The 72,089-nt window shown below is 36.7% G+C and overlaps 2 long non-coding RNA genes across 2 annotated transcripts; one reads left to right on the plus strand and one right to left on the minus strand.

The window, feature by feature from the left end:
• Nucleotides 1-404: 404 nt before the first annotated feature.
• On the minus strand, nucleotides 405-12,588 carry LOC102085853 (uncharacterized). Its single transcript, XR_272035.3, has 2 exons — nucleotides 12,459-12,588; nucleotides 405-1,644 (listed from the first exon to the last, which is right to left on the minus strand). It is a non-coding gene; the product is annotated as an uncharacterized LOC102085853 (long non-coding RNA).
• LOC110358794 (uncharacterized) lies at nucleotides 11,595-35,471 on the plus strand. The gene is made up of 3 exons (XR_010472283.1): nucleotides 11,595-11,877; nucleotides 18,902-18,993; nucleotides 30,549-35,471. It is a non-coding gene; the product is annotated as an uncharacterized LOC110358794 (long non-coding RNA).
• Nucleotides 35,472-72,089: the final 36,618 nt, after the last annotated feature.

Raw genomic sequence — 72,089 nt, forward strand, 5'->3', positions numbered from 1 at the left:
TTTTTCCCCTCATGGTATTTCATGCTCCCTGTTGTGGAGAGGACACGTAGGGGCTCGAGGAAACATCAGGAAATGTAGCTGAGGGTGAAGAGAAAGCAGTGTGGCAATGTTACTGGAGAAGACAGGGAAGTTAGCATGTAGTGAGACTTGAAGCTCTCTGCTAAGGAAAACATTGCAAACTGATGGACTTGCATACTTGGCAGAACATCTTAGGAGGAGGGTGGGGAAAGGTATGTCTGATATGCAAAAACAAGAATTAACGATCCATTATTAATCCTCTATTATGTATAATAGCAAAAGATGAAATGCATGCATTATGGTGATCTGGGGAAAATGTTGAGAGGCTCTCAAAGAACTTGTCTTACCCTCTTTTTCTAGAAAGAAATAGTGCATCATATTATAGCTAGTATTAAACCCAAATCCCGGTTTTATTACGTTTAACATTAGCTATCTGACAGAATAAGACATTCTCTTTACTTTCCTGAAAAGCACCGACATTTTGAAAACGATGCATCATAATTAGGCTGCTCAACAGTTACCATCTGAAGCTTTGTGTTACAACAAGGCCAACTTCTTGATATTTTCACTTTTGTCTCTATGGCGAGGAACAAAATGACTTCTCCTTCCCTGAATATATTATATGTTGTAGCCCAGTCCACAGCTCCTTCAGTTATCTCCTAATATGCGAAAGGGAGTCTTCAAAAATTAGTCTGTGAGCTATTTGTTCTTCCCCTCATTTCTTTTCGCTTGTACATACAAGAAGCAGTGCTGGTGTACTACTGGTACTTGAGACCTAAGGAAATGGGTAGGATCCAAAAACTGAAAAATGGCAGAAATGCTTTATCTGTAAGGCAAGAAGGATCAGTTCCAACCTCAGCCTTAGAAGTTCAGCAGATCTTCTGAACTCTGGGGGAGAAAGGGGTATTGTTTCATTAGCCCTGTGAAGAAATGGAGGACTTCAGTATCAAGGCTAAGGCACCTTTCAAATGCAGCAAATCAACCTAAGTTTTGTAAAGCATACTATAAACTTTCTAAATATCTGAACTCGAAAGCAGTTCTTGAAAATAGATGCCATTGTACCGGAGAAATATAAAAAATAGTTGCCTGGTACTTTTCAGTCAGCTTCAGCAACTTATTAAAGTTAATGTAAATTAAATAACTACTACAATAGTAGTCTCATTGTTAAAAAAAAAAAAAAATCTTCTGATGCCTATGTTCTGTTGACTTAACAGATAGAAAAGTAAATTCACTACTGTTAAATGTACATGACTGAAAAGTGAGGAAGAAACCAAACGTATCTTCTGAATCAAAAGTTTCTCCTTTTGGAATTTAGAGCAGATGTGCTCTGTAAAATAAGCCCTGGTGGTTTTATTTAGGCCATGACGTGGGGTTGTAAAAAGGTGCTGAAGCAGCTTCATGGGTCGTGGTTCATTAACTCTAATTGTCATGTCTGGATTCCATCTGATGGATGATCTGGTTCTTCCTTTCTCACTTCCTTTTTCTCACTGTCTTCAGGTGGCCAGCTTCCAGAGCTACCTCAGTGAACTTGGGTAATATTCTAAACCACTTCAGTCATACTTGAATGTGTCTTTTTCTTCTTGGATTTGCTCCTTTTCTTGTACTCTTTCTGTGTGGAGCTTTCCTCTGGGGAGAATAGAGCCATGATTAATGAAAAGCATTTTAGATTTTGAGAAGTTATGTTACATAAAATTTTCCTACTTGACAAGAATGATTTTTGGAGGTCAGAAAATTCTTACATACCTTAAAAACAGAAAATGCAAAAGCCTTATCGAGCACCAAGTACCTTCTGATTTTAGGCTTGACATGAGGGAGTGAAGCAGTGATGTTTTATGTACCGCCCACATAAAACAACCACATAATTGATAGTATTTGGCCATCTGTGTGTTTCCCAAGTTCTTGTTTCTTTATTAGAAGTAACTGTGAGCCAAAAGCAAAACATTAACTCTATGGGCAGTGGAAAAGATATGGAATAATAAAGAATGTTCCTCCCTTTATTTCAAGCTATTTGTGACTGGAAGTTGTGTCATGATTGTTCGGTGTTTCAAAAAAAGGAATTATGCTTTCAAACTAATGTTAAACAGCACCTCTCTTTTTAGCAGTAAATATATTTCTACGGGCATAGAACTACCTGTTTTCTCCACTAGAATTAAAATACTTTAAAAATGTTCAGAACTTGCAACTTATTTGGCAAGTCTAATTCCAAAGCATAATTAAAACCTTATGTCATGATAGCAGAAGGAATAAATTTTATCACTATGGAAGATTACAATTTGCTTGGTTTTCAGTGTGGTTTAAATACCATTAAGTACTGTTCTTTAAAATAGGTAAGTAAGTAGTGCAGTGTTGTTAAGTATTCATTTCATTAGCGTGATTTGTAGTAGTGAATTTTCCGAAATCAAGAGAAATAAGGGCTGTAAATCTGAACACACGTTCTGAGTTTATAAAATCAAAGCCTAATATTCTATAAGGTTGTCTTTTCTTGGCTGTTAATGTTATCATAAGTATTCAAAAAAGATTTAATTTTATATCCTTGATATACTGTGCCAAAATAAAATGGTCAATAAACTGTAAACATGTGAAACAGTTACAACACTTCTCATGTTACTAAATCGATTGAATTGTCTATACATGTAGATTCTAAGGTTTTGAAAAAAAAATTCTTATGAATCCATTTTCCATTAATAGCAGACAGATAACTTCCTGGAAGTATTACCAACATATTAGATATCGTTAAGTGTAAACATTTTTTTTTTTTAATTTTGATTTTTTAAGTGTATTGTATTTTTGTTAATGGATTTGTTTTCCTTCAGAATGCCATCATCATGGGATATTCCTATCAGAATTATCTGATACTGATTTCTCAAAATCCTATTGGCATTTATGTTTCTTTTAAAATACTTCTGATATTGGAAAATATGAAGAAATGTCACAGACATATTGAGTATCCTACTTCCCACTTCTGTTAACTTGTTCAAAAGGTCACTTTGCTCATTTATAATTGCGTTTGGATATAGCTTTCTATATGACATATGAATCTTAGGACAGTATTATTCTGTTTGTTCAGGTTTATTATCTGAGCAGTGGTTTCATTATTTGACTTACAATCCTAAAAAATACCAAGTGTGTAACAAAATTAGAACAGGATATCTTACCCATGTTTTAATCACTCTATAGTATAAACTCACTATTTCATTCTGGGTTCTGCATATCAGTATTAATTTCCTTCTTTTACAGCCTCCACTTTTCTATTATTTATTGTAAGTTGGGGTCTAACTGATATGGCCGTGGCATGCTAAGCTCATTAGTCTGTAATTCTGCAGTTTTCTCCATAGTATTCATGTGTCTGGAGCATAAAACAGAGATGAAGACTGAAGGATTATTAGACAGCATCTTTCATTTTTAGTCTCACCACAGTTTTATATTTTTTTTGTCTGAAAATTGACTTTTTCCTGCATTTTATTTTCACACTGCAATATCTTCAGCCTGTTGTGGTCCTTTTAAATTTTCTTTTGTAAAAGAAGGAAGGTGAAAGGTGTTTAAATATACTCATAAACCATTTTTATGCAAAGGTCTCACTTTGTCAATCTTCAATGTTATCTTACTTTGGTGTTCACTTTTCCTCTGGGAAGGCCTACTAATTTCCTTCATGTTACAGTTTCACATGCATCCTAGTCCATGTTTTCAGATATTTGGCCTTTATTAGCTAAATAAAATAGAATATAGTTTCTGCTTTGATAGCATCCAAACCCTGAAATTCATCATTAGGGAGTTACCCCATTTCCAGTTCTTTTCTCTTGGACCACCACTAGTTGTTTTCAAATTTCAGTCTTTGCATAAGCTGAACATCCTTAGGCTCTGATATCTGATCTGTACAATCTGCCATCAAAGAAAATGAGGCCAGCATATATTTGACCTGCTACATAAATTTGCAGCTAGGAAAAATATTAGATTCCCTGAGAAGAATGCTGGTGCTTTTAGATGTTGTGAAGTCTAGTTTGATTTTCTTTCATTTTTTTTTGTTTGTTTGTTTTGGGGGTTTTTGTTTGTTTTTTTGTTATTCCCTCATCTCCATCTACTCCTCCCTACTTTCTCCATAACTGACTGGTCCTGAAGTCCTTAGGCACCTATCTTCTTATCTTTAAAATATGCACTTTTATTTTTACAGCCTTCCAAAATGCATTTATCCAATACTTAAAATATTTCTCTAACCTGTTCTTTAATTATCTTCTGTATTTGAACTGTTACTGGACTCAGGTCTTTGCCTTGGTAATATACCTTTTTTTGAATCGTTCTTTCTGTTTGGGCTCATGAGTCTCATTTGTCTCATTTAGGCTATGGCCTATGTCAAACATGGCCAAATTATGTCAGCCTGACTAGTTACAGATGAGCCATCCCACGTGTTTGTGTGAGTGTTCTTAACTTGCCCCACATGCAAGGAAAGTGCTGTTAGCTGGCATCTCAGTGAAAGAAGCTTTAAAAGCCCTGTGTTTAATATATGTGGGTGTAAGTTTATACATGGAGGAACAGACAAGGCAGACTGTTTCTAGATGGAGAAGGTGATGCACAGTCGTAGAAAAGTAGACCAGGACGGGGGTGCTTGTGATTAACTAGTCACTATTAATTTCTATTGCCCTTGATATTAGTTGCTTCACCATGTGTCCAGTTTTTATAAATCTTTTTTGATATTAAGAGGTCACTGAAAAGCAGCTAGGTTTTTTACACTAACTTTGCCTTATTTTGCCTTGTACCACTGGAGTGCTAGTATTTTCTCTTTCTTCCACACCTTACGACCCATTAGATTATCTTCTATGAAAATCCCATTAACTATCTCTGAATGTTTTGCTTTTTTGTTGTTTGTTTGTTTGTTTTTGTTTTTGTTTTTTTGTTAGCTTCCATCATGTTGGAAAAGCTTCTTGAGGAAGTTTATGGAAGTTAGGAGCATCCTCTGCTATGCAACAGGGAATATGGAAGTCTTCAACTTAGAGGTTAGTAGATTCCTCACTGGTTTTAGATGGAAGATGCATGAAATCAAATAATGATGAGGAAATATACTGATTTAAAAGACCTGACATTTCAAAAACATGTTTTATAAATTATTTTTCTATTTAACCCTAGGTATCAGCCTTATTGAGTAATGAAAATATTTAGAGAAATTGAGAAATTGAGTTTTTTTAAAAATCAATGCATCAAAAACTTATTCTTTGTTCTACACCAGTTTGAGCACAGATTTATGACATTTTCACAGAAATCTACCCCCACCTTTTCTTCCCACTCCATCAGCCACAAACAAAATTTATATGGAATTCAAGACTATATAGTGAAGAACACAGGAAATTAAAAGAAAACAATTTCTATTTTGAGGTATGTTTCCAAGATTCCAGACAGGTTGTGCAAAAGCCTACCTAAGGTCACTTATCTATGCTTTGACAGCTACCACTATTCTTTACTTGATGAGAGCTGCCTGGGTTTTGTGGAGGCAGAGGTAGAGTGGGAACTCAGGGGAACAGAAAGGAACATAAGAGCCATGCAGAATTGTGAACTAATTCAGACACACATTTCACACGTTTCTAGCTACAAAGTGAGTCTGAGTACATGCTCATACAGGCAGCTTTGCAGTAGGGCACAAAGCCAGGAGAGATTCCTGAGATTTGTGAGCCATTTTCTTCCTATATTCTTTCAGATATGAATTCTTCTGCACATACAGAACTGGAAACCTCCATCGTATTTGCAGAACATAGTCCTCAAAAAGCCCTTTCTAAACACAATTCACACAGATGGGGTACAAGAGTATCATGTTACTAAAGGAAAAGAGAACAGGAAAGAGAACAGGAGCTGGTGGAGTGTTCTTATATATTGTCTTCCTCCAACCCAAACTGTTAGTTTTCTAATCTGGGAAGGACTCCTTAACTTCTCTGGCATTCTCTGGCATCTCTATATATTTATCAGCAACATTTACCTCCCAGGGAGAGGAAAACTGTTGTATACTTCTGAGTTTAATATGAACGTCATCCCATCCATGAGTATTACCCAACAATTCAAAAGCATGACTATGACTACGTCACTATGACTTCAATATGGATTGAGTTTAGTCTTAAAATAATATAGACCAATTCTTTAGGGATTCCTGGGAAAGTCTTAATGTTCAGTTCTAACTCCCACATCATCAGTTTGAAAACATAGAGCTGTTTTCCTTTCCTTTCCTTTCCTTTCCTTTCCTTTCCTTTCCTTTCCTTTCCTTTCCTTTCCTTTCCTTTCCTTTCCTTTCCTTTCCTTTCCTTTCCTTTCCTTTCCTTTCCTTTCCTTTCCTTTCCTTTCCTTTCCTTTCCTTTCCTTTCCTTTCCTTTCCTTTCCCCTTTCCCCTTTCCCCTTTCCCCTTTCCCCTTTCCCCTTTCCCCTTTCCCCTTTCCCCTTTCCCCTTTCCCCTTTCCCCTTTCCCCTTTCCCCTTTCCCCTTTCCCTTCCCTCCCCATAGTGCTTTTCAAAGATGGCTTACTTTCCTTGAGTTTTACCACAAAGGTAGTTAGTAAACTGTACAGCCTATATGTTGGGAGGCAAAGGAATGACCTGAAAGCACTCTGGTAATATGTTTGTGTGTGGGAAGACTTGCTGTAGGCCTGTTAGGTTTCTCCAGATATTTTCTCAGAAAAAAACAAACAAAACAAAACAACCAACCAAACCAAACCAAACCAACCAACCAACCAACCAAACCAAACCAAACCAAACCAAACCAAACCAAACCAAACCAAACCAAACAAAACAAACAAAAAAAAGAAAAGAAAAGAAAAGAAAAGAAAAGAAAAGAAAAGAAAAGAAAAGAAAAGAAAAGAAAAGAAAAGAAAAGAAAAGAAAAGAAAAGAAAAGAAAAGAAAACTATCTTGCTCCTAATGACCCAGACCCCTTGAATTTTGTATTTGATTTTGATATAACTGTCTTTGAATATGTCCATTTAATTTCAGTCAGCACAAGGCATTGCATGGTCTGCTCACTGTGCTGTTTTTTGAGTCAAAATCCTGAATTCAGTCTGCACGTGACAGGGCACTGGCAGGTGATGTTTATGAATGGAAGCATCTCCCAGTGCTGATACTGAGTGAATGAGAGGCTGGGAGGAGAAGCACTTGTTGCTACAGGGTTTTCCTCCTGCCAGGTAAATTATATAATTAGCCAAGCACCCATTCTGGTTCTGCTGTGCTGTCCTGTGAATCTTCTTCCTGCTAATGTGCCTTTTCAGCGCTTTCTGTCCAACCCTCAAGCAGTTTGGCACAGGTCCTCCAGTGGAACAGGAGCACAGCCATCACTCATCAGTTAAGACCATTCATGTAGGAAGTAGAAGACTTCATTTCAGTATTCCTCAAAGGAATCTAAAGACACCAAACCAAGTGCTAACTCACCAAATCACAACCTAAGCTGAAAGCACAATCTATCCTGTTGCAAGTGTGCAGAAAATAATTAAAATTCAATAGGCTTCTGCTGTGGTTTGTGCCCTTGCCCAGAGGAAGGTGCACAAGTGAGTCTTCTGAAAAGAAGAATTAGTTTGTTTATGTTGCTCTGGTGACTTTGTACCACTGGAAAAGCACTGAGCCCAGCATGAAGAAGGCAGATTGTGCCTCCTGCACAGGCCTGATGGCACTTATTGACCAGCATATGGTGGGATTTGGGAGTCAATGCTTTGTGCAGAGTTGTGTTTGACCCAATATAGACGGATTCCTGCTCAGCATACAGGCTACAGGACATACAGGATCAGCTTAAAAGGTACATCTTGCGTTGTGTCTTCTGTGACAGTGCCCATTAGCAAATACTTGCTAACCTTTAGAGAAGGAGTTAAAGAAGCAGATATGTATTGAGTGAAAGAAACAGATATGCATGTAGTGAGTTTTCCTCAAAGCATGAATTTAGGATGTTCTCAAGTAATAAGAAAATAAGAAAACTTACAATTATAAAGAAAAAAATAAGGGAAAGCTGGAATGTGCCTTTATCCTCTTATATGTCTAAGGATGTCATGGCTACTTATTTGGCACTTTAATAGTATTCTGAGGTGTGATGTGCTATGACTGGTCATTCCTAAAAATGATTCTGAATGGATTCTGATTCTGAAGCTCAAGTGAGTCTTTCCCACTGATTTCACTAAACTTCGTTTCTAAGTACTCCTAGCAGTAAAAGGGACGTATGCCAAATGCTGAGGAGTCTTATATGTTCAAGTAATTTTATTAAATTTAAAAAACATTATAAAAATGCCTATTCTGTGTCCATAATGTAGTGTAAACCGTATTATAAGTTGCATAAGGGTATTATTGCAGTGTTTAAAATAGTTATTGAAAAATACCTTCATTTTACTGCTATATTATCAAACAAGAGTTGTAAGAAACATTTGTGTTTGATTTTAAAACAAGGAATGTAAACTCCAACATTTCAAATTATTTTTTATCGAATGAACTGAAATTTTACTGTCATCTTGCTACTCAAATAGCTGGGATACTTCTGAATATTTTATAATATGGGTATAGTTTTGTCCTCCTATTAGAGAGGTTCTTGAATTATTTTAAAGACCTTTCACACAGGTCAAAATCAAACATTAATGACAGAAGGAACAGTGTTTAAAGAGAGGTGTTGATCATAACAAAGCCTAAAAAATACTAATTGCATTATTCTATGCTGCGATGCAATCTTTAATAAGACCTGAGAGCAGCTTGAGAATTGTTAAGCAGCAGAAAGAAAAAAGACATTAAGTGACTGTGTAATCCCACAGTCTTTGACATTATTAATTGTGCCACCACATGGGACAGCGCCAAACAAAAACTCTCTAAAACTTACTATTTTGCTGGTTTAGAGTTTGAAAATATTGACTTCTAGATCAGAATGTGTCAAGCATATGGATTGTGCTATTGCCCCTCCTCATGGCAAGAAAGAGATTCTAAACAATCAAATCAACATATGTCACTAAGTGTTGTTACCAAGATGGCGAAGAAGGTCCCTTTGTGACTAAAGAAAGGTTAAACATTAGTTCCCCAGGTTTCCTTCTACAAATCTAACACTGCTGTTATGTGCTTTGATATTTTTGCTAATAAACACAAGTGCACAGCCAAGTCTCTTTATTCCTGAAATTATACTTTGTAGGTGTTGTAGGTAACACACAGGTGAGGAGGTGAGGACTGATGAAGCTGGGATGTTTCCATGGAAACCTGTGAAAAACTTTACAATGTAATGCAAAGTTTTTAATTTAAAATTATTTAGGAATTCCTAATAATTTAAGAAAATTATTCAGTTTTTCCTTTTGCTCAGCATTTTGTTCCCTGGTGTAATCAGATTTACTTACTAGTACAAAGCAATGCTCCCAATGTTACCTTTTTTTTTTTTTTTCATTTATTTCTTGCAATGTTCAGAACTTGGCCCTTACCCTTTTCTTTCTGTAAAGTAGTAGCTGAAGTACAACATTTATTGTTCCCTTTAGTTGGATTTTGGCAGTTTTCACTTCCAGAAATTGCTGATGTCATTTTTCTAGAAATAATCTGCTATTTGCAAATGGGTAATGACTGAGTTTGCTTGAGCATTTATTTTTATAAGAAAGAGAAACAGAAGGGGTTTTGTCTGCAGATTTGGGTGCTTGCAGTATTCCATGTGACTCCATGGCCTTCTCTCCAGCAGTTTATAATGGAAAGAAAATCTTGTTAGACAGAATCCTTTCCTAGATTTCTGTAACAGAGGCAGATTTAAGGATTTTGTACCAGTGGGGAGAGAACACATCAGGGCATCTGTATGAAAAAAGGCATCTTAAGTAATTTAAGTGATTTTAACTTAAGTAGCTGTTAAAAATAGTGGTATAATATGGGCAATCCTTCCTTTTCTTCCTCTGTATGTATAATTGCTTTTCTTTTCTGGAAAAAAAATGTTTATAGATCACAATAAACAAATTTTATGGACAAGTATAGCTTGATAGTATCTTGTATTGCCATTCGATTATTCTGTGTTAAGTGGAAAAAACCTGTAAATTTATTTGACTACAATTAGTGCATATGAAATCAAGTTTTCCTGAGGCAAAAATCTGCTAAGTAAATAGCACTCCCTTGCATGCACCTGTGTTTGGAATAGCGTGTCATGCTATAGAGATATGAATGGCAAGACAGGTATTTCAGTCTTCAGACTTGAGATATCAATTCTAGCAGATACTGCTGAGAATGCCAGGCTTCCAGGAATTCATGTGTTGTTTCTGCTCTTTGCAAGAGAATTCTTCAAGTAGCACAGGCTCTCGATGACTAGAGAACTCCCTCCGGTGGGAGATTTATTGCATGAACTTTACTTGAAACTGTGCTCTTCTAATGACTGTCTCTCTTTGGCAGCAAATGCATCATAAGCTATTAATGTCTTACTCCCTTTTACCTTTCTACAATAAATCTGTAGTCTTATATATTTCTTAGAACACAACTGTGTAAAGCACATTGCTCTTTGCTTTGAGGAGCTGTGGGTTGGTTCCTGAGAGGCATACAGGTCAAATAGTTAAAGGAATTGAAGTAAAGGCTTACCTGCTACACACCAGAAAGAATATAAGAAGGCATCAGACTGCTTCCCTACTGTTATTCCTTATACAGAAGAGCAACAGTGGCACTAGGGCATGACAATTATGTTCCATGTAAGTTGTGACAGTAGGTTTAGCCTTTCTCATAGAGCAGCTGGACGCACATGCTGCAATCTCCTTCAGAAGGACACAGCCACTACAGATGTCCAAACAATTTGCATTCTTGTTGGCTTTTGCTCTCTGTCCTTAACCTGGCATGTGAAGAGCTATCCCTACTGAGTCCACAAAGACTTGGCACCTATGAGCTCTTGCATCAGGATCCTGCTCTCATATAGTGCTCAGCAGAAGATTTAGCTTTTACTTTGTGAACAGAAGGCATGGCTGTAGTAATAAAACAGAACAAGTGAAAAGTTCTCATGCAGTTTTGACACTCAGGAAGCTGAAAGAAAGGAAGGAGACCTAACCTTGTCCTTTGCACACTGGCAGGCATAAATTTAAATTCAAAACGATTCCATTAGCTTCCCTTTTTAATGTTGTAAGACATGTCAGTTATAGACAGGTGAAAGTGTGTCTCATTTTCCCGTTCATGCCTGCACAAAATGTGTTTGTTGCCATGGGGACTGCAGGCTTTGTAGCACATACTTCCTCCATCCTCATTAGAGGAGTTGCTGTTCTTGCCATGTCAGTACAAAGGACCTCTTGCAGGAAAACCTGCTCGTGTCCATGCTGTCTCAATGAGGTCAGTTCTCATGGCAACTACACTTTATCCACAGAAACATGCATTGTTTTCTGATACTTTCCCCTTCTGTGTAGAAATGATGTAAAATCTAAGGGAGCGGAAGGCTAAGAAAGAAACCTAATTGGCATGCAAGCGGCAAACGTTGTGACACTTATTTACCTTTCATGCTGCTCACTATTGTTTCACAAATTATTAAGCAGCCTGAAGTTTTACGAGATGACACGTGTTAAGAACACTCCAATAGGGTTGTTCAGCAAAATGCCCATACAACAGATTATTATTTTTTTTTTTAGGCAGAAATCAAATTACCGCAGGATTAGTTACCATCAGATAAGGCAGAAACCAACAGCTCTGTTACTGTGTGCCGCAGGAGATTACTTCAGCCACTTCGTCCCTCCTTCCTCTCCTTCCTCCCCGCCTCCTGCTTGAGGAAGCTCAGGAGGGCTGGGGTGATCCAGTGAGCAGTTTGGAAGAAGAAAGGAACTGCTTTGTTGGTGGGGATGGCCAGAGCACCCTGCTTGCACTCCGGCTCCTGCCAACAGGGGATTAGGTGGCATGATGGTGACTCTGATAGAACTACGCCTGTAACAAGGGAATTCTCCGCTGGTGGTGTAAGGTTATGTTAAATCTCCTTTGTAGAACTAGCAGGGGATTGGGTTAAGGGTTGTTTTTTTTAACAGATTTCAAGACCTTTTGAATGGGAAAGACACCCCCCATGCTTTTAGTAGCATTTTCACTCTTAAAGAGGAGGAGAGACTTGGCCTCAGCCTAAAAAAACCCAAGCATTTACCTTGATTACAAGAATATCCTCAGTTATGCCAGTCTAAGCATTTTATAACTTCTCAGGCTACAAAGCAGAACTGCTGCTAGGGAAAAAGCCATGCCTGTAACAGGAGACCGGCCACTTACTGACTGGGAGGTGACTTACAGTGCTGCTCTCCACTGTGTGGCACAGCGCGGTCCAAGTGGGCAGATCCGGCTGTAAAAAGTCTTGTTCTCATACCTTAATGCAATTTCTACACTTGTGACTTTTACTGAACCCTTAACTGATTGCTCTCTGCCATTCATATGGTATTTGTAAAGCTAAAGTATTATGTACTATAAGTCTACCCACAAGATTTATCACAAACCCTATACTTAGAATATTAGTTAATAAAACCTGTAAAGTACTATATTTCTTTTAGATTATTACCTTCTTTGTTGTCATGTGGGTCACTGTAGATGGAAGCCAGGATAAACAAGGAGAAAATGACAAAAGCCAGCAAGATGAAAGCTACTTCAAGGTTTGTGAAGGGCAGCTCCATGAACTGTCACTGCTTCGCCTAGGAAAAAGTGTAAACGTTTACTCGGCTGGCTGTGGAAAGGGAGGGCTCTCAATAGAGTAGTTAAGTCTTTAGTCAGGAGGATACTAGATCCTGGTCAAACTGGTTAAGTAACTTTAGCAGGTAAGGAAACAATACTGCTGGCTCATACAGGAATGTAAGTTCAAGCACTTTTTGCTGAGGACATAGTATCTAGAGTTGCTCTAGGGGACGTTTACAGCAGTTAACACAGTAAAGCTGCACTTAATTGAATGTCTCTATCTGTATCCTATATTTATCTTACAAGTATTTAAATGCAGTGCATTTAATAACAGGAATGTATTTTGACGATGAAAGAGTAGTAGATAAATCCTTATTAAAATAAAAAGTATCTGTAAAGATCTGTAGGAATACATAAATTTTTCTTAACAGTGAAACTCCTAATATGTAAAAAAAATAAATCTGTCTTCTGTGTAGTGGAAAGTTTAACACAAATGAGAGAAAGCCCCGACATTACAACAAAATTACAATTCAAATCCACATCAGTAGTTAGTCAGGGGGTTCTGAAGTCAGTGGAAATTTAAAGTATTCAGTTGCTGACAGGATCTAAAAAGCAGTCTCCTTGAAATCTCAAAACCAAGGAGTCCAATACATTTGTACAGAGATGTTGTGAGAATTCAGAAGATTCATATAAAAGAAATGAAAAAAACTTGTAGTAAATAAAGGGAAGCCAGCACTTACTGATTGCCAGGAATTTGTGTGTATATTTCATCGGGATTTCTTCATAATCATCCCAGTTCTAGAAAATGATTCAGTATCATGGATGGAGTTAATGACTCACAGCTGGGAAGATCTGATATAATATGGTTCCCTGGTGCTTCTCAGTTGCTGTCTTGCTTATGGCAGGTAAGGTCCACACCAGATTAGAGAGTGGTTAAAGTGGAAGGAGAAAGCACAGCCCAAAGAGTTTTTCAGTTGTACCTGCCTACAGGATGCTGGCGATGTGCAAGCAAACTGGAGCAACAGAAGCTGTAGCGATACCATTGGGGCAGCCGAGTCTGAGGTTTGTATGTTGTAAATCATGTTGAATTTTAAGCCCTAGTAAAATATTAACATAACTGTAAACAAGACTATCCAGTATAAGAAAGAAACCCAGCTCAGCAGATGTATCAGCAAGAATTTTAAACTTCAGATACAGACAGATATAAGCAATAATTATTAGCATGATCATGTTAAGGAAGTTTGCTATGTCAGCAAGAACCAGATCTGTATAGGTGTAACTTACATGAAAAATGGTCCTTTTGAAGCATCTTTCTGCTCACTTCATGAAGATTTTGTTTTCTGTAAAGTCTCAGTCTGAAAAACACAAATACCTTTTATACAAACTAAAACAACAATTTCCTCTGATTGTATTAGCTGCAAGTTAGAGGAGATTTATAAACCATAATTTTAAAAATATTCTTGTTATTGTATTATTTAAAAATATCAAAGATTTTGACATTGCTATTCTTGAGTTTTGATCTTTTGTGTAGTGATCTAAGCAGGAATATTTCCACAGCAGGAAAAGGAGTGATGCTTATGAAACTCAATATCAATAACACCTGAATGAAACAGGAGCATGTGGAGATTATTTGATCTCTGTCACATTCAATGTATCTTCTGCTGGATTGTTTTTGCAACAAACATTTCATTAGTAGCTATTAAAAATCTCTCTTTATGATTTCTAAGAGTGAAAACATAGTTACACGTATCACAACTTCCCTATCTATATGATGGACTATTTACTTACACCATTATATTCAATAAACCAAAGAACCAGCTATTCCTGTCAGAGGTAAACTTACACCTGTGTTTCTATTGAAAAATGTTATTGACTGTATTTATGCATGCTTTTTCTTCGCAACAGATAATACTTGTATAATATTGTATTTGTGTAATAATATTTGTATAACTACCATAATATTTGTATATCTACCAGAATTTAGATGTGAATTTAAAACTTACAGCTTTTCCTATATATGGAGTCAAATTCTTCCATTATCCCATATGAATGTTTCTTTTTATCTGATAAAAATAAAGTTGTGTGCAATTAAAGAAGGGGCCTGATTTCTGAAAGTATGCTACAGTTTATGGGAATTTTTGATATAAAAGCCTGCAATTTCTTTAAGGGAAGTTATGAAGCAAACCTGATGTATTTTGTATTGTTGAGCATATATGTGTAGTGTATTAATTTATGTAAATGATGTTTTTACCTAATACATCATTAAGTAGTTAAATATAAATCACAAAGCCTGAGACATTAAGCACAACAAGAAAAAAATAATCTGAACAGCCATCAGTAAAAGAACCAATGGTTGATAATGCTTTTGAAATCTGCTAAAGTCCCATTGAAAGTAATTGGAACATAAACTCCTCAGCTGCCTTCACATTTTTTTCTCTTGGCAGCTGGCAGAATTGGTTATGTGGCTGCCGTAGCTTTAAGAATGGATTCAAGCAGAGCCATCTACTGGTGCTGAAGCATAACTAGCAGTAAAGAGAAAGACAAAATCATAAAGAGTAAAAAAAAATTTAAAAGTGTTAATTCTGAATATATGCTTACATATACTTAAATCTGAATTAGGAACAACACTTAGAATAAAACAACACTCAGAATAAAATTGCAATCTGATTTAAAAATCACAGAACATTACAATAAATTATTTAATTGTAATGTTCATATCTTTCTACATTGTCCATTATACACTGAAAAAATACCATATCTTTCTTCTTGGAGATTAGTTCAATGGAGACACATTCAAAGGTCAGAATCCTCTACCAATGATTTACCTTTGTCAGGAATGGAGAAAGTATGCAAAATTTGTTAAATATAGAAGGTTTATGCCCAATATTGAAGTTTTATTAATAGTTTAGGAAGGCTTTCAAACAGACACAAATTCTGTTTAGATATCTACAATCAGGCTAAGGAACATAAGGAGTTAGCTCCTCAAATATTTCTGTACTGTGGCTGAAAAACTGACACCTTCACTTTTGAGTACTTAAAAGCAAAACTACTAAAAAAACTTGAATGCTGGAAATCATGAGTGAATCAATTCCATGTGTTTAAGTTTCTTTTGATCCAGGTAATATTATACAAGTTTAACACATTCTTGTTTGACGCTAAGTTTTCCTATAGAAATAGAATTTCTTACTAACCCTTTGTTTTTGTGGCAAATAAAATGTGAAGTTATTTGATATAAAACTGTAAGTGCCTAAGCTGATCGACAAGAGCCAGGGAACAAGTTCATTAGGGTTTCCTAACCATGCTTGTTACCTTGTTTTGCAATGGAAAACAGGAATGCTGTTGAAAGTCTCAGGAAGGAATAACAGTTAAACAGAAAGATTACGAAGGGACTCAAAAGCAAACACTTCATTCTGCATTGTCATATATAGGGCCTGTTTACCTGCAAAACTGTAAGAACTCTCCTCACTCCCATAAGGTGCATCTTCTTCTGCATTTGTTATAGGGACTATTTAGTATAAAGGTTACATGTCTTCCTTAGAGGCTAACAAGTCTACCACATTTTTTCAGTTGAGGGAGACCCTTGTTTTAGGAAAATGCCTTTAAAAAAATATCAGTAGGTCAAAAATAGTTGGAAAGCTGGAAAGCTATTGTCTTTTCGAATATGATAACAGATTATTTACTAAGTTTCTAGTATCTTTCTCCATCAATGAAAGCAGATTGTAGTGAGCTGGCTAGAAATGAGGAAAAGAAGAATGTGCAGGTGTGGAAAGAGATGCTGATGGTGACAAAATAAAGACAAAGGTTGATACCCTGGGTAGAGAAGTTGGATTAGCCTTCACCATTACTATATGTTTACAGGGACAATAGTAAAATACTATAAAATTACCCCGCTTGAAATAGAGCTGCTGACATTTTACTGGGGACCAGTGAAAGCACAGACCTTTTGTGATTAATTCTGATGGTTTTGGAAACCTGATTAACTTGGAAAAAGGGAAGATCAAGATGGTTTTTGAAAGGATGTTAAAAGGTTTGTATTGAAGTATACCAATATAAATATTCTAATAAGATTTAAAGAATGTTCAGTTGTAGCCAAAAGCAAATGATGTGTCTTGTGATTTATTAGTTTACCAGGTGGAGAAAATAAAGTCAGCACCAGAGCTGGTGTTTGGTGGTTGTGTAAGGTTTCTTTGTCTAACTTTTTAAAAGAAACATGTATGAAAAGTAGTTCAATGACCAGATTCTTCAAACTGTTATTTTCCAGATGAAATTCTGGCCCCACTGGGATCTTTAGAAAGCTGATCCATAACCTTGGTGTGGCTTGGATTTCACTAATTCTGTAGCAGGTCCCTCCACAAATATATTTGTTGGCTTTTGTGGGATAACTGAGAAAATAAGGAACTATAATAACTGTCTGGACTAAAGGTTTGTATCATGGCCTTAAAAAAAAAAAAAAAAAAAAAGGAGACTGGAAAGAAAAATCCAGCATTTCTACAAGTAAGGCTTTTAACTTACAAGGTTAGACTATGACAGAATGGACATAAGAATAGGAACTCAGTGGGCGCTGGACAGAATTAAATCCATAATTTGAAGTCTCTTTCTTTTTTTATAGTCTAGGTTGCTTATTACTAATGAAAATATGATTCCATTTCTATAGGAATGAAAATTGTAGGAAAAAAAATGAATATGGGACAGGTAAAAAATTTAAAGCAAACACGTGTTCTATAAACTTGCGTGCCTGTTCCTGTCACTGGAAAGAAAGCTGCCAATGAAGGGGAGATATCCTTCATGATGGTGCTTGTATTTAATATAAGTTCTTACTGTTTTTGCAAAGGCACCTCCTTATATAACACAGACTCAGCTGTCATAGCTGTTGTTGATCACTTCTGAAAGTGAACTGTGGACTTGACCCCATAGGTGGTATCAGAAAATGAGGAGAGGCAACATCTAAACTTGAGAAGTTTTCTGCTTTAATTAAAATCCAGCTTTGTAACTGACATAAGTTATCTGATCTCATAAAAATGGTTGACTATGTCAAAGTGCAAGGGTTACAAAGAGACTTATGAAACTGTAACGTCTACAGCTTCAATCCAGTGATTGTTCCTGTTACAGATAATGTGAGGTACCTCCTTTACATAATCCAAGCTAAAAAAACATGAGCTTTGTAAGATATTAACTCTAGATATTTGTCTTAATGCAGTGGAATATATATCATTGGTCTCAATTAAATTTCTAGTTGTTTTCATTTTTGTACATTCATCACGTAATAAAATTACACCATGCTGCCGTTTCTTGAGAAAGACTTCTCATATGAATGTGGCTTTCTTTGCTTTAAAGTTACAAACACTGACTTAATGGGAGTAATATTACTCATAAATCTACTGTGTGGTTTGTTTTTTTTTTTCTATAAACAAGTCCTTCAGTTTTTATCATTAAAAAAACAGTATTAAGAGTCAGGCTACGTATTGAAAAAAGAGTTCACAAGCTGGAAAGAATAGATCTCAGGAAGATTCTACTAAAATGGTTTTTGAGGCACCACCATTAAAGGCATTAAATGGTTTGATAGCTGTTGCTGGTTTTCTACCCTTCACTGCTTTTAACTGCCATTCAGTTCTGTTTCTTGGCAGGTCTTTGACTTGTCTAAATATTGCAAAGCTGACTTCTATTATGTGATGTTATCTGTTGTAAATGAGCATCATTTGCTAACTTCTGAATGCTGAGGATTTGATGAGCAGCTTCTTCAGTGAATTATAACCTGCTGAGTTGTGCGCTGTGGTGGGCAGGGTATCCTAATAAAGGAGTTAATTTATTCAAATCTTGGCTATTTATGCAGCATGGGTATATCCCTGATCATTAGCTCAAGAGTGAACTGGAACAGAATAAACTAAATCAGATACTGAGGAAAAGGTAAGAGAGGTGCTGTGAAAGGAACAGCCAGACAAGAACCAGCAGAAAAAAAGTTGCTGAAGTAATAAATAAGTGATGTGTATAATGTGTATGTACCAGAGAGGAAAAAATGCTTTGGACTGGCATATCTCAAATTTCCTAGTTATATCAGTGTATCCTGGGTTCATAGTGGGTAAGTTCTAGACTCTTGTTTGCTGAGTCTGCTCATTTTGTTTCCTGAATTTGTACACTAAGCTTATCAAAGTATAAGTTGAAAAAAAGATATGTTAGCCATGAAAAATGCAGTAAGGTATAACTTTATTATGATATACTGAAAAATAACAAATTCCATATAAGGTAAGATATTTAACCCCTTCACAGGGTTTGGCTTCATTAACAATTATATAAAAAGTGGGATATTACAGAGATTAACTCAAACTTTCTCCCTAGGCTTTGCTGCTGCTGTGGTTAATGCTTGAGGAATACACAGTTTAGAGAATACATCCTTCTTCATTATCTCAGTAAAGAAATGAGCCAACAATGTAAGTAAGCCAGCAAGGCATGTAAAATAGTTCTTGATAAACAGATAAAAATAAAAGGTTGTTGTGTTGCTATAAGGTTAGAGGAAACATTGTTGAAGTTGCTTTAACTCTGACTTTTCCTTACATTTACAGCTGAACTGTGTTCAGTTCAGGGCATTTTCTTTTCATATAAATTGCCATTGACAGTTAGTTTTTCTAGCTAGTCTTGGTTAGGGCTTTTTGTTGTTCTTGATTTTCTTGTTCTCTGGATGGTAGATCCAATGTCTTTAATATGAATATACCTGTATGTCTTTAGATTTGCTGTCCACATATTGTTCCATGTTTTTACCTGCCTAAGTGGCTAACATTAATTAAAAGGCAAAAGATCCTGCAGTATTTCTATGAGATATCAATGACTTTATAACTTTGCAGTGAAGTGAAATTTTGTTTGTAACACTGAATCTAACACTGCTGACCTACAGAAACAATTCCAATTTTTTTTTTTTTTTTTATATCAGTTTGAGTTCCTCATAGATCAGAATGCAGATGAGTCCAGTGTAAAACTTCATGACTTTTGTTCAGGCTCATATGATATTCAGCTATAAATGTAGTGCTGAGCACATCTTCATAATTTCTTTCATATGCCTAAAGGCATTTTTTTTGTGAGAGAATATAGTGGTAAATAATTGATACATATTCTGTTATAAAGGAAAGATATGTCCAGTGTGAAATACAAATGAAGAGAAAAACTTCTAGAGTAAGAGCAGGGCTTCTGTTTAGCCAATATATGCTAGTGCAACACTGAAACGGTTGGGTTTTAAGCCACTTGAAATAAAAGTGTGGTCAAAATGGAATTATCTGTATCCCAATGACAGCCACATATTACATCAAAATTTGGATGAACCTGGGGGCAGGAAAAGCAGAAAAGATACCCATGTTCAGAAAACACACCTAAGACCTACAAATCATAGCAATGAGATCCTGCACTTCATGTGAGGCAAGAGCAGAATTAGTAAACAAACCCCAAAATTATTCCTAAGGGGATAATCTCCCACTTCAAGCTCAGCCCTTTCAATGGGGAGGAAGCCCTGCTCCTGACAGTCAGCAGGGTATCAGTCATACCAGCACATGAGTGGCAGAGGATGGATCAGCTCAGCTCACCTCAGCTCCCAAGGCCAGGAGAGCACAGCCCGTCCCCATGCACGTCATGCCAAAGCACCTTGTGGTAAACCAGCAGCAAAACTGGGACTGTCAAGGTGGCCCAGGACGTTCACCTGGCTTCAGGCTGGGAAGAATCAGCTGGTCAGGCTCTCTGCAGTGGATATCTAATGCAGGGGGAAGAGAAGGGTTTCTTTGTCCTCCGTGACAAAAAAAGGCACAATATGGTAATAGAAGATCCTTTAATTTAAGTGATTGTTACTTTGTGTGCTGTTTCCTCTAGTATATTTTGGAGTCACATTGAATTTATATAGAGCAATATTTGCAAATAATATATACCAGGTTTTCTTTCTTTTAAAACAGTATGAGCTAAATAGCAGGCAGAAGAGACCTCTTTGAGTGAAACTCTACTTTTCAGACTCAGCTTAATTGGTCAGAATTTTCCCAACTTTAGGCTTTGCAGTTTTATTTTGTTCTGTTTTTTTGAGTTTTTGTTGTTGTGTTTATTTGTTTGTTTTTTCTTTGCAGTGACACTAGTAATAAGGATATAAATATTTTATTCAGTCAAAAAAGTAACTTTATCATAAATGAACTATCAGAAAACAAAGACCATTGAAATGCTAATTAAAATTAATATGATACTTTGTTCCCATTCAGAATCTAAACTTAAAAAAAGAAAAAACCCAAGTTGTTAAAATATTCAAAAACCTCTTTGGATTGATAGAATCATAGAATGTCCTGAGTTGAAAGGGACCCATGAGAATCATTGAGTCCAACTCCTGTCCCTGCATAGGACAACCGCACAGGTCACACCATGTGTCTGAGGGTGTTGTCCAGTCTCTTCTTGAACACTGTCAGGCATGGGGCTGTGACACCTCCTTGGGGAGCCTGTTCCAGTGCTGCAACACCCTCTGGGGGAAAAACCTTTTCCTAATGTCCAGCCTAAACCTCCTCTAGTGCATCTTCCTGATATTCCCTCAGATTCTGTCATTGGTCATCAGAGAGAAGAATGATATTGTTCCTTTTCTCCTTTTAGCAACAATTAGAAAACCTTTCTCCTAAGCTTCTGGATTATTACATTTTAGCAGAGATTCCTATAGATTCAGTCAATCTTTCCAAGAGGAGCTTGATTACTTATAATAAGCTACATGTGAACTGTGTGATCTAGGATATGCCAAGAACTGAACAGGAGTGATTTTCCATCATTTTTCTAGCATTGTTGAATTATCCTCTCTCCAGTGTAAATTTATTTGGTCCAGCTTTTGTGTGGATGTATGTGTCACCCTTATCACACTATGTCACCTTGTGCATTCCATTAATTACCATGACTAATAACCGTCATTCATCCTCAGCTCCTTCCTTGTTCAGAGGTGAATTGGGTGTGCAGCAGAGTTTGAGTAGGGTGTTTGTTTGTTTGTTTCCTCTGCAGACACATTGTTACACATTTCTCTTTATAAAATGTGTCCTAGGTTGCTCCTTGAGCAAAAATTGGTAAGCTTTATGGTAGCACTTGGGATCTTGGGCTATATTAAGTAGCACCACTAAACACAAAACTTTGTAATTCCAAAAAGAAAACTTTCTGAATTACTTTCAAGACCAAAAGGAGTTGCTGTTGTGCACTTTTTTTTTTTTTTAAGATATGTATATATAACTGTGGCCACATGAGAAAACATACAGATCCTGTCTGTGAGATAGTAGAAGACACATAGGGGAACTACATCATCTTCCATTCCAAGTCAGTGCTAGTTAACATTTAACATTAAAAGGGTTGCGTATAAAATTGTTACCTGATTTTATAGTTTAGTGACCCTTTTAGCTTAGATCATATCAATAAGAGATGGTATTCATCACTTCATAGGAAGCATGACTTGCTTTCCAATATTTTTCACCAATATGTCTGTATAATACTAAAAACGTAAAAGAAAAAAAAAGGAAGCACAAAACATGCAAATGTGCTGACCTGGTAATTTGTTAGAAAATGAATAATTAAAACAGTTTCTTTTTTCAGCATAACTCGTCTGGTTAGGTAGTTATGTGGTGTGCATTATCAACTGTTATCTTTTCCAAACCAGGTGACTGCTTACCTACTAGCATGATTAAGAAGTCTATGTTTATTTTTCCATGCCAGACTGTTATTTGTTGGGCACACCTTGCCTGGACAGTGGTTTCCTGTTTAAAGCCACAGCTAGAATGAAATTAGGGCTTGGTACCAGCAAGTTTCACTTGGCTTCCTTTTGTGACTTCTTTGTTTTTGCACAGTTGTCTGGAATTTGATTTTTCTCACCAAAGCTGTGAAACTGAGAACATTTCATAGCAAGGAAAACTCTGCAACGGTTTAGCCCCTCAGAATGCACGTTCAGAGATACATTTTCATAGTCACAAACTTATCCACATGCAATGCAAATGCTGTGTTCCTGGTACATAAAAACAGTACTGGAGTTAGTAAGTAGAATTATGTTGGCTTTCTTGCTTATTGTGTTACTAAAATGGTCAGGTAGAAAAAGACTTGCTAGAAAAAAGCCAAAGAGATGAATTTTCTTTTGAACTAGTGATAAATGACTTTTACTAGGTACTTATTTTTAGGGTTCAGTTTGACTGATCTACTTATCTCGGTAATGTGGAGAACACATGAAGTATCTGGAAATGGCTGGTACTGAATTCTCCTATATTGGCAAAAGAAAATGGAGGTAACATATCTCCTTCCTGCAGCCACAGCTCATAAGCCCAGCTTCGTTCCTCCAATAGATTTACAGTCCAGTAACACCTGTATATGAGGTCTGGTTGGTATGGGGTCTGCCAGCCCCTAACTCTCAATTCCTCCATTATGGCTAACTGGGTATCAGGCTGACATGCTAAGTCAGCCTTTCAGACATGCTCGTACACTGCTGCTGATGATATACGAAAAGGAATAAAATTGATTGATGTTACTCCAGTCTTCAAAAAGGGCAAGAAGGAGGACTCAGTTAACTATAGACCGGTCAGCCTCACCTCCATCCCTGGGAAACCGATGGAACGACTTATCTTTGGTGCCATCTCAAGGCATATCAGGGATAAGAGGGTCATTAGGGGCAGTCAACATGGCTTCACCAAAGGGAAGTCGTGCTTGACCAACCTTGTTGACTTTTATGAGGACATAACAAGAGGGATGGATGATGGCAGAGCGGTGGACGTGGTCTACCTTGACTTCAGTAAGGCATTTTACACAGTCTCCCACAGCATCCTTACAGCTAAACTGAGGGAGTGCAATCTGGATGATCAGATAGTGAGGTGGACTGTGAACTGGCTGAAGGGAAGAAGCCAGAGAGTCGTGGTCAATGGGGCGGAGTCTAGTTGGAGGCCTGTATCTAGTGGAGTGCCTCAAGTGTCAGTACTGGGGTCTATATTATTCAATATATTCATCAATGATTTGGATGAGGGAATAGAGTGTACTATCAGCAAGTTTGCTGATGACACTAAGCTGGGAGGAGTGACTCATATGCCAGAAGACTGTGCTGCCATCCAGCGAGACCTGGACAGGCTGGAGAGTTGGGCAGGGAAAAATTTAATGAAATATAACAAGGCAAAGTGTAGAGTCTTGCGTCTGGGTAGGAACAACCCCAAGTTCCAGTATAAGTTGGGGAATGACCTATTAGAGAGCAGTGTAGGGGAAAGGGACCTGGGGGTCCTGGTGGACAGCAGGATGACCATGAGCCAGCACTGTGGCCTTGTGGCCAGGAAGGCCAATGGCATCCTGGGGTGTATTACAAGCGGGGTGGTTAGTAGGTCGAGAGAGGTTCTCCTTCCCCTCTACTCTGCCCTGGTGAGACCACACCTGTCCAGTTCTGGGCTCCTCAGTTCAAGAAAGACAGGGAACTGCTGGAGAGAGTCCAGCATAGGGCAACAAAGATGATTAAGGGAGTGGAGCATCTCCCTTATGAGGAAAGGCTGAGGGAGCTGGGTCTCTTTAGCTTGGAGAAGAGGAGACAGAGGGGTGACCTAATTAATGTTTACAGATATATAAAGGGTGAGTGTCAGGAGGATGGAGCCAAGCTCTTCTCGGTGACAACCAATGATAGGACAAGGGGTAGTGGATACAAACTGGAACACAAAAGGTTCCACTTAAATTTGAGAAGAAACTTCTTCTCAGTGAGGGTGACAGAACACTGGAACAGGCTGCCCAGGGAGGTTGTGGAGTCTTCTACTTTAGAGGCATTCAAGACCTGCCTGGATGCCTTCCTGTGTAACCTCATCTAGGTGTTCCTGCTCCGGCAGGGGGATTGGACTAGATGATCTTTCAAGGTCCTTCCAATCCCTAACATTCTGTGATTCTGTGAGTTTTCAGTCCGGTGAAGTCAAGAGTGAATAAAACTCCATTTTTGTGTGACTTAAATTATACTAATGTATCTAACGAGAATTTCTGGGAATATTTTGGACTTGGGTAGGAAATACTAGGATATGCTTGCTGATTTGATCTTGCAGTGCTCCATATACTACTTCAGTTGAATCCCTCTTTTTATAAAATGTTGTTATATCTGTCAACACTGAAATATTTTTTTAAAGCTAACTCCAGTTTTGTGAAAGCTTAAAGGGGATATTATGGAAAATTATTTTATACCTAGTATCATCTGAACTCTGTAGATGTCACTCTTTTGAATATTTTAATGGTGATAATTTGTTAGTAAATGAATATGAAGGGGGAATTATGGTTCTTGTGTTTCTCTGGGTGCTTAAAAGTACATTACAAATTAAATATACAAAGATATGATTTTGCATGCAAGATTATCTTCTGTCCTTCATTTACTGCTATTATCCTAGGAGTAGTAGGTAAGGTCATAGTTGACATAAATATATGCTTTATAATTTTCTCAGAATGCCAGAGAAATCTGTAATTTCTGGTGTAACTCAGTCTTGTGTTTTTAGATGTATTTTGGTATCTCAAAATGAAGAAACTGCCATTTCCCTGAACTGAATGCTTAAAATGTTCCTTCCTACATACTCAAAAATCAGTCTATGGTATTTTAATACAAACATGCAGTATTTGTCTTTCAGCAGTTTGGGACAGCCTATCAATTTGGGCTTCCTTGCTCTCCACTAAGCCTACTGAGATTAGCATACATATTGAAATTGGTGAAGTCAAAAGAGAAACAGCACCCAATTATTTTGGTATTTTGCTGTTTCCTTTTCTTTCTTTGCATGTGGTCTGTTGTGACCAAAATTCTTGTCTGAGAATTTCCTGGACCAAAACTTTGCAGCCGTAAGACATTTGACTGAAATAGCTGGGCTCCAGATTGGCTCCAGCTTTTACTCTGTTGCTGAATCTCAGATGGCAAATTATTCGGAGATGACTGCTTGCTTTTGTATCCCACTGTGAAAATTCTGCATACCTTATAGAAAAATACATAGCCAGTGATGTTTTGATGTAAAAATGACTACAGTCAAGTACACTTACAAGATATTTTTTAGAAAAATCTGTATCCATTTGTTCCAATTTATAGATAATCCTCTGTGCAGTCAGCATTTTTGGACTATTACTATAGAAAATGGTACTGAATAAGCTAAAAGTCGAAATGATAGTAGGATGCATAAAAGCCTGTAGGTTGGATGAATAAACACCATCAGATTTCTATTATGAGAAATAACTGTCTGGAACTGATGAAAACTGTTTGTTTGTTTGTATGTTTGTTTATTTTCCTGGAGACAGCATTGTCCCAGTGTTAACCCTTTTGCGGGAAGCACATGGATAATGACACAATGTAAGAGCATCGAGATTTCATGCAGCCAACGACTGGGTTTAGATGACATTTTGGGAATATATTATGGTATGCAAAACTCATTAACAATGGCTACTGAATTCAAGTTACTCTGAGCTGTCTGTATGCACCTTTCAGTTTGGCATTTACAATAGCAGTTTATAGTCTATATCATATGCAGTACCTACAATTGCAAATGACCAAACCAACATTGAAAGTGGTAATAAAACTTTGTATTACCACAGTATTGATATGCTATAATCAGCCGAACAGTAGCGTGTGTTCAAGTAACCTTTTGCCTGCAGTATGTAATTTCCATTTTCAATTAGTTTACGTTTCAGGCAGTGGATGAAATTTGGTTTTGCAGCTATTTACTGAGATCTAGTTTTGTTCCTTGGGTTTGACCTTTGGGCAGAGAAAGTAAAGAATACTAGAAAAATGTTTATTCAGGAGTCTCAGATTTCCTAATGCCTGCAGACCTTGCTGAATTTGTTTTCCCTGATCTTTATGCAGGAATTAAGTTAACTTAGACAGATATGGTGTGGGGTTTTTTTTGTGTTTTTTTTTTCTTGTTTGGTTGTTTTTTTTCATTTTTTTAGTTTTAGTTTTTGACTGAAATCAGACAATGGCATAATTATTTTTGAAAGGGAAAGAGGCAAATTGGATTTAATCAAAGGGTGTATATATTGAAAATTTGGTGGAATGATATTTGAAGGAGAACTGAACAGAAATAGAAGCAGTCGTTGTAGAGCTCTATCCATACATAAGCACACTGGAAAATTTCCAAAGATGATGTCATTTATAAACCTTCATAAATTCAATTTTATGTGTTTATAAGAAAACTTATGCTATTGATAGCAGGCTATTTTACTTCATAACCTCCAGACTTTCCAAGCATTGCAGAGGGTTAGGAGCATTCTCATAAATTTTGTAAAAATCCATGTTTATATGAACAGTCATGTCATTGCATGTATTTCCCTTCCTGTCTTCTAGGTCCAATGCTTTTTAATAGTTAGGACAAGCATACACATCCCCAGCTTCCAGGGCACAATCCTCTTGACATTCCCTAACTCCTCAGTGAAGCATTTGTACTCATAAACTGACTGTCCAGTCTAATACCTCAGAATGAATCTGAATTCAATAAATTATCACAAGAGGGAGCCCTTGTCAACGCCAAATTCTGAAGTTCAGTACATGATTTTGCAGAGCTCCATTAATCACTTATCAAGAGAAACATAGGTTCTGTGCATGTGCAGTGAAAGTAGATTCACACTAGAAGAGGACCTTTTGAGAAAGGTTATATATGAACTGACTTTCTACAGAGGAAAAAAGCCTAGAAACCATGGTTGAGCATTTGAGTAGGTTTGAATTGTGATTTTTAAATTTTTCTTTTTCTATTTGTTACTGTGGTATTCCTATTATTAATGAGGTTTTATTGAGTAATGCAGGTAGAGCCTCCATTCTGGGAAATCATAGTAAGATCACAAAGATTCATGACAGGCTTTATTGTATGAGGATTACTTGTGTGTTGGTAACCTGTTCTTAATCTTTGTTTTTTAAGTTAGAATGAGTGCAGAGGTCTGTGCAGTATGGAAACAAATTCAAAATGAAAAAAAATAATAGTAAAGAGATCTCATATAAACTAGGTTGCTTCATTGTACTTGTGCCTTTTACTCTTTCAGTGTGCAAAAATCTGTTTTAGGTAACTTTTTGATTCCATTTGTTAATCAAGGTGGAGGAAAAAAAATATAGGTGTGGATGAACCATGCAAACTCAATGCTGTTTCATCAGCATTCCATAAGGAGTTATGGACACCTTGCATTTTGTCACAAGTTTTAAAAAATAAACACCCCAGAAAATCCTAAAATTACATCTGCAGATGATTTCCATAGTGCCTCAACATTTAACAATTTCTTTCCACCCTAGAAAGTATCTCATTTATGCATTTAGCTTTCAGACCTGAGCACCAGCCTGAGAGCTGGGACTCTGATCTGACATGGTGACACTTCTGGCTTACAAAAGATGGTTGGTTCCCAAGGGTCCATCTTATGTTTGGAATTTAGTAATTTGTGGGAGTGATGCATCAAAGAGAGAAGGGGAGGATGATGTTTTACATGTTAAACCTGTTCTGAGTGTGTATTTCACCCAAGTTCAATAAATATTATTTGGACTCCATTTTTGTGGAATGTATACAAGCATGTAATAAAACTCTGACATTTGAGCTGTTTATAGATTATAAATCAAATGAGGCCTAAGGTAGTGAAAGATGTAGATAGACAATTAAGCCATTACGGGATGATACTTTTGAGATTCAAAGCATGATATCCTGATCTTTCTTTGATCAGCAATTGTATAATATAAATGAATTTTAAAAAGAGATCATCTGCTGAGGAGTAGAATTTGTATCTGGAGTAGTATTCCAAAATCATAAAGGCCAAATCGACACACAGACTAATAATGAGAATTTTCTTATTGCCAGTAATATTATGATGAGTTTAAAAATCCAGAAAAATCTACAGAACTATAAGAAACCCTAATTTTAACTGCAAAATGTAGGCGAAACATTCAAAATCATAGGAAAAGCATCTGTTTTGGTTATAAACGCAGATCTTCAGCCAGGTTTATGAATGTTGAATATCACCTTTGGACAGCCTGAGCTCAGCTAGAAATGAATTAGCTGTTTTGGAGCAGAGCAGAAAGGTCTGTAAGTGATAAACAAAAACTTCACAAGAGACCTATGACAAGGCAAAAACTGGGCCCATGTCCTCTAATTCTTTTGACTAACATCTATATGCCCATCAGTTATGCTGAGACCAGAGACTTTACAAGTGTTTGGGACCTCCTTTTGCAGAAGGGAAATGATAAAGTGGGGAAAAAACTGATGAGCAGTATGGCGTTGTTGAGTCTTTTTTGGTTATTAAGACATCACTACCAGTAAGGAAGAGGTTGGGTCTCAGATGATGCCTGAATGTGAAGCAACAACTGTCATGCAAGGCAAAGAGCATTCCAGGTACAAGGGATAAGGTGAGGAATCATGTGCCCTCTGAAAGAAGTCAACTAGCAATGCTGCTGGAAATGCTGGAGACAGGGATGCTCTGAAATGTAGTAAGAAGGAAGAAATACAGCTGTGGGAGATTGCAGTGCTTCAACAGTGTTCTATAATATCAGATTTTTCTCCATTTAGGTCAAGCTAAAAAAAATTATTGTTACTATCTGAAACAACAAGAAAGGGTGACAGTCACAAAGCAAATATTTTCATCTGTGTTTTCAGAGAAAGAAAATGAGAATGAGAACGTTACTGGCATTATCTAGCAAAGGCAATATTTTTCACACTTGAGTGAATATTTTTTTAAAGACTTCTCCCCCCGCTTTTTCTTTTTGTTCTGCTGTGAATGCATTGAAGTGGATATATAATGACTATTAAACATAAAGACAGTTTGGTTTCCTGATTCTTAGAAGAGGGAGAGAAACAGTACTGCATTAAAGAATGTTGTGGAGAACTAAGTCTTTTATTAACACTGCCTAAAGAATCATTCAATCTGGGCATTTTATCACTTATGGAAAGAAAAACCTCAGATATTGCTATAGTAACTCCTTTATTTCTCTAGCAATTCAATGTATCATCCAGTTTTCAAGTGAAGCAGAAGATAGGATCAAGTTGTGAGATGCTTGATTGTCTTACTGTACTATTTTTAAAAAGTACACACTCCAGACTAATAGTAATGCCAGAACTTGTCTGTGATTTTTCCCCTTCCCCCGCCCAGTGAGAATTAAGACTTTGGAGCAGGAAAAAATAGAAAATAACATTGTACTTAGATATATACCTGCACCTATGTTCAGTGACAGTCACACATGAATTAGCAGACAGAATTTTACGCATCAGTGACTGCTGCCAGAAGTGACAGCTTTGGGTAAGGATGTGTGCCCGTCCCCCCGCCTCACACCGCCATGGACTCTGTTTGCTTCAAGGCCAAGTTCTGTAGTCATTAATGAGGTAAACCAGTGTCTTATGTCATGAATGTTTGAATCAAGTTATGCTGTTATTTGTTTCTCCATCAAATCTGCAGAGCTTTATCAGGCTCAGATGTTGTCTAGCAGTTCCATTTGACCTCCTAGTTCAGGGATATTTACTTTTAACAGAATTAGAGTATTTAATTCTGCTTCTAACTAAAACCAAATCATTCAAATTGGCACAAAACTTACAAGACATTTTACTTTGTGTATCTTAGCCATTTAGCTAATATTACAGAATAATTCTTGCAAAGTTTTTTATTTATTGTGAAAAATTCCCACCAGAGACAGACTTAAAGATATTTTCATATTTCAGTTAGAACATGCTTAGAAAAAAAATATCCGTGTAAGGACTGGTTCAATTGGGGATTAATAATGGCCTGTAAAACTGTTCAGAACTAGCTCAGGTCACTGTGGAGAGATGCTCTGGTTAGATAGTTTAGCTTTACACATTAGCTAGGATCTGTTTCAGCTGACCCATTAACAATAGATGCTGCATGGCATATACAATGATTTTTATGTCAGTCAAAATTATTATGCTAGGTTTATATGAGAAGTCTAAAAGTACAGTGTGACAAACAGCAAATGCTGGGAAATATGATAGTTCAGTTACCTTTCATACATATGTGATGTACAAATGGTGCTTTTTAATTTTTTAATATTTTAATCTATTACCAGGGTAAAAATGAAAGAAGAAGAAAGAAGAAGAAAAGAAATAAAAGAAAAAAGAAAGAAGAAAGAAAAAAGAAAATGTCCTACTCCAGAAGTATTCTTTTCTGTTTTCTTATGTCTCATTTAAAATACCTGAGGAAATTATTTGCTCACCTGTGCACACTTGAAAATCACTCTGATGCTTCTGAATGGACCAAAATACTGGTGCAAAAATCATCAATAATGGAGGACGCTGACACAGTCTGACACTGATGCATTGCAGCATCTCCTGAGGAGATATTGTGATGCATTTCATCCCTGTATGAGGAAAATGTTTTGATGTTAATATGGGCATAACCTACAATATGAATTTAAATAAATCACGGAACTGTTACTGTGTATATATAATAGATAATTTAGTCTTACAACATTAATAATACAGCAACTTCATTTTCTTTTCACATTTTCACACAATATAAGCAAATTGAGAGCATTGACTTCAGTGTTAAATATTCATTCTGAGGCAAGGAGATGCAGTAATACAATTTCTTTTACTATTTATGGGAACTGATGTGGTTAACCCCTATTCAGATGTCATGATTAATTTACTTTTGTATTCCTGAAATTATGATTTTTACTATAGAAGGGCTGAAGACTACTATTAGTTGAACTGAAAAGAAGAAGAATTACACGTCTTCACTTAGAGGTAAAAACCTTTTTGAGAAAAATTTGTTTTGACATTTTCAAGGAGGTTCTGGAACCAAGTAAATATTAAATAATAGGCCATGTTAGCTGAATTTCTTGTGTTCAATTTTATATTTTCTACTTATTTTCTAGAAAATATGTAACCTTTCCTACCAGTTTTCATAAGACAGGAATGTCTGGTTGTAAAATCTGGTCCTTATATGTGATGGTTTGAGGTTGAATTGAAATGTTAAAATCTTTTCACCTGTTTTTTGTGAATCATCCCCAATGGCAATTTTTTTTTTTTTTTTCCAAAGATCTAGAGCAGACAGGTATGGAAGAGGCAGCTCTGCTACAGTTAAATCTCTTGCTTCCTTTTATTTCCCTCCCTAACCCCCATCAGCCATTGGGCCTTATAACTTGTATAACTGTTCCACTGAGGACTTGCATGCTTTGGAACCCAAACATTTGCTAAGTGTCTAGATTCAGTAGAGAGCATAGGCTGGCTTTTAGCTGTATTTCATCTCTTCTTACCAAGAAGGACAGGGAATGACCTAATTCCACCTGAGTGCCATATCTATTAAACATGCTTTGTTCTTAATACAAGCTGCACTGAACGCAGTGACAAATCCACCTCAACATGGGGTCATAGGAAGAGGGAGCAGTCCTGTCATGGAGCAAAGCTGTGGCTGGACTCCTCATTCAAGAAGTGGGTCTTGGTTGTCCTAAGTAAGTTTAGCTCAAAGTCCTGCTTAGGAGCAAGACTGGGATAGGGTTTTCCCCTCTTGTCACTGGAAGTTTCTGATTAAAGAACTCAGAAGGAATAAATATGAGGGAAACTGACTCTATCCTCAGAAGGGCTCATGATCTCAGAGACTGGGCTGTGTCCTAGCCCAGATTATGAAAGAAGAGAGCTGTTTCTCTCAGCACTCTGAACCTTGATCTGAACCATGCAGGAGATGCCTGCTCCATCAGGCCCTGTGGCCTGGAGCAGGGATCTTTGCTGGAGCATGCTGTGGCTCTCCTCTGGCCACATCCATCAGCTTTCTCCCAGAGCATGGGGTCAGAATGTCAGTGATCCTTAGGTTTTTCTTTGTCAAAGAGTCAGGCATTGAGACCTGCTCTTGGGAGGTGTAGGGAGCTGAAGCTGGTTTAGGTATGCATGTCAGCCCTGAAGATGCTTCTTTTGCTGTTACAGTATTTCCATTAGGTACTTACAATGGCCAGTCTTAATATAATCCACAGCAAAAGGAAAAGCCTTAAACTAAGGTTTAGAAATGTATTTTCTTACCTTGAACTAAAGTTTAGAAATATATTTTCTTACCTCTGTTTAGCATTTCTTTATGGCCTGTCTGAGCTTTCTTGTTGAATAGAAGTGTTTTATATTGATTCAGCACAGAAATCAATTAGGAGGGCTCACACAATCTATGCCATTGACTCAGCTCCACTGGAGAAATGCACACTTGAGCAATGCCAATGAATAGGTGGAATTGTTAACTTCTAAGCTGCATAAGCTGTCTGCTTATCATGTGAATTAACTCTTTACATCCACACAGCATGATAGTATTTAAAGGAATAAAGGTCTATATAGTGTTCTTAAAAATTATCAGTATTTTTCTTGAAGGATACAAATTTGTCATTTGCCGCAAGTGCCAGAATAATAAAACCGTACTATGTTATCACACGTGCACAAAAAAAAAGCAGGAAAAGTGGTGAGGTTCCTGACACACATGTTTTATATTTCTTTTCTATGTCTGTGCCTCTGTGGAGGAGTTTTGCATGTGTGGGAGATGACAGAAATACAATATAATGTTCAGCTGAAGGGCCATGGCCAAAAGAAAGGAACATCACAGAAATAAAATACAAAGATTAATGGTAGCAGAAGGATGGAAAAGTTTATCTCACTATCATTATTGTAGTAAAACATAGAGCATTTTTCTTTCAGTTTTCTGTTTCTGAAGGCAGGGATGGTAACTCATTCCCTAGCCACTGTCACACTGAATAAAATGTTTCTTTTATCAACTTCAGAGCCAGCCAATATACCTCTTGTAAACTTGCTTCTTCTTTGTGTTCTCAAATGACACCACTGTGGTGCACAAAATTATTTTCCAAAACAGTGACTTCTGAGAAGATCAAGTAGAAGGTGCTTTTTGCAAGTTAAGATCAATTCAGCTGTCTTTTTGTAAGCTATTTCAAACTCATCCATTGAAAAGCATGCTTTTGGAAAAATTATCTTTTTTTTTTAATAAAGACTTAGTTAAAATATCAATTGTGATGGCTTGATCCGCCTTAAAAAAGTATTTGTCAGGCAAAGCTAGACTGTGGGCCATCTTCCATTTGATTTAGTTTGGGAATTCTATTATGTATATTTACCCTAAGTGAGGGAGTAAATTGGATTTGCCCCATGAGCTTTAGATTAGACCTCTCAAAAATTTATACGCGTAGTTGGACCATGTAAGCCTCACTTTTCAGTTCCCTTTTGCAAAACTGTCTGCAGTTTTCCAAACACATCAACTCCAATAAAAATGCCTGAACAGTGTCTCAGTATTCGTATGTAAATCAGAAGGCTATGCCTCTGAATTCTATCATTTGATTGCTTATGATAGCTAGTAAAGTAACCTAGAGATAGAATATTTTTTTTACTTAAGTTTGTTCTTGGTTTTAGTAATGTAGGTATTTAAAGTTATCTACCTTTTTTTCATTACACAAGGACATAAGACTTCTTTGTCAGCGATGAATTTAATTGAGGGAGTATAACTACATTAGGTATAGGAGACAGAACATTTAAATCTCTTAAACTGTTTGAATGTCCAGTTTTATTTGGTTTTATGGTCTATACCACTGCAACACCATTCAAATCTCAAATTACTGTAATTCCACCAATCTGAAAAATTACAACAGACAAAAGGGGGATTTCAGTAGTTGTGGCTGAATCTCTGAACTTTGTGAATGGAAAACTAAATTTAAAATTCTTCATGTCACCATGTTAAGTTGTATTTTCACGGAAGATTCCAAATGTGGTGGACAGTTTTCATCATGGTAAAGAGAATGGCTGCCATTCCAGGTCAGTATGTGGTAAACCCATAGAAAAGTCCTATTAAGTTGTCTCTTGAAAAATGGAAAGTAAAAATGAGTTTTACTGTATATTTTTTTCTTATATTATATTTAGAGATACTCATAAAAATTAGTCTTAAGAAGTGGTACCTAAGTTGCTACACTGATTTCCAATGATAAATTTGTGCTATGCTGTCAGATCTTGGGTATCAGGGTGCACTTGACCAGGCAATTCTTATACCCCCAGAGCAGATAGAACTTTGGGAGATGATTTTAATAGTTTCCTCTTGCATTAAAATATGAGTCTTTAAGTTATATATTCGTTTGCTGTCAAAAAACCCCTACCAAAACCCAAAATAAAAGAGAGTGAACATCTGACTGTACTCCCAGCTATTAGTGGACCAGAGATACATTGTATAGTAAGGTTTAGTTATTAAAAGAAGTGCATACAAATAATAGGATATAATTTATTCCATTTGATTCTCCGAAAATCATGACTGATGGCAATTCCGAACACTCACTTTTCCTTCTAGTGAGCATGCTCAAATGCTTCCAGTTTCTAAAGCATTGTTTTAAAAACAAACAATAGGAAAAAAGAATAAAGATCTATTGGGTAAGACACTAAATAAAAATAGTTGACAATAAATCTTCCCCCTGCCTACTGAGTCCCTGCAACTTGGTACTTCACTTCAGTCTTGTTCCGTACTTGTCCTGGTTTTGTTAAAAACAAGTTTCTCTTTTAGTGATTTTGCCTGTCAGCTAAAGCCTTCATATTAGCTGCATTTTCCTGGAGAACCAGATACATGTTTTGGTAAACCTAGCAATGGAATGCAAACTTATTGATAAGCACGGATGGACATCTCGCGAGAGGGGCGATGAGAAACAAGTGACCAAGAAACTGACCAACTGTGTATAACATTCCATTCACGTCAATACTTCATATAAAAGTGGGAGATCACGAGGATCTCGCCCCTTTTTTTCCCTTTTCCCTTCTGCTTATGGCCGACATTAGGAGAAGACCTTGCTGGTCGTCCCTGCAAACTGAGGCCTAGTGAGAGACTGAATCCAGCTCCGGTTGGCTGCAGAGTCTAATCCAGGACTTTGGTTGCTGGCTCTGCAGTTGCTGAGACTTTCAAGATTGGTTTTGTATATTTTGTATTATTTTCTCTATTCTTATTAGTAGCATTAGTAAAACATTGTTAATTTTTCTAACTCTCTTCTCTCTGTCCTTCTTTCCCTCCTGATCGCCTGTCCTGAGTGTGAAAAGGGGGAGGGAGGGGCAAAAGGGGGAAGTAGGCAGGGAGAGGAGGTTAACAATACATCTGCCAGGGTTTTATTGTCACCCTGCAATCTAAACCCTCAACAGTACTCCAGCAGCTTTATGCTTCATGAGCTTCACAACCCTTACACAGCTCTCTTTGTCCAACAAAAATCTCCTTTTCTCCATCTGGTTAGTGAGTCTTCTCCATGTTGCAATTAAGCCCTTTTTCTTTTCAGGAGTATCCTGGACTCCACTTGTTGCAGGTCTCCATTCTTCTCTGCTCTACATACCTGAAGTACCTCCAAGCCCTGTGTGATTTTTGTTAGATTGTCTTGTTGAGTAACCCTGCACTGCGCACAACACAGAAATAAATGGAATTATTGCATATCAAGGTGTATTTTGGAGCTACTGATGTGAGATTTGAATAAAACATTTAGAAAACTGTAACTTCAATTATTCAATTTGCTTACTTGAAAGGGAAAGTAATCAAACCAGGAAGGTTATGTTCAGATGGATGATGAAACTATTAAATCTCTCAACTGAGATGATCTCTTAGCCACTGTCTTAGGTATGCAAGGAAGGACTGACAAAAATAGCTCTTTAGGCATTTGAAAGGGAGGGAACAACTCTTCCTTAGCAGTCGAATCATAGAGGAAAAAATGCTTTTCAGTAAGCTGACAAAGGACTTCTCAGAGACAAATATAGGACATAACCCAAATTCCTTCCAACCATTTGAAAAAGGGAAAAAATGAGAGTCTGTGTAAGAGAGAAACTTTCACTATTTTATTCTCTTTCTACCTAACATAAGGGAGAGGGGGCATATGTGACTGTCTTCCTAAAAGAGATTGCCTTGCTGTTTCTGTTAAAACACACCAAAAAAGAAAAAGCGTGAAAAACCTTTTAGAAGGAAAAATACTTGAAAGCCTGTCTTTCAGTGGTTTGTTTTCCTTGATTTACTTTTCCCATCTGCCTCTAAATGTTTGAGATAATGATCCTAGTATGTAACAGGTCAGCTTTGGGGATATTTCTAACTCTAGTGCACATGGATGCTCATTGTTACCATGGTAGCAGATAAAACCACTGGTTGAGAATATCAGCAGTTACCAGTGCACTGACAAGCCCAGCCACAATACATTATAATAAAACTGGACAGCAATACTAGAAGATTCTGCAATAAATGGTATTGATTTGCCCTCTTTGTCTTGACTGCTGTAGCAGGTTTCAGGCAGAAGTTTCAAATGGGAAGTTATCTTTTGCAAAGTCACAGGTTGTAAGTGGCTGTCCTTTGTTTGTGAGGACATATACTTCTGTCTTTCACAATAACTCCTAAGTTACTAAAGGTATCCTGGTTTACATAATCTGAAGTCAGAATAAAGGAGCAGTGAATATGTTGCTGTTGTTTTATATAGATAATACCATTATGTTTCTTGAGATAGAGGGAGAAAAAAAAACAACACAACAGGCTGTCTGCCTGTCAAAATTGAAGTGCTAGACAAAACAGATGTGTAGGATGTTGAGTTTGAGATATCTGAAGATAGTTAAATAAATATATTGTAATAAAATATTTTTAGATTGTATTGTATGCATGAACAGACAAACATTACCCAAGCCATGTAGCCACCATAGTTAATATAGCACCTAGTCTTGAGAGGTTTTCAGGGCTATACATTGTTTTGACTTTGTTCAGCCATGCTTCAGCCAGAACACAAACTCACATAGACTTGGAGCACAGAATCACAGAATGTTAAGGATTGGAAGGGACCTTGAAAGATTGTCTAGTCCAACCCCCTGCTGGAGCAGGAACACCTAGATCGGGTTACAGAAGAAGGCGTCCAGGTGGGTTTTGAATGTCCTGAGTGATGATAATGATAGAGTTTGTTAGGGTGTGCCATAACTTAATGCTTTGTAATATTCTTCTGTCTTGAATGATTAATTCAAAATATATCAGTAAAAAGGTAAAAAATCTCTGAGGAAAACAATAATGGAAAGAGGACATTAAACAAAACAGAAGAAAAGAAGTTTGAATTTGAAATGAAGACAGAACCTTGTACTCCTTCGTCTGTCTCAGCTTGTCATTTCTTGTTTGTAAGATAATGAAGATGTGAGAAAGTTTCCCTAAAGACATCAGTGGTTTGTTTGTTTGTTTGTTTGTTTTGTTTTTTTTTTTTTTTTTTGTTTGTTTGTTTTCCTAGAAAGTTATGAAAATATCAAGAAAAATCATGAACTGGTCAGAGACCATAAAATATGACTGCTAGGACTGCTATAAACTCTGCTGAGACATCTATGGAGATAATTATTTATTTAAAATTTTATTTATTTTGGCTCTTAAGAGCCCAATTTTTACTCCATATGTAATACTGTAACTAATTTGAGGTGATCCCTTCCATAACATCAAATAGTAGTGCTCACAAAAGCAGCTAACTTTTATGAATGGGCAGCTTTTGAAAACAGGAATTCAGTGCTTGGGCAGTTCAGTATCTCGTATCATGACATGCTGCTACACAGCAACTGTGCAGAGTAAAATGAGATTCTTTTCCCCCAGCTGTCAAATGGACCTGTAAATTATTTTCCAACAGGTATGAATCTTTTACTATTAAACTAGCCAACTGATTCCTCTTTAACTGTGGTGTTTCTCCTTAGGTTAGATTTTATTAATGGCGTCTCAATGTATATGCGAGAGGGTTTTCTGTTCTGAAATAACTTCTAATTATGGATGTGGTGTAAGTGGAACATCAGTGACATCCAGTGGCAGCACACATTAATCACAGGCATGCGATGTTCCACACACCTTGAAGGGTGAGTCATCAATTTACATCTGTTTTCATGTGATTTTGTTCAAGGTTCACTTGTGGGCAGCTCGGGTACATTTTGGCAGAATCGTGTTTTCTGGGTTAAATAGCAGGTGGACAGGCTGTTACTACGGGATTATTTGACAAATAGCAAAGGATGAATGAGATTAATCTCAATTATCAGTGATGAACTCAAAGAATAAACCATATTGTATACAGTAGTCTTACGTCATCCTATAGGATTCTCTTAAAATTACTTGAACAGAATTTACCAGAACTGGCAAGCTGGAGAGAAAAGTTTTACAGGAGTCTGTAAGAGAAATGATTAACTGTGTTAGAGCTAAAGAATTATTTAGCAATATCTATGTCATTTTTTTGTTTGTTTTCTTAAGGTGACCAAAGCTTTTCTTAAAGTGACAGAACTTAAGAGACTTGAATGCGGAGTGTAGTAGTGCACTATTGCAAAATGTGCTATTGTTTTAATAAATAAAATTGTGTTTCCTTTACCAGACAATGGAGGCTCTTGTAAACCGAAAAAACAGCTATATTTCTAGCAAACTTTCATCATTATACTAGCACAACATTTTTACCAAAGATTATTCTGAATTCATTATTTCTTGCTGAGGGGAAATGAATAGTAAAACTATAGGAAGTCAAGCTCTAAGCTATAGCATTTGAAACTATCATTCATTTTCAGTGGTCTCTAGCTGAAGGTAGCAAAAAACATTCTTTGTAATACACGCAAAATATATTAAATGAAAAAAAAAGCATTTATATGCTTTATTGGAAGAGTTTTCTCTTCGATACCATTCTTTCTCAATTTAAGCTCATTCTAATCCTAGAAGGTAAACATTGTCGTAAATTTCTAATTATAAATGCTGATTTAAGTCAAAATATTTCAAGAAAACATAGACTTCGCTAAATTTTCAAGTGGGCAAAACTAAAGAAATTATTACAATTTCCTAGTTTTTAAAATTTGAAACTTTTTCAGTAATATATTTTCATTTCAACAGAACTGTTTTTTTTCTTTTAAATAGATTTTACTATTTTTGGGATTAAACAAAAGCCATAATTCTAAGAATTTCTTTCTTCAGAACCTTGGTTTGGAAAACTTTATAGTTTATTCTGATTTGGAAAGCAGAATGTCAGAACTTGTGTTATGCTACCTGTTGTCACTGCATTTTATACAGATTCCCCTGACTCAGTATTAATCACTTAAACTATCTTCTGAAATAAAAAAGTCACAAAACCATGACATCAAGTATTCAGTTACATAGTGTCCTCTGTTCTAGCTGCCTTTGAAGAACAGCTGATTAGCTAAATTCTAAAACAAGACCCAAAATTCTATGTATGAATCTTCAGCCTACTTCTACGTGGTTTTGCCCCTGGCAATAGGAGCAGTCTATACTCTGTGGAGTTCCCACATAGTTTCAGTCCTTAGTCCTTGGCTAGAGGTTATATTGTTTTTGTAGGATGATGATGTCTTTTTTCTGGCCCTAATTTAGAGATATATGAGCTACAATAATGTCCATATTTGAGGCAGCAAGTCAGGGCTCTCTGGTTTTGTTTCTCTCTCCCTCCCTCTATATATATATATATGTGGTGTTTTTTTTTTTTTTTTTAATTTTCTGCAAATAAGCAAACAGATACTTTGTACTAAGTTAAAGGAGGAGAAATCCTCTATCAGGATTAGATTAATGAAAATGAGACTGTTATATGAAAACAGAGAATACTTTCTAGCCAGCGGAGAATCTACTTAAGAATCCACCAGGAAAGATCAGGAGAGATATCTGGTTTTTGTTTCCCCTGTCTATGGCAGCAAATGGCCTCGACATACCATGCACTGAAAATTCTGTTTCAAGGGAGATTTCAATAATTCAAAATTCTATTCTATTCTATTCTATTCTATTCTATTCTATTCTATTCTATTCTATTCTATTCTATTCTATTCTATTCTATTCTATTCTATTCTATTTCAGTTGGGGAAACAAAGGCATTTCTGAAGTGACAAGGAAGTTAGGTAAACTGAACATTTTTACATTGTTAGATTCTTTTGCTGATTTTAAAATATGACATAAAATATTTCATAGGTTAGTAAAATGCTTAGAATAAATTCTGCTGTGCTGTCCAAAAGATTTGTTTGGCTGATATGCTTCTTATGCTGTTTGCATGTGGCAATGCTGAAAACAGTGATGTATCAATAAATGGGAAACAGATCAAACTGGTTAATCAAATGTAAATTAGTATCTTTTTAGCTAACCGAGTAGAGATAAAGAAAACAAATGCCTTGTAATGAAAGTGTCTGTGTAAGAATGAAACACCACCTATTTTTTCACTCTGTTTATGTTGCTAAGGCATCTAGAAGGCCAGTCTGAGGAATCAGCTCTATTTTGCTAGGTGGGTTCAAGCTAATACAAAAGATTTCTGCAGTGTGGAAGAGAAGATGAAAGAACATGACCATAGAAATGAACAGGATATTTTTACAATATTTCCATTTTCATCTGAGCCAAGAGCAGTAAGGAAATAAGCCCATGGAAGTTAAGCAACTTTCTGATTTCTCAAGAGAATCTGTGCTCAAATTTGTTTCATTCTTGTGCTATGAAGATTGATTCTCCTATTCTTTTGTGACAAATGACTATTTCTGCCTGTTTGTAGGGAATGAAGTTGCAGTTAGAAGAAAAATTCCATGTTATAGCTGCATTTGACAGCCACTGTTTTACTCAGGTTTGTTGGGAAGAGTGAGGAAATAATTCCTGATAAATCCATATGAATAAGAAGCCATATGAAGATCCAGAAGTAAAGAGAAAATTAGAAAACAAGAAAAAAAAAAAAGTCTGATGTAGAGGGTGGTATTCTTTCTTACAGAAGTTTTTTTTCAAGGAGAAGGAAGCTCGTTAAAATATTTACTAAAGCCTATATCCACCTGTACTTATTTCACTAAAATAAGGAACTATTTTTTTTTCCCTGCGAAGGGAAAAATCTTCAAAACACACCTGTCACAGTGACTCTCCTGACTGATTTATAGATTTTACCACACTTGTTTAGCATCTGACATTGTAACTTCTCACAGAATGTCACTGTGGCTTCCCTGCTCTTCTTCCTACTCTCTGCTCAATCAACCCGTAGCTCAAGAAAGTGAACTTAAATTTTGAAGAATGCATAATTAGTGCAACTTAATTGCTCACTACATAAGAATTTAACTTCTAGAATTTGCATCTCCTGTTTTTTTAAGATTCTGGCAATTTTTCAGATTCAGAGCATGATCTGCAAAATCCATTTTCTAGCATTTTAAGACATTTGGTTTCTGTAGGTATGAGCTCCTCTGGACCTTGTGACGTGGCAGAAAAGGGCTGATACTGGTAATTTCTTCATAAAAAGCATTCAGCACCTTCATTCACACAGCACAGCTGAATCTCTCACATTTTTCTAGGTGAAAACAATTCATACCTTTACAGCTATTACTAGTAAGGGCACCTGGCTACATTGCTTCAGGAGCAAGTGGAAAACACATTTTAACTACTTTTTGCTCTTTTTTGGTGTGTTACTTTTTTGTAATCATTGCTGTCAACCAGTTTCTCTGGTGTGTGGCCACAGGTGACCCTGTTCTCTGTCACAGCAATGACTGTGAAAGTTGTGATAGTACAGCCATTTTCATTCAAAGCTTGATAGAATCAGGCCTAATTTTGCTCAATTATTGGTGTTATCACAGCCGTTCAGAAAATGTGTCTGAGAGAGATGTTTTCAGATTGAAAACATTTTCGTGCCTCTTTCTGTTCATTCTGAGGGGGCATAGTGGTAGGTCTGCAAACCTGTTTATCTTTCTAGAGAAAATAAAACTGGTTAGAATGTGAAATTTGGGTTCATTAAATACACCTATCATGGGATTAGCTGGAAGTGGGAAGAAATTACAGAATCCTATTTGAATTTACTTGTACCATGTCTTAAGGAGTCAAAGACAACACATGGCACTCTGAGTAAGAGAAGAGCTTTGTTTTCTGTATGGGCTCTTCAGGTAAGAAACAAACTTGTGACACTCAATAGTATGGTGTCATACAATATGTTGTTTTTTTTTTACATTATCTAGATTTTCTCCTGATCTTTAGATGTGAGCTGTTAAAGTTGTTTTATAGACAGTACAGTACAGTACAGCCAAATATGTGCACTCTGTGGAAATAATGACAAAACAGATTATATTTCTTGTCATGAAAATAAGCACAATATTCCTTAAACTTGCACGTTGTAACTCTGGAGATATTCTGGAATGCTTCTGTTATTTTTGAGTGGTGATTGACAGAGGCTCCCTGTAGGTTAGAAGGAATACTTTTACTAGTAAATAGTGAAATGTCTATCTCAAAAATAGAGGCCAAAGTGAGCAGGATATCAAACCATTTAGGAAGTATCTTAATTTCTGTTTGGTTATGGCTCCTTTCTCTCAAAGATTTAAATAGAAAATAGATTTAAGAAATAATTTTCATTTTAATTCATTGAATTCCTATCTGTCAGCGTTTCCATGATGTTTTTGCTGAAAGGTCATTTCTTTGCCTGAATTTGTAAAACCAATGTTCTGATGGAATTATAATAGATTATTCTGTAATTTTCTTTCTTCATTCTAATGTTCAGTTTTTCCCAAATAAACTTTAAGTCTAAAAATAGCATTTTAAAAACATAATGTTTAAATACATGTTTAGCATTACATGAACCTTTGTCCATAGTGAGCAAGCTCTTCTTCAAGATGCTGAGCAAGATTTCTGTCAAAGCTATTTCTTCTGATTACTGTAGCACATCATGTTATTTGACACCCAAATTAAGGACAAGGAGGTGTCTTCTCTGCTTTTACTTCCTTCCTTAAAATATGCTGGAGAAAAAGTCTTCTTATAGTACTGTCAAAAGGAAGAAAAGCCAGAAGTGGAGAAGGAACAAAAGCAGGTGAGAAAGGAGGGCTCAACTTGACAAAAAATACAGTACTGTAATGGGTTAGTGCAAAACAGTATCTGTAAATAGCCAGGGTAAGGAAGGGAAGAGCTGTTCTACTTTGTGAGATGCTTAGGTTAGAAAGCAGGAATAGGAAGGGCTAAATATGGCAATTCAGAAGTGGAAAGGAGAGAGAGAGAGACTTGAGTACAAAATAAGCAGAAGGAAAACATGTTCAGAAAGGCCAGAGTTTGGGTTAGAAGCCGCAGCAAGTCTCGTTACTGCATTCAATATTCACATCCAAAACTTGAATGTAACCCGAATTTCCATAGTCATCATTTTCCTGCTCCAAAATAATATTTTTACTATATGGAAGAGTAATTTCCCATCTCCTTTTTATGACTGATTTATAGTAAACAATCTGCTACTGTAAAACCATTAAACTTTACTACTGTTGTTAGTCAGTCTATCTGATCAAGCAGAAGAGTTCTCTGCAGTGTTTTCAAAAGTTGCAAATATAGTAGTGAACTATATAGCTGCCAATATGGTAGATGAAAGAATCTGAGCTTTCCATGTAATGTTTTGTAACATTGATCACTGTAGACAAACTTCATTTAAAGAATACATCGTGAATGTAAGTCAAACATTGGAAAACTATGAAATGCAGAACTGGGTATGAATTCTTATTTTCCTTTCCCTCTTTAATCATAATTACATACCTCTTCCTCAGGGATCCATTCCTTACTTATTGACAGGAATACTAGGTCTAATTATAATTCATAACTGTCTCTGTGAAAATAAAATGTACAGTGGGTCACAACTTCATTTGTTGCAAAGAAGGTGGGCAAGAGCCCTGTCCCTTAACACTTGTCAGCTTTATAATAATGAGGAGACAGAAAACAGGGCCAGGGGACAATGGTGTTTCTGATTCAGCGAGAATGTTCTTCCTTATTCAGGACAGTCAGTGGTACCAGGGCAATGTTTAAGTTACTAATATATTCAAACACTGTCCTAAATAGTTAATTTTTTAATACTTGAATTGAAGACCCAGGTCCACAATGTCTTGAGATGGCCGATTCGGTGTACACAAGTTACATATCTTAAACACTACATGTCTGGGTATCTTTCTTGATTTTGATCAATGTGATTATTTGAAGATCTAGTACGTGCTCTGAGGCTGACACAGATATCTCAGCTTCCTGGCCCCCCTGTTATCCACATGAATGATCTTCCTTATTTACCTTGCCCTGTGCAAGACACACCTTCCTAAAGGTAGATCTGTGAAAGCTCAGTGTTTCAGGATGTGATGTACACAGACTTCCTTGTAGTTAAAATGTTTCTGTGCCATGAGACTTCAGAGCTAAAATTTAGAATAACCCTTCAACATTTAAAATATTTTTTTCCCAGCTCACTGTAGGCCTCATTCTATAACAGTCCCATCAAAGCATGGCAAAATCCCATTGACTTCAATGGGATCAAGAATAAGCCCTGCATGTGGCTTTAAAAACCATATTAGTACTATCTTAGACTTCCATGGCGTAAAGATTCCTCAAATCCCACTGTGCTTTTCTGAACAAAGCTGTTCTTAAAAAAAAGGTATGAACAGATGATACATAACCTGCAGAGCTGAAAATAATTAAACTCTATGTGGTCATGCCAGTATAATAATGCTCACAACTTGTAATTTGCAGTAGATTCTGCCACTGCTAGTCTAGTGAAGATTGATGGTCTTCTCTTCTGAGTGCACAATGCCAGAGCAGAGCAGGAGGTTGTCGTACAGTCCTTCTGTGAGATGCAGGGAGGCTGGCACTGAATTAAATAAGCAGCCACAGGTACCTCGGCAGTCATGCTGTGGGCAGTGGCATCATCTCTCAGCCAGTGTTATGTATTTACACTGGTCTGCAACTTCCATACGCTCTTAAGGAACTGTAGCACATTTGAAGTCTCATGATTTTATGGTGAAATACATTCAGAGAAGATGAAAATCCCTAATGCACTGCAAAACTGCAAAGAATACTAATGCGATGGCTTTCACTGAGCGAGGTTCAGTGTCTCAGGTAAAATAAAGTGGTGAAAAGTAGTGGAAAAAACTTCTAGAGAACTAACTCCTCAAAGTTTAATTGTTTTTCAGTGTAATTACAACTTTTTGAGAGATTGCAGAAGAGTTTAAATTTCTTAAACATTGTAGTATTTTGGAATTACTTTTTCCCCCCCCACCTATAGATCCATCACATGCAGAGGTGAAATACAGGATGCCAAAACAATTCCTTTATAAGGGTAATTTGCTTACAGAAGGTTAATTAATAATTACTTGATTACCAATACTGCAGTCATTCGCATCAATAGATCAGAATGTTTCATAGACTAAGTACTAAGTTAAAGTTGGATATAGTGTGTCTTCATCGATTAAGAGACAAAATAGAAAGTAACTGGGCAAAATGTTTGTTTAGTAACTTCAGTTGTTTATATCACCCAGAAACCACATTTGGGGATAAAATTTCTACAGTGAGATTAGAAGTCTTCCTCTGCCCTCTTTGTGTTCTGTAGCCTCCTTTTCAAATCCAGCATATCAAAATGTTTCGAAAGAGGGTTAAGCAAGAAAAGCTGATAAAAATGTTGTCTTAACTAAGAGTAACTATTCTGCTACAATTTAAATATACTCATTTGATCAGTCGGTAGTGGGACTGAGAGAGATACTTTTCGCTGTTGCTGTACATGCTCTTCAAGATTGAGTCTCTGATCTGAACTTGTGTATAGGTCTTTCTCTTTTATCTATCTTTTATCCATCTCAAGGTCTATGCCAGAAAGTATTTCAAGATTCTGATAAGGAATCGTAAATCTGGTCAGACTGCTTTACAGAATTGATCCAGAGGGGATATAAAAGTCTTCTCACCATGGATGTCCTTTTTGACAGCTTGGGTAGAAAACAGTTTAAATAGCTATTGCTGATTTTCTGGATAATCTACAGGTTAACATTCTGGAGTTCAACCTTTGAATTCACAGAACTAGATGAACAGGAAAATTGATAACACTAGTTTGAATTTGAACCATATTATAGAAAAAATCATGATGATAATTCACTCAAAGTCTTAATCATGTTCCTCATTGGGCTGAGACATAGCCCTGGAAAAAAGTCCACAGTATTTTTCTAGTTCAAAGTTCCAGATGTAAACTTAAGCAGTGTGGCCTGTAGTCCAGCTCTTCAGGCTCCAGTCTTACAATAGTATGCCAATCCTGCTCCAGGATGACTTTGGCCACTAAGACAGAACAAATCTTACCTCAATTTGAGAGACACAGAATACCACAATATCAAAAACCACATTTATGTTATTCTTGAATGTTATGAACAATGTTAGTCATTAGCCTCTACTAGGCTACCTAAGGAAGGAAAACACACAGCTATGGGTACACTGGAAGCACTTGCCGTAAACTTTAGTGCTTTAAGGTTGAAAGGCCTTCATTGGAAGACATGCTGGTGCTAGTACTTTGGTTGATTCTGAAACAAGTCATCTTCACAGTACCAGGCTGTCTAACTGATGGCACCACAGCCCTACTTTGCGTACTGCTTCCTTTCTCTGGGAAGCTGGGAACAATGTTTTACTGTAGCAGCGTATTTCTGAGCCTGAAGGGAAAGGTGCATAAACTGTGAAGTAAGAATGATCCTGGATAAAGTAAGCCTCATATGTTACTGTTGTTTAGTATCAAAAGCTTATGAATTACTGAATAGTGAAATATACAGTCCCTAGATTGCAAATAAAAACTCACTTTATTATTTGTCTTATCTAGGTCATCTATAGGCATTGTTTCTTGTGAAATGATCCCTACCATGAAAAAACTACAACTAACAACAGAGTAGTAAAGCATCAGTTAAAATTTTCCTTATAAAAATCTGCCAGAAACTTACCCAAAACCCAAATATTGCTCTTGGCTCAAACTTGTCCCAGAGGGGTTTGGCTAAAATAGCAGAGCTTTTTAATTATTCTGAAATTGATTTATACACAGATTTATGCAGCTGGGAATTTTGCAGGTCTCTGCACCATGACAAGCAGTTGAATTCTGAGTAATTACTTCTCCTTAACTAGCATTCTGAATGAATTGGGTTAATTTCTCCTCAGTCTAAAGTGAGTGTTTATGCAAGTAACATTTGAGACAAAACTCCTATTTTTAAAATGGAAGAGTAGAAAAACAAATGTTCCCAAAAATTCACAAGGTAGGAAAAAAGTAAAAAAGTGGTGGGTTTTTTTGTTTTTGTCTTTGTTTGTTTTGTTTTGTTTTTGTTTTGTTTTGTTTTTTCTTGTTTTGTTTTGTTTTTTAATAGTCTGTGGATTTCTTGGAAAAACTCATTACTCTTTGTCTTTGCAATAAATGTTAGGTATACTGGATGTATGTTGTAATTTCTGAGATAAAGTTTGTCTGGTATTATATTGACATGTAACTCAGAAAAGGTTATGAGCAAAAAAGAATATATGTATGGAGAATACTGCTTGGTTAAAATGATTATTTTACTTATGTATTTTGTCCCATTTAAAGCCTAAATTCAGAATAGAGCTTAGCACTGGTCTCTTGAGAGACCACGCTGAATGTGTATAGTTGTCAGTCTGAAAGAAAATACTCTTCCAATTGATAGACAACCATATAGGAATCTGTGAAGCAAACTTTTCAGAAAGATTCACATTTACTGATGAAATCCAAATACCCTGAACATCCCTAATACTTACTTCCCAGTCTTCATTTGGTTTATTGAGTCGTGCTGTCTGGATAGGAAGAGGGTTAGGAAAACAAAGCTCTTTACCAGCTCCCACAAATGAGACAACACATTTCATTAATGTAAATAACTTTGTCTCTAGGCACATCATAGCCTATGAAAGCCAGGAATGGTGCTTTACTGGAACAGGAACTATGTGGAAAATACCCCAACGTGTTGGTTGAATTAAAGCCTTTATAGAAATTTTGACACTTGAAGAACACAAATTAGGGCTACACTGGCAAATGTATTTCTGGGTTGTCCTCATTAGGTTTCTTTTAATAAAATTGGGGGGTTTGCATATTTGTGTGGTTTATTTACTCTCAATTGTGTAGACATTAATCAAAACTGCATCAAAATTGAAGAGTGGCTGTCCAATGTTTTTACTGTATTACTGTATTAAACTGAAAGTTTTCAACCTTAAAACATCAATATGTTTTCACCATATTAAATATAACCAGGATAGTATATTCTTGTCACATGTAACACAAGCCTACAAGATATTTAATGTATCTTGTAATAAATTGCCATCAAATTCCATAAATGTCCTTTTACAATAAAGAAGTATCTTTGATTGGATGAGGAGCTTAATTCTAAGTGTATACATAGATCAATCCCTATTCAGCAAAACTCATTCTCTACATGCCTACATAGGCAAAATGCCTTGTACTTAACACACTGAAGCTGAACATGTGCTTCAGCAGTTTGCTTGAATACACATAGCTAAAAGACAGACCAAAAAAGGTCAAATGAACACCAGCACTCCAAATGAGGAATTAAGGACAATAGTTAAATGTTGTTCTTCAATACAGCTGGCAAATATGGTGCCTACAAACAGGTAGAAAGAGGGAAAATGTGTTGTGAAGCACAGCAATGCAGGGAAGAGAAGATTAAAAAAACACCTTGAGTGGGCAGATTTTAAGTCAGCATGCAGCTCATTTTTACAATACACTTTTTAGTTAATGACTAATAAAAGACCACTTACAAACTATTACAACGTACTAAATGGATTGTATAATGCTAAAACCACCATTGTTTTGCATCCTAAAATGTAAACTATAATGTCAGAGTAATCAGGAATTATAACAGCACTTTACATATCTTAGAACAGAAAGAAGAGTTATTACAAATCCTGTCAACAATGCAACAATAATTAAGTCAATTTCAGGGACAAAATTTTAATTAAAAGTAAAGAGAACACATTGGCTATATCGAATAACAAATAAACTTATGGTTTGACCCATACTTTCATAACTAATTGTTTTGACAACCTATAATTCCACCATAGGGAACACAGGATATTTTTATGCTCCTATCACATTTGATAGATGAAGATGTGGTCATTCATTTGGAGATGTATTATTCCTTCATTTTTAATGTAGTTTTCTGAAGTCACATCCAAATTTGACACATACAGACTTTGAATGTGCAGTTTTGTGATGGTGAATTCTGGTCATGTAAAATTCACAGAAGGTGGATTTTAAATGCTGAGCACATTACCTGAACAACCTCAAGAGATATTAACAGAGTGTATAACAGAAGCATGAGTTGGTGAGGAGACTAGAATCTGCCTTGACACTTTTCTCTCATTTTGAATGAAGAGAACGGTCTGTTCTTACAAAACTTGAAATATCTAAACCTTGGCACACTGTTAGAGAAAGGATTCACTCTGTGCATTTGCTAGAAGTAGCCTTCCTGTTAGCTGTCATGTGAAGTACCTTATATCCATTCAGATATAAACACATTGGTTTAGACTGCATATATGATTGCTAGACTGGGAAAAGGAGACATCAAAAAGAAAAAAAAAAAACAAAAAAACAAGGAAGCAAGAGAGAAGATGCAAGTCTAAAGCAAAATCTGAAATCAAGCTGAGAATCATCCTGAATTATCTGTTACCACTGTCCTTTTTAGTAGTCTCCTCCACACTCTTCTTTATCTCTCTCTTTTCACTGACTTCTCCCTTACATTCCACAGTCTCTGTATATCTGTCCTGCCTTCTGTACCCATCTCAATTCCTGCTCCTTTCTCCTTCATACTCACAGCTTTTTTCTTCTTCTTACTCCCCTCATTCCTTCTTGTTACTTTTTTCTCCCAATCTTTCTGTCTCTTATTTACTTCCCTTCCCTTCTCCCTGCTTCCCCCCCACCTTCCCATCATTTCCAAGTTGCCTTTTTTCTGTTTCCTCTCACTTTGGTCTCTTCCTCACTCCACTATTTCATTCTCTGTTGTTTTGTGTTGGGTACTTATTGCTGGCCTAATATTTCCAACAAGCTTCTGTCTCTTCTCTTCCATTTACCTCCTTTATTTCCTTACCAGTCCTTCATGATTTTATTCCCCATGTCCTACAGTTCTTTACCATTAACTACACTGCTTGTTTTCTTCTTTTCCCCTGTATATTCATTCTTTGGTAGAAAATGTCATTGAAATATGGAGCAGTTTTTATCAGCACAGGGATGTTGCAAACCTGATCCAGTGGTTTAAATAGTCATTACCATTTCTGTGTATGCAGCTTTTTACTACTAATTCCTTTGAAGTGTGAAATGTATTGTTCTGGGAAAATACCAGAGTAATGCATTGTGGGGGAAAAAAATCTATCAGTAATGGAATTTTAACTTGCTAAATCAAAATCACAGTATCAGACAGATATGTAAATAATGAGTTATTTATACTAGCTGTCACTCTACCTTATCTAGAAAATAATTCAGTAGTTCTTATACACAATTGTGTCTGGCGTCTATTTTGATGTGTGATAACTGTAAAACATTATCAGTGTCAGGAACTGTACATAGTCACGTCATTTTTCATTTTAATGGAGCTGAAAGTGCTGAGAACAAAGGCTCACAACTGATGCAAATCTTCTTCTGATTAACGCCAAGTTTGAAGTACGTTGTGCACGAGACAGACTGCACAGCCTTGTTTCATAGAGCCTGTAAGCATATGCAGAGGAATTTGTAGCTGAAAATGAAAAGAAAAATATCTTTAATGTTTTGGAATTGATTAGGCCTGTATCCAACTGATTGCAGGCGTTCTTTGTGTGCATTAAAACTGAGCATTCGTAGGATTTTAAGTACATTGCAGCAGTTTGCTAAATATTTGTTGTAACAACATTTTCCTTCCTTCTATTTAAAAAAAACCCACCCTAATCTAGGCATTCTGACTCATTTTATATGTTTGCAGAGACTAAAAGGTTGCTGCATTCTTGGAACATATGCTCAAACAGTGTTATCATCTGCTCCTAGTTTTCTGCTTTCTTGTGTCCATTTGCTTACAAATGTCGTTTAGCCATATGAAGCGAAAGGAAACCTCTGTTAAACAGGTCATGGAAAATTATAATATCCACTTTCAAACTGTGACTACTGCCAAATGCATACATGGGAAGGGATCTTTATGTCTGCTCATGCAAAGATGAGCTGATCAGGAGAGCAGTTTGTGCTGTGAAAGAACATGCCTGGATGAGTTCCGCATCCACTTGCTGGCATGACCTGCAAAGCCTGCTCTGCACATCCTTGCCTTCACACCAAGTAGCCTGTTATTGTTACTCTTCTCCTAACACACGGCACCAATAAAAAAAAGACTGATTAGGACGTGAAGAGGTGAATAGACATCGTCCAAGCTGCTGATTTCTGTTAAATTTAATAGGAAAGCGAATGTTGAGTGGAATGGCAGGACCTAATTCCAATACGTTGTCCTTGCAAGACAGTCTCTTTCCTTGGTGCCCATTTCAGCTGTAGGAATATCCAAATGTCATACAGTAGACATATAGAATCTTAGGCATGTCATATATCCCAGGGAATATATATGGCATACATGCAGAATCGTGGAAATGCCATATGTCCCAGAGGACCAAGACCAAGATGGATCAGATCCAAATTGCTGTGAATCCTGTGTCCTTTTTTTATAGCATCAATTTATAGCAACAAAAATTTTAGACAAAGTAACGATACAGTATTATAAGCATCCTGATTAAATTTCTTAAAAGCCACCCCGCCTGCTACATTAAAAGTATAATCAAGCAAAAGAATGTAATATAGAAAGAGAACAGGGAGACAAGATAACAGAAATTGTAACTCCTCTGAACAATCGGAACAGCAACAGAAATTGTTGGTTTTAGTAAAACAATTTTGGTGAACATTTCTTCTTATTATGAAATACACTTCTAGGGTTTTTTGTTTGTTTTATTTACAAAAAGTTGCAATATTTATCACACAAAATTCGTGCAACAGCAAGTTTATTGTCTCTTTCACTTAAAATTTTATTGTAGTGGGGATAGCGAAGCTACAAGAACCTGTACCACCTCCCTTCATAGGTGTCCTAAGATGGAACTTTAAGATGCACAAAACATTTTTTAGATTTTGAAAATTTGTTGTTTTGCCTTTGTACTCTTTTTTTTTCTGAAGAGAGATAAGAATGCCATTTCAGAGGAATCAAAATGGTGGGCATGCCAGTTTCCCACTAGTTCCTGGTCCAGCTACCTATGGAAGAAGCAGAGAGATCAGAGATAAAAGATTTTGTAGGAGGTACTAAAACACCTTTATTTAGTGTGAAGGTAGGTCATGAACTAACAAGAGAAGTGCAAATAAATATTTATTTTATGGAAGTAGCATTTTTCTCCCAAGGTCTGGTCTTGACTATAGCCTGTGTTCCCTTATGTAGGTCCGTAATCCTTTTTGTGTATGTACATAATCTTTTTTGGCCCAAGACAGTGAGCACCTTGCAGAATGCACAGTTTCTTTTTTTATTTCTTTTTTTTTTTTTTTTCTTTTTTTTTTTTCTTTCCCTTTTTCTTCCTTTAGGTATCTTGTGTCTTTTTGGCTCCAGTTCAACAGTTCAACAAAGCTCCATGAGTATGTGTCCATAGATCAGTTCTGTAAGTTTGTGGCATTGTTTTAATTTTTAAAACATGGGATTTTGCAAATAATACATGAGTCAGTTCTTTCTCACACCATTTTCACACTCATGCAGCAAAATTAAACTGCCACAAAATGTTCCTCTGCTTTCTCTGCTGATATTTTGTGCTCTGAAATGGAGCTACATCTCTTTATCCTTTCATCTGTTGCAAAGATGCAAAACATCCTGAGGTTCAGGGTAAAGATTTAAAATCAGGACAGTTTATTGTGAGATCAGAAATGATTCTTCTGTGTGAATATATGTGTACAAGTATGTGCATCCTGTAAGAAATGAACCTGAAGAAAAACTTAATATGGGGTTATCTGGGTTAATATCTGCTTTGCACAGAATGGCAGTCTTATTGTTTTACACAGATGCATGCCTGTAAGAGTTCCTATGCTTCCTATGGAACAAGGTCGTGACTTTGGTCAGCTCCTTGTCAGTTAAAAACTCATCACTTCACGTTTTTCCCTCCTTTTGAAATACTGTCCTGGTATTTTTCAAGTGCCTTCTGCTATATACTAGATAACGCACAGCTTTAAAGGTGATCATTTTGAACTTAATGGCTTCCTCCTTCCCTTCTGTTCTGCTTGAGATAGGAGACAGAACTGGTTTCATTTTTTTTCTGACTTACTGTCAGCTGATCATTTCAGGAAAGTTCCAGTTATTACAGGCACTTTGATAAATGTAAAAATGTCATTGCTATATTCTCCTTGAACATACCAAGTACTAAAACCTAGACATCCTGGGAGCACCATTTTTGTTAGTTTATGTTTAGAGTGGTGAAGAATTAGGATAGTTGGTTTGAGAAATGCTTATTAGAAAATATGTGTATGAAGTACTTATCAAAAACTCTAGTCTACTGTTTTCTTCATCTATGCAGAACAGAGTCTCCTGCTTTCCATGATGAATCATTATGTTGCTTTGCCATATCTCAGAAGATCCCACGCAAGCTTTGAAAAAGTCACCAGGAAGACAAAAAAAAAAAAAGCCAATTTAAATACCTACCCAGGGCTTATTTTCCTCCTCCATTTCCTATGAAATCCCAGCAAAAAATATATATGAGCAGTTTTCTGTATATCTTATGCTAAATAGCTGTTAAACAAGAGAAGGAAAATCCTAAGGATGAGAACATGCAAATGCCCAAAAGAAAATACTGCTCTCTGAGGGGCAGACGCTACAACTTTTTATGAGGTTCAAAGAATCTTTTTAAAGTTACAAAGTACCTCAAGACAGAAATACCTTCTTGAAACATTCAGGCTGCTGCTAGGCAGCAGATCATAAATTATGGAATGCATAGATTTTCAGTCCTCACACTATTGTTATGTCTGCCAGAATAACTCTATCTATTATACCTTGTTGCTACCGAAGAAGATTTATTAAGGTGAAAAGCACTGTACCTTTACTGAAAGAATAGCAGAGTCCACTTACTATATATATATGTCCTATCTATAGCAGTTTATATTTGTGCAGGAGGCTTACACAGTGTATTTTTTCCTGACTTGAGTGATAAATTTTGGAAGTCCTCAGGAATAATGATCTGGAAAATGTATTTTTCCCACAAAGCTCTAATATATATTTTTTTAGCCAGTGGCTTCAGGATCCCATAAAAGCTATGCATTTTTAGCAGGTATAAAACATTTTTGGAGACTGAGTGTTAATGGGAAGCTAATCTGTGATTAGATTGGTCCAAAAGAAGAGACAAAAAGTATTGTGTACTTTTTTCCCTAAACTATTAGGTTTGTGATATTTTGCCAAAGGATCTGAAAACAGACAGGACCATAATATCTTGAGATATTACCAGGGCTGTGCCTTAGGTAGTCACAATTTTGATCACGCTATTCTGCACCAACACGGTTAGTTTCTAGGAAATAATTGATTATTCCTCTAATGTATTATTAATATGTAGTGAATAAAATGATTGTTCATACCTGTACCGATTCCTGCCCTTTTCCTGTCTCAATAAGGGCTACTGAAATAATGAATTTTGGAAGGGAAAAGTACCTGGGACAATTTTTCTTATTGCTTTTTCAGAAAAAAAAACTTCTCTTGCTTAGGACCTGATCTTCTTGTGTAGCAGCTATTTAGCATAAACTATAGAAACCTAGAGAAAAGTCATTGACCAGAAAAATAAAAATTCTTAGCTCTACCATGGTTGTTGTAACTATTAATGTAGAATTGTCATTATCCCAGAGGTATTTAAAAGATGTGTAGACATGGTGCTTAGGAACATGGTTTAGTGGTGGATTTGGCAATGTTAGGTTTACAGTTGAACTGGATGTTCTCAAAGGTCTTCTTCAACCTAACTTATTCTATGATTGCATACAACTTATTCCACAAAACCTTTTGTATGTTCTGCCCATGCACACCCCTAAAAATATCACTCAATTGTTGAGCACAATTTTAATTTTTATGCTTCCTTCAGAGCCTGCTTGCTCTCATTATTACAACACATATTTTGATATATGAAGCACAATTTTATTGAAAGTACTAAAAAAAAGAAAAAAATTGCCAAAAAGCTCTTGAAGGGATGACACTTTTTCCACTAGACAAATGTGCTTTCTGTATTTTTCCATCTACCTCTCTTGTGAAAAAATGAGAATGTTAAACAGCAGTAAGAAAAAGGCCATATGGAATAGCTGTCTCCAGAATGATGCTTGAATAGTTTTGCCCTGGTGAGGTATTGCTACAATACATCAACAAAATGCAATTTCTCTGAGGTAGTTGCTACTCGCCAAATACTGCAGTCTAAGAAATAATCTCTGCTTGTTTTCAGCTGAATGATTTTGGGAGTAGAATGATAGTAGGTAGGCTACAGAACTCTCCAGTATTCATTTTTATAAATATGGTTGATAAGAAAGGCAACTCTCTGAATTTCAGGCATATTCTAAGAAAAAAGCATATACAAATTTAGATGATTAAGCTTACATTTTTTTGCATATTTGCTAAGCTACATTCCACATACACTTCTCCAACATATGTTGTAATGAGAGAAAGTCAAAGATAGATCTCTACAAAGAAGTTGTTGCTTGAAAATGGTTTGATGTGAAATTTTCCCTGGAAAAAAATCATACCTGGTCTTTTAAATATCTTATATTCAAAACATAAGTAGGTTTTCATACTTCATGTAGAAGTGAGACTGCATTTTGAATGGCATGTTTTACTTGTCCCAAATGAGGGTCTGGATGACTGTGGAAATTAGTAGCTACTGGTGTTTTTCTTGATTTTACAGCACAAACCAGAAGAAATGGTCCTGTGACTTTTCTTACAATTAGTTCTTTTAAATCGTTCATGAGGCTTTCCTCCTTCCATATTCATTCTTTTCCCCTTACTATGGTACTCTCTGTTTTCTGCAGATTCGGTGTCAATGTTCACATCAGCCTACCTCAGCCATGACCGCTTCAAAACTCCCACTATTTCAGAGACCGGTTAATCTTCTGTTTCTTTAACCTCAACTCTATTTCAGTGCAGTTACAGCATGGAGGAAAAGAATAAAACTAGCAGAGGATGTAAATTTGTTATCTTTTGTAGAGATTTTAGGTTTTATATCATCAGTGGTCAGTTTCCTGTTACTTAAAGAACATGGAAAATATTTTAGCCTTACGAACACCTTTCAGTTCTGGACCAATGTCTCAAAGCATGCAATATCCCCGTGATTCAAATTGCATTAATTGCTTATCTTTGGGGTCTTCTGATATAGTAATAGATTCAACTTTTTTTCTGCACCTGTAGTGGCTAAAATTAACCTATGAAATTTAACTAAGCCTTACAGTCAGGGTATGCTGTTTGATAGAACACTGCTATTATTTAGAAGTCAACAGACTTTGATAATTCATCAAGCAATATAGGTCTGGAAAGCAAAATTGCATATTTTATCGAGATATAGATCAAATATGTAAGAGCACTAACAAAAAATATAAGTTCACCAGAATGCTGAGATTAAAGCACCGCTCTAGCTATGTGTGTGATTTGTTGATGCTTTTATTTATTTTGTGCAATTTTTAATATCAAGTCCTTATTTAAATTCCCAGGGAAATCTCTAAAATTGAAAGCTCAGTCTTTGGGTTACTGAATCCTGCAACTTAACACTTTTCATAATGTATCTGTTTGTGGTTTTACCTCTTTATTTTTAGTGTTTTAATACACACCAAAGCAAAAGCAAAAATACTTTCAAATAATTAGTGGTTTTACTTTGACAAATTTGTACACTGTAATAACCTAGCCTGCATAAACAATTACTTTCAACTGTGTTTGTGATTATTCTCTATTGCAAATGCTAGAGGGACCAGCACGGATAACAGATTATTCCAGTGGGTGCTCACAGGCAGAGGAAAAAATTGATGTTCAATTTTGTCCTGATGTCAGGTTTGGCTGTAGTGTCCACAGGATGATGGGGTTTCTGATCCAGAAGAAGGCTGGGGAGCAAAGCAGCAGATTAAGGCTCTGCACTCGAGGAACATGGGGTGAGGGAGCAGTGGGGAGTTGCCGCTTTGCCAGGGAAGGTGGGACGGGAGCCAAGCACAGTACCACAGCCAGCAGAGACTTATTTGTAGGAGACCTGTGCCACAGTACCCACCTGAGGCAGGCAGGTCTGGTGAGGGCAACCAGACACAGTCCAGGAATCGCCAGGCTGTCCAAGGTCACCAGAGGAAAAGGGACAGCCCTCAGATGTGCTGTCTTTAAGCAGTTCCTGACCCCAGCAGGATGCTCTCAGGTCTTTGCCACTGTTACGGTTTAAGACCAAGACTGGTCTGCATGAATCTCCATTAGTAACCTGTCAGCCTAATGGTGATAGAAATGGTTGTCATCTCTACACCACATTCCTCTAGAAATTCCACTTTACCATAAGCAGCTAATACTTCCCACATGATATCACAGGTATTTAACTAGACAACAGTTAGAATAGATGAGCACTTCCTTAGTTTAGCAGATTAGTTTATCAAAGATTCCTGACTACTCCATCATGATACAACAATGAAAAACCAATGTAATATTTAATCCTTTTTTCTGTTTACTTCTATAGATATATATCTGTGTTTTGATCTCAATGTTGCTGTAATTTTGTTTTCAGTATTCTCAAACTATTTGCTCTTGCACCTTTGACACTGTAATCCCTGTGGAAAACTGATGCAACATGTTCATTTAGATTCAAGTCATAAACCTCAATTAGCTTCAGGCCACAGGTTGTCTTTACTGAAAAGATGCCCTAGTTATCTTTTCTTATTATTTATTTATTAAATTGGCCAAACACTTTCTTCTAGCTTCTTTCACACAGTCCAGTTGAGCTTGTTTTATAGTTACTCTCGTTCTCTAATTTTCTCCTTCCACTTCCAGGACATATCCCTCTCTTTTTTTTTTTTTTTTCCCTTCCAATATATTTCACTGTTTGTTGAGATTTTCAATCTATTTTAACCAATTCTTCCTTTTTCAAATATGTACTTTGAAAATCTAGAAGCTTAATTGCTTATCTTTCTCTTTACTAGTGTTCACAATCATATTTATATTTTGAATATAATGCAAAGCTCTCTTTTGAAAATCTGTTTTATTGATAACATGTATTTTCTCTCTCTCCTCCTACATGTGCATCTGTTAACTTAAAGAATGCCAAAGCAGAATGTCAGTATAAGAAGAATGAAACTATTACATGTGTTTGTATGTTTTCAGGTGTAGTAGGAACTTAAATAACTAAAGAATGTGTATTTTCTAGGTGCATAAGTAGACTGTCAATATTAAAAACAAACAAACAAAACCTAAAACAAATACCTGAAAATTAAAATTGTAAATAAGCAACTTAAAAAGAGATTCAAATATAAAAATCACATTTTTTTCTCTATTCTAGTCAAAGTTTTGGGGATTTTTTTTTTCCATAAATAATGTATAGATGATACTTGATACCATTGTATAAGAAATTCAAGTGCTTCAGATCTATAAAATCCATTCTGTTCTACAAGTACCCTGAAAAGCAATAACACTGTTTAGTGTTATTACTCTGCATGTTGACACTAGGAGTCTTCTACCTCCCCTAGGTCCAAATGACTTACAAACAGCATAATGAAATTAGTTAATCACTTGCCACTGAAATAAAGATAATGAGGGCACACCTGGGAAGTTTGGTATTAACTTCTGGGCTTGGACCAGGAGTATGCTTTTGAAACACATCTCTGGCCCAGTCCCCCCTACTGAGCCTTGGCTCACATCTCAGAGCAATCTTGGACCACATGCAATGAACCTCTTTGGGATAAAATTAAACTGGAAGATGAGACTTGGGAGCCCATATAATGCACTCCAGCTACAACTGGTCATGCAGTTCGTTGCATGATGTCCAAAATAAGACAGCCCTGGTGTGCAGAGTACAGACATCAGCTATTTAGCTTTAATGATCTCTTCCTATTGGTCTACATTACCTGCTAAGGGAGACACAGCTGCTGATTCTTTTGGAAACTGCAAGTATAGTATTCATTTAAAGAAAAATCAGGAATAAAACATTTTATGGAAGGGTAAATTGTTCAATGTTAACTACATGACCGTACATTTGCTCTTCCAGAATTGAAAATGAATTCTGCAGAACCCTAAGATGTTTTCGAAGCAGCACTATGAGACTTTCAGAAACACAGATTTAACTCTGGCCTCATTGAAATAAGCTGGGAGTTTTCCTATTCAGTTGAACAGAAATTGTGATAAGTGAAATACCTTGTTAATATCTGTAGTATTTTCAACATTGGCTTTAATAGGCGCCAGTATTTAATTTTATGTTTGTAAAGCAAAAATGCTTTTTCAAACTGTTCAGGTCAGTGAAAACACAGTTGTGAGCCAAAGGAGGGAAACTCAGAAGGGGAAAAAACCCTATTACCAGTATGTTAGGTTTAAAACAATCTCCACATTCTAAAATAATATATATTTAACAGAAATCTGATGGAGATGCAACGGCAAGAAAAGGAAGTTGTGAACCTAAATTATTAACATTATGACACTATTCTAAGTCTTTGAAGAAGATTTTAAGTGCCTTGTAATAACTAATATTTTTATACAAAGGTATGGACTTGGCAGGCTGCTGAGATACTTTGCAACTTGCTGTATGCATAAAAGGGAAATATTAAAAATGGTGACATTGAGGGCTTTGTTTTGAGTGACAAAATGGGTCACATATCTAAATCTTGTTAAAAGATTGTCCTGTCCAGGGTGTGTGGTTTGAACCGCCTTCTCTTTCCTCTTGCATCTGAAGGATCTTACTGACAGTGCTGACAGTATAATTTTTCCTCACTTTCCAAAATTCACAGGAGGCCTAAGATTATGTGGGAAAAGTGATGGACTAGCCAAAACACTAGCTGTAGAAATTCTTCTTCCTGACATCATTTTGCCCTCTAGCCTCTCTTTCACCCCAGCAAAGGAAGAATTCATATTTGCACTATTTACAACTGTCAATTTTTAACTTTCTCAAGATGTCCTTCAGGATTTAATACTCATCCACATCCACAGGGAGATCGCATTTTTTTCCTGGTCTCATTTAAACCAGGTCGTTATCTCATTCAATGAAACCATTTCTTAAAATTCAAAACCATGTTTCTTCACACTTACTTTTAACTGATGGGAAAAACAATCTCTGGAGAGTCATATGATTAATGACTAATTTGTTAAGTGGCCAAAGCAACAAATATGTCAGACACCTATGGGGATAAAGCACATGCTTTCCATTTTCAGAAGAAGAACCTGAACTTTCCAGGTGAACTTCATTTTTATTACAACCTCCATAATAATTGCTATATTCAAACAAACAAACAAACAAACAAACAAACAAACAAAAGAAAACCTAGATTTCTACCTAAGCAAGCCGAGTGCCTGTCATTTCACATCCCTTGCCTTTAAGTGAACCCTTTGAATAAGTAAAAACAACCAGTCATTTTTCTGAGGCAGATTATGACCCACTTCTCCAGGATAACACAAGAACATAAGCAGATATCTGTTATAATGTTTGCCCCTGTTGCTCCATCTCCACTGTACAGTGACATCAAAGCCTGCTCTGACTTCACTCTCAGTTCGTTTCTGTATATGGTTCTTCACATAGACCTATGTGCATCCGTTATCTGATTTACTTCATATAGTACTAGTTGAAACACTCCAATCCCCTTTTAATATTATAATCCTCATGTAGTACATCTTCTTGATGTTCCAAAATGTAATTTTATAAAAATCAAATGTTATAGCTACATGAGAACAATGTTTACAAATTATTTCCTCTCAGTTTATCAAGTGTCATTTGCCAAAGTTTTGTATGAGCTGTTTTAGTATTTCATGTTTCTCACATCTAAAAAACTTGTCTACACATCTGAACTTCATAGTTGGATTTTTTTAAAGAGAAGCAAGGTCCTAAATGCTTGACAACTTGATCACACAACTTCAGGTGTGCAGATTTTTGATTTGGTCCTAAATCTGATTCTAAGTGTGTGGATTTGTGTACTAGTAACTCTAATGGCAAAAGCCTCTCTAAGGCTAATGTAGCTTCATGAAGGTACAAATACTCCTTCATTTTGAAATCTCTGTAGTGACATATTACTTGAAAAACTGATTCCACTAAACTCTTAAATTAAATTGCATTTTCTGGCAACTGATGCATGGTAGTCTAATGATAAATGGATGCAGACTAGAACCACCCTTTCTGAAAGGCATCTGAAGCCTGAATATGGATGTTTGTAGTTTCATATTAGCTGATGTGTGAGATAAGCACAAAGATTTAGATTTTTTTTTCAGATCTTTTTTAGATTACAAAATCTTTTCTAGATTAGATTTTTTTTTTTTTTTTTGAATGAAGGATTTGCAGCTACAGAATATCATCTGAACTTGAAAGAATACACAAGTTCTTTCGTGGCCTGGTTATGTTACTATTTCATCCACCCAATTTACCTATGTCTGTATCAGTGGCATGCATGCTATGAGATACAGAAAAACAAGACATAAAACTTGTCCACGGACCAGAGTTGTGATCTGTTGCGGGGAAGAGATTGCTTTCTGGACTTCTAAAAATTTGATATTTAAGAATAATTTATTTACTTACCCTCTATAGGAATACTGAGAAATGTACTGTGAGCTCAAAGCAACTTAATTTTATACTGTTCAAAGGTTTTAATTCTTCAGAATAGTTTTTCCTTTGACTGTGAGTTGTGCTTTTCCTTCCGTCACATGTTTCATACATATTGAGGTTAAGGTTTACCAGTAAGAGTAGAAAAAATTGAAGAAAAAAACCTTAAAGTTTCAGTGATTATTTACAACATATTCAATTATTCATGTGTAGCACATAGTGTATTATTTATTATTTCTGTTGCTCTTCCAGGTGATCGATGGTCTTCCTTGCTGACCACCATTTATCACTTCTGTGTGTGCCGCTTCATTCTGCACTTTATTTTTACAGCCTTCTAGACAATGAAAAGCAGTTTTAAACCCTCCAGGCTGAAACAGCACTGGTTCAGCCAAGACTTCCCACTGTCATCGTGGGGAAGAGGCGGGTGGCAGGAGGTGGGCAGCCTGCCCATTGGAGCTGCCCAGGTGAGGAACAGCTGACAGAGGCTGGCTCCGATCAGCTGACAGAGGAGATGGGGATCCTCATGGAGGTCCTGTGGAGAGGAGAGGCTGACCCTCAGAGATGGAGGATCAGGAAGAGGCTGTGGTCAGTGTAAGGGCATGCAGAGGGTCTTGTTATGGGGAAGGCTGGAGGCCTGTGACTTCTGGTGGCATAGAGGCATCTGCTTGTCTGACCACAGATCTGTGAGTGCAGGGTGGGCTTGGTGTTCTGTGAGAGTGGTCACTTGCAAGGAGTAGAAAGGAAGGTCTGGAGAAGTGTAGGGGTTGTCCACATCTCAACCATGCACCAAAACCATGAGGAAGCCAGAGGTAGTTGTTGTGTGGAGACTTGGGCCTGTAGGGATTGTAAAGTCCTCTGCAGACCTGACCATGGCATCTTGAAAGGTTTTTGCTTGCCAAGGAGTCTGCAGAGAGACTGCAGAGGCTTGTGGAGCCCTCTGACTGTTACTCTGCTCTGTGTCCATGTGGGCACCACTGATACCACCAGGGCTTATCAAGAGTGTCTGCAAAGCTCCTGGGAGTGAGGAGAAGATGAGGGAATCTGTTTTGTTTGCCTGGAGAAGACTTTGGGGAGAGGGGGAAGACCTAGTAAAAATTGCCCAGTACCTATGAGGAGGTAATGAAGAAGGTGGAGCCAGGCACTTTGCGGTAGTGTATGGTGGGAGGATAAGAGAAAAGAGAATAAGTTGAAATGCAAGTTTCAAGCTGAATATATAGAAACCCTTTTTTCACACGGTGAACAGTCAAGCACTGGAATAGGCTGCCCACAGAGGCTGTGCAGTCTCTGTTCTTGGAAGTTTTCAAGACCTGTCTGCATAAAGTCCTGATCAACCTTGTCCAACCCCATAGTTTACCCTCTTCTGAGCAGGAGATTGGACTAGAGAGCTTCTGAGGTCCCTTCCAGCCTATGAGCTGAGGTCTGAATCATGATCCTGTGTACTGTGTAGGAGTAAAATCTAAAATAAAATATCTGAAATGCAACAGGATAGCGATGGTCTGGCATGTCAAGTGCTGTTAGCTTAGTTTGTCATGTGCTGTCATATCATAATGAGCCATAATATGGTATGACTAAACCAATCCAATGTGTTACCTACAATTCACCTCACAATGTGACAGGTTTGATGGAAAGTATGAAATCTGACTGGTTTTCTGGAAAGTGAGTAGCACCTTTAGAACAGCTTCTATTCTAAATTCCTTTAAATAAATTTACTGTAACAAAGTGAAAATCACCCAAGAGTTTGTATTTGCTGCAGAATTAAAGTTGCAGCATCCCCCCAATGTAACAGGTTTTCAATCCTTGTTTAGCTACCATGAACCTTCTGTCATCAAAATTTCTGCAAAGCTCTTAAGAATGTTTCATTTGAACATTTTGTTCTTGTAGGAAAAAAGAGACAATTCTCGCTAAGTAAAAGATTTCTCTTAACTCTGTGAACAAAGCGTTAAATAGGTTAACATTTAGTCTCCTGTCAGGAAAAAAAATACAACCAATTTTATTGGTTTTACAGAAATAAAGTTTGCATTTAATGTTTTTCCCATTCGGTCAGCATTGCTCTGTTGCCAGAGTTGCAAAAGGGTAGATCCAGCACACTTCCTGAAAAGTGACCATAAACATGTAGTATTGGATTTTTTTTTTTTTTAACTTAACAGAAATGTCAAGAAGACAAGAGTTCAGGTTCCATATTAACCTTTAAATTTGCTTTGTTTTGGGGAACTGAAATCTTGGGCAACCTAGTAAAGCCTGTGTGTCATTGTTTTATCTGTGAGGACAGGTTCACAGAATCACAGAATGTTAGGGATTGGAAGAGACCTCAAAAGATATCCAGTCCAATCCCTGCCCTGCCAGAGCAGGAACACCTAGATGAGGCTACACAGGAAGGTGTACAGGTGGGTTTTGAATGTCTCTAGAGTAGGAGACTCCACAATCCCCCTGGGCAGCCTGTTCCAGTGCTCTGTTGCCCTCACTGAGAAGTTTCTTCTCAAATTTAAGTGGAACCTTTTGTGTTCCAGTTTGAGCCCCTTACCCCTTGTCCTACCACTGATTGTCACCGAGAAGAGCCTGGCTCCATCCTCGTGACACTCACCCTTTATATATCTGTAAACATTAATAAGGTCACCCCTCAGTCTCCTCCAAACTAAAGAGACCCAGCTCCCTCCGCCTTTCCTCACAAGGGAGATGCTCCAGTCCCTTATTCATCTTCATTGCCCTGCACTGGATTCTCTCCTAAGGCATGGAATCTTGATTTCTGGCTGATTTTAGCTTACCTACAGACAGACTTGAGTGCACATACCTTCCTGGATGATAAGCTGGCCAGCTGATAGTTGCATACCAGCTGGCTAGTCATACTGTACTACCCGCAGGGTACCCACACCCTCCTCCTTTACATTACATGGCTGACAGAGACTTCTGTAAAAGAGGCAGAGATCTTATGTGCCTGTCTCTTATTTGCAATGGAAATTGAATATTTATGCATACTTGAATGACTAAGGGCTAGTCAGAATACTATTATGTGGTCTTACGTGTTTCTAGAGAGTACAGCAAACTAGCTGTAGTTCCCATGAGCTATGATAACATGGAACTTCCCCCAATAAGTTTTGCTTCTTTTTGTGATGGTATATGGACATACACATCACGTGCATATTATTACTTAGCTGTAATATTATTACTTAGCTGTAATAGTGGAATTATCCAGATAGGATTATGCATACAGTAGTCAGAGTTATCTGTTGCTTCAGAAAACAGTTTTGATGATTCAAAGAATCAAGGGACCCTGAACAGGGATGTTATAACTCATGTACATCAGAAAGAAATTCTGTCCACAGTGTTCTCAGCTAAAACAATCAGCATGTAAATGAATTTTCTTGTATGTATGAACAGAAGATAGAAACATAATTCTCGAAGTATTCAAAGCTACTTGTGTTCAAAATTCCCCTGTGCATTCTTTACTGATTCCATTATACTTATTTTAAATATGTAAAAGGGGAATTTGTAAGAGTTTAATCTGCTACGATTTCCAAGCTCATAGGGAGCACCTTACTCAGAAATTCTGACTGGGCCTTTGCCAAAAACAAAGGCTAACACGTCATACATTATGTATGCATTATGGGTGTGTGGGACATGTGTGTTTTTCTTATTTATTACAGTTCCACCAGTCTCAAGCAATTCTTCGACAATCTCAGAGCACCCACTCACCCTTTGACAAAACCACATTGATACAAAACATGATTAGTCAGTAGCTGCTTAGTGTAATGTCCAGAAATGTTACTGTTTACTTCTTTCCTAGAAGACTGTAATAAGCTAGGAAGACCAGCTATTGTTGTGTCAGGAATGATTAAGCTGACTAGATCATTAGTAAAATATAAAGTGACTATAGACTCCACTTCTATGTCCACTTCACTTGGACATGCATTCATTTTTTAGTGAGTGGTTAAGAAGCAATATGTGTATTGATTTAGTAGACTTTATTTTAATATTTATATGTGTATAGTGACAAGTTCACATTGTGCTATTAAGAGAAAGAGATCCTTTGACATTTGTTCTGCATTTTAGTCAATTGATCCAATTAGTTACAGAATTGCTTAAACCTTTTACATTAGCCCACAACACTTAAAGTGCTGGCTGAAAAATATTTTCTTAATATTATGCCTGCACTACAAAATTTCAGAGATAGATTATATGATGACATATGCATATACACACTGCTATGGCTTATATGTGATTCCTTTTGCCAGTACTTCATGTAACAATCAGAAGTTGTACTGGCAAAGACTTGGCAGCCAGTATGTAGATGCCAGTGCTCCTTGGATTGCTGTTTAGCACTTTGGTTTTGTGACATTTTTCTGTGTCTTGTGGGATGGCAGCAGAGGGCTCAAGGATATGGGACAACACAGGTTTTAGTTGCCATGATATTTTTTTAAACCTAGCTCACAATTTTTTATTTTTTTAATTAAGTTATCTGAGATGTAAATTCCAAGAAAAAAGCTACGTCCTTGCCAGTGCCTGCTTATGCTTTGATTGAGATGAAACCAGGAATAACAGGATGCTGTTAGGGCATCCAGTGCTGTGCTTAGTGAGCAGCTCCACTTGTGGTGAAATGGATTTTCTAATGGGTGTTCCTATGTTCCTGAACAGTTGGAAAATGAAAATGCGATGCAGTTTGGGGCTTATGAGCAAGTCTGACAAAAAAAGGCCACATTTCTGGAATTTCTCCTGAAGTCCCACAACCATTTAGAGCAACAGCTCTGTCTTGTGACAGCTGGTAAGAGGATCATGGTTATGCTCTGGAAGCTTAAAACCTTATTAACTTTTAGTCAATGTCCAACCTGTTCAGGCAGTTGAAGGCAGAAACAGTAAAACTACAGTCGTATCCTCCATTTTGATGCACAGAAATGTGAAACTCCTCCAGGATGCACAACCAAAATTTTCTTCCATGCCTGTTTTCTCTTCCAGTACTTATCAGAACAGAATACTTTTGAATCACTGTCTTAATCCTGGCAAATACTGGGGTTGGGCTGTTGCTCTTAACACTGACTAGGAAAGTGTTTGATGATTCAAGATTCATGAATACTAGATTTTTTGAAAATACATAGTTAGGAAAGATTTTTCCGGAACAATGTATTCACATTGGTGAGATTAAATTGTCAACAAGGCTGGTGGTAATTCAGTTCATATACCTGTTTTGATCTGAGGCAAAACAAAACTCAGCAAAAATACTATATTTTTCTTACTAAAGCCAGTTTAGAAAACACTGGAGATATATTTTCAGAGAATCTCAGGTGCTGAATTTTCAATTTCTTGTAGTGGAAGTGTTAAGAGTATTTGATTCAACTACGATATTTATGAAATTTATGGGAAACCAGAGTCAGTGAGACCTCTACCCCCTGTGAAATTTGCTTGAAATTGTCCAGTGGATTTTGGCAGGTTTGTGAATTTCTATGCAAAATGGTTCTGTATTTGACAAAGATGTCTTTGGTTACCTTTTTCCCTGCCATAGGCAGTAGATCTGTTCTGAGGCATATCCCCGGGTGAGCGCAACATGGCAACAGTGCTGGAGGACTGTTGGCTTAATCCTACCTCCTCTTTTTACTAACAGTAAAGGTGACATGGTCACAGCTGAAGAGCTGATGAAAGAGCAAACGTGGATCTCTGCAGATGCGTGTGCACTGGCATTCGGTTTACGCGGGAAACCTGCTGTGGCTGGACCGGCGGTGGGAGGCAAGAGAAAACAGCAGAGGGGGATTTTCCAATGTGTGGGCTTATAGCGTCTGAAAAGCAATAAAGTTCCCTGGAATGGGTGATCCAATGGACCTTTTCCAGAGCAGTAGTCATGGCAACCCTTTTGTGCTTGGACCTGTAGCTCTGAAAGCACTGAGAGTGGAATAAATTTATACAAGACATTTGTATACATTTGTTAAAGTCATGAGGATAAAAATTTAATTTTGGGCTTCAAAATTAAGTTTCTAGTATTTTATAATAAACACATCCAACTGTATAAGGACATTATACGTTTTTGATCTGGTAAATCTAGCTGCAACCTTTAATTGAGAATTTTCCCAGAAATGTATATTCTGGTGTTTGTTCAATCAGACAGTTTTTAATTGAAGCTGCATTCAGACCTGTTAAGCGATGGAAAAAGGAATCCAACTTGCAAATAACTCAACCCACTTCTCTGCATATGACTTGTTGTGATACTTTCTCAGGATGTCACTTGCTGGCAGTCACTGTTCAGTATTGCCCAGAAGTTCTGTAATGTGAACCTTCTGTAATGTGAAGCTCTTACTTGTCTTTATTATATCCTGCCATATGAAAAGAAATTGACATTAGTCTTGACACATGCAACCAACCTGAATAAAACCTGCCTTATTCCTGGATACAGGAGCTGTCATTAAAAAAGAAGCTCTGAGGTGAAAGTAGCTTTATTTTTCCTGGTGGTGTAAATTTATGTAGTGCAAACAAAGGGACAGAAATTGTCTGAATTTATTAGTTCTGCTAATCCGTTTCTTTTACATTATCTTTCTAATGTTTTCTGTTTTGTGCAGGAGGTAATCAGGAAAAACCCTTCTGTATTTTATTTAACACTGGCAATTCCCATTGATAGAAACAAAAATTGCAGTCTACTGCACAGCATCTGCATTTCACTGCAAAGACTGTAAGTCAAATCCTTGAGGGAGGATTGTATTTTTATGAGACATTTTTAATCTTTTATTCTCTTGGGGTCAAAGAATCATCACATTTTCAACACATAATTGTCTTTATCATCCAAAAGTAATTTACATTTAACAAGAATCTTTAATCACTTAATTGCTTGAAAAAGCAAATGAAATACAGTTTTATGCCTAGTCTGCCTGAAAAATTTGCTTGCAGTTATTCCCTGTTATGAGCCAAAGAACAGCCACTGTTTGAAATCCCTAGTTTCTGTTTTATTTTCTTAATACTCCTTAAAGTGTTTCTACTGTATAATCAGGAAATGGAAAACAATAGAAAACAATTAAATGTTTGAAACCCCTCTAGTTACAGGCAAAAGACTGGAACTTTCAGAAGTTCATCATCTTTCATTTGAGGTAAATACATGACAAAGACATTTGGCTTCAGATCTCTTTTCAGTACTTAGGAAATATCTCCGTTATGTTTTTGTTTTACTTCACAAGGGTAGATTCCCCACTCATGTATTCAAGTGGCAGCTGAATGGAGCAGCTGATTTGGAAATACAAGATCTCAGTTGTTAGTAGAAATAAAAGGTCACCCTTCATTTTGGAAAGCAGGATTTCTAGGGCTAAAGATGGCTGTGGTGTTTCCTAGTTTGTTAGAGCCTGAATAATATTAAATTACTTGATTTGACAGTTTCTTATGTGTTCTGTGTGACAGTGACATTGGTTGTAGGATCGGGGCAGGATATATAGGAAAGGGAAATGGGCAGCTAGGCCTAACCAGCATCTGTTAAAAATAGTCCAGACCAACAAAAAGCAAACTTGAAATTGAATTCTAAGTTATAAACAAACTAATCTGTTTGTGTATGCTCACGTGCATATCAAGTAGGGATTAATCAGGATTCTCCTTGACTTTACCATGGAACCTGCAGAAATTCCTTAAAGCTTTTACCTGAACAATACTGGGTATTGGCATGCAACAGGAGTCGACAAGTAACTTTTTTAGTTCATATGTATATTATGATAGCATAGAAGGCTCTTACATAGCAGTTAATGACAGGCATTAGAATGGCATTCTTGTCCCCAGTATTTTACAGACCAAATTATGGGATCAGCTCCATACCACCTGAATTAGAAATTCAGCATAGAAAAATTCGTGCCATTAAAAAAGTGTGCCTATGTAGGGTTCGTGGCTCCGCATGTGATAAAAGCCAGATCCATCCTCTATATGTCACACCTGGATATCAGGGCATGACAGAAGGTATGTCCTACAGGACTGACAACATGGCATTCAGGTATGAAGGTAACCCTTCGACCATCTGCTTCAAACCTGGGACTGTAACAACTAGCATTACCATGGTAGCTACAATTACACTACCTTTATTTTGAATCTTTGTTTTAGGAAGCAGCAATAGACTTTAGCCTGTACTGTGGTAATGCAAGTCACATCTTCTTAGCATTGAAACTGTTTACAGGTTCCTTTTTAACCTAACCTGTTTTTATTTTTTATTGATTGTGAATGAAACATTTTGATTTGATACAAAGCACAGTAATGCATTGGGAAGGCTATGCCGAATAAAATATTTTACATGGAGTTAAACCCCAGCAGGTTTGATGCTTTTGTCAGTTTGGTTTTGATAAAAAATAATTATGTATGTCTTCCTTGTTTTTTTTATCGCAGTGAAAAACTTAGATCTTGAATTTTCTAGTTGGACCCTTTGCTCAGACTGTGTCAAGGACTTTATTTACCACTGTGATTGAAAGCTCTTTCCTTTCTGCCTTAGGGCTTCTATGCATAATTTTGACAACTTGCTCTTTATCAAAGAAATTGTGTCGATCTTTAAAACTGCTTCTTTCCTTATTTACTTGCAAGGTTTGAATATCAGACTACAAGAGGAAAGGAAAAGCCACTTGAAAGAAAGATTTCAAGGTAATTTAAAACCAAAGAGAAGAAATATATATTTTTCAGGTCTTTACAAGCTTTGGTCTGTGTTTCTGTTTTGCCTTTCACTTACAGTTCTCTGAGTTTCCTATGGGCTGTGCTGATGTAATATTTTCAGTGCTCTGCTTTGTGTTCCACTTGTTTCCACCAAAGCAAGGAAATAGTTCTTGTGCTTTGTATGCATGTTGCCTTAAATCCATCAGTTAGGCTACTTATTTAGAGGGGCTTCTCACCAGTCTCCTTGCTTGGGACTGCTTGAATCCCTCTTTATGAATTTTCCAGTAAACCTAAAGGTAATATTTTTTTCTCTTAAAAAATTCTTGCTTGGTCTGGAACCCCATGCATAGTGGTATGGCCAATGGTGTGATTAATGAGTGGCTGGCTGGATATTCTGTGGTCATAACTGAGGAAAATAAGTGTTTAAGAGTTCTTAACTTGAGATCTTTGAGAAAGCATTGATTTACACACCGAGCTTTCACAGATTTTGTCGGAGCATTTCCCTCTGGAACAAGGATGAGTTCCTGAATTATGGTGGCTTTGTTCTGAAATAGCTTCAAAATCTGGTAACTTGCAGGGTGGTGTAGAAAATATGTTATTTATCTATAAAAAAGATAGCTTGGTTACTGCAAGTATTCTCAGTCACAAACGCATCATGGTTTGTGTGAGTTAATTTACTGTATTTTTCAGAACAGAAGCATTGCAGAGTAAACTGGCTTCTATGGAGGTCTAATCTGCCATTGACTGTCTGCTTGTGATGCCCAAACTTGTGGTTTAGGTACATTCCTGATAACTTATTGACCTTCAAGTTGTACTTTGAAAACAACTTAATGGGGAGGCATTTGTGGGAGGCTAAAGCAGATGTTAAGAAGTGTTCTGTAAGGAAACAGTTCTTTGTTTGTTTTATCATTACATATTTTCTGTAGTGTGCCTGTCTTATGAAAGATCTGAAATAACATTGCATGGTTATTGGGTTTGGTTTTGTAGTTATGAATTAATTTCAACACGTCACGTTACTCGTGGCCTGGAATTTTAAAAAGTTAGATCAAAACATGAATAAAGCTGAAATCTATTTAAGAGAGGAGCAACATATAGTAGTAACAACTTTTCTTCATTTATTGGAGTAACTCTGAAAAGTATGTAATGACTTTGATATACATCCAGAGCTAGTAACATCAAAAAGTATTCTGTGTACGAACCATATGTATAATGATATAGTCCTTGTTGTGAAAATACATTAACAGAAGGAATGAGGTGCAGAAGGCAGCTGCAGAAATGGTACAACTGCTTTGTGCTTTGCTGGATAACGTTGTACGGAAACTTAAGAGTCTGACTCAAAGATGAATACTTGAAGATAGAGGCTACTAAAACCTTTTGAATTTTGTTTTTAAACTTGTCCCTTTCTCTTAGGCATGTGTCTGTCAAATCCTAAACCAATTGACGAGTGAATTATAATAACAACAAACACCTGTGATTTTTCTTTCCTTTTTGCAGTCTTTCCCTAAAATAAAAGACTAAATATTTTTCCTGTTGAAGGAAAAGGGATGAGAAAGAAAAGGCATCAGTATTACTAGATAGTCTT

Source organism: Columba livia, chromosome 4, assembly GCF_036013475.1.
Source record: "Columba livia isolate bColLiv1 breed racing homer chromosome 4, bColLiv1.pat.W.v2, whole genome shotgun sequence".
Lineage (NCBI taxonomy): Eukaryota > Metazoa > Chordata > Aves > Columbiformes > Columbidae > Columba > Columba livia.